Source organism: Ursus arctos, unplaced genomic scaffold, assembly GCF_023065955.2.
Source record: "Ursus arctos isolate Adak ecotype North America unplaced genomic scaffold, UrsArc2.0 scaffold_5, whole genome shotgun sequence".
NCBI classification, from domain to species: domain Eukaryota; kingdom Metazoa; phylum Chordata; class Mammalia; order Carnivora; family Ursidae; genus Ursus; species Ursus arctos.
This window is the reverse complement of record NW_026623067.1, coordinates 5,319,642-5,391,730: the sequence shown is the minus strand read 5'-3', so window position 1 is coordinate 5,391,730 and position 72,089 is coordinate 5,319,642. Positions and strand designations below refer to the sequence as shown.

Sequence of the window (72,089 nt, the reverse complement as noted above, 5' to 3'; positions counted from 1 at the left end):
TCCACACATTATAGAATGTTTATAATAATTAGAAAATTCCAAAAAATGACCAACCTTAGGTGATTGTTCTAGCAAGTTGATACATTTTATTCAAGTCCAGCCAATCTTTCCTATTGTATATTCTTGTTTCCAAAATTCTTTTCACTGGGTGGTGACTATTCTCACAAAGAGGCACCAGCAACTCTAAGAAATAAAAATGCACATATTTAATATGATATTGACAGAGATCAACACATCTTTATTTCCATTGGCTCAGAGGCTGGACCCTGAGGCTGGTGTGTGACTAAAAATAAAGATTATATGTGAGCTGGATTTGAGGGAGAACAAATGAGGCATTTCATAAAAGGAAGCCAACTGAATTCATGTTGTGTTAAAGTGATGACTCTGGGCCTCATTCCAAATGCCTTGTGGGAGTTCTGTCTCTTCAATTTAATTAGCTGTACATCAAACTTGCCTTAACTCTCAGAATATTCTCACGGATGTATCTAAAGGAAAACACCCAATTTTCCCACTGGACCCTAGAAAATTCATACAATATCACTTCCCTTAGGATTCGAAGTCTGTTCAAATCTTCAGGATTCTCTAGGGACTTTTTCTTGTGGATTAGTAGAAGACCTATTGATTCATTAAATATACTGTGAAATTATCTAAATAAACACTATTTTTTCTATTATAAGTCAGTACTATAAAAAATACAAGTCAATACATACTAAAAGAATAAATCCTTATTAAGAAATTGTCCCAAGAGAAGATAGTCTACTCCACCAGAAACCTGTTAGGACTAATATATTAACTCAGTAAAGTTGCAATACACAAAATCAATATAAAGAAAACTTGCATTTGTATACACTAACAATAAACTATCAGAGAAATTAAGAAAAAATCCCATTTATGATTGCATCAAAAGTAAAAAAAAAAAATACCTTGGATGAAATTTCATCAAGGAGGTAATAAGTGTCTACAATGAATTTTATTGGGCATCGGTGGAAAAAAAAATCCAATCATGTATGAGAAGAAATAATACTGTTAAAATGTCCATATTACCCAAAGCAATATACAGATTCAATGGAACACTTATCCAAAAAGATTTTAGTTAAATTCCAGTTAGTTAACATACACTGTACTACTAGTTTCTGCTGGAAATATAGTGATCAAACACTTCCATACAACCCCTGGTGCTCATCACAACAACTGCACTCCTTAATCCTCATCATCTATTTAACCTATCCCCCCCTCCAATTTCATTCTGGTAACCATCAGTTTATTCTCTAAGTTAAGAACCTATTTCTTAGTGGCTTCTCTCTCTCTTTTCCACTTTGCTCATTATTTTTGTTTCTTAAATTCCACATATGAGTGAAATCATATGGTATTTGTCTTTCTCTGAGTGACTTATTTCACATACACTCTAATTCCATCCATGTCTTTCCAATGGCAAGATTTCATTTTTTTTATGGCTGAGATATATTACTTTATATATCTGTATCTATATCTGTATCTATCTTTATCTATCATCTATCTATCTACCTTCTATCTATCTATATATCTCTCTCTCCCTATCTATCTATCTATCTATCTATCTATCTATCTATCATCTGTCATCTATCTATCATCTAGCTATATCTCTACAGTGGCTGCACAAGATTGTAATCTCACCAAAGGGTATGAGTGTTCCTTTTTCTCCACATCATCGCCAACACCTATTGTTTCTTGTGTTGTTGATTTGAACCATCCTGACAGGTGTGAAGTGATATCTCACTGTAGTTTTGAATCACATTTCCCTGATCATCTGTGATATTGAGTGTTTTCATGTGTATCATGGCCATCTGTATGTCTTTCTTGGAGAAATGTCTGTTCCTGTCTTTTGCCTAATTTTAATTTGATTATTTATTTTTTGGTGCTGAGTTTTGTAAGTTCTTCATGTATTTTGGATAATAACCCTTTATCAGATATGTCATTTGCAAATATATTCTTCCATTATGTAGGTTACCTTTTAGTTTTGCTGATTGTTTCTGTAACAACAGTGCAGAAGCTTTCTATTTTGATGTAGTCACAACAATTTATTTTTGCATTTGTTTCCTTTGTGTCAGGAGACATATTTAGAAAGAAATTGTTACAGTTGATGTCAAAGAAGTTACTGTCTGTTTTCTCCTCTAGGATTATGATGGTTTCAAGTGTCACATTTAGGCACTTAATCCACTTTGAGCATATTTTTGTATATGGTTTAAGAAAGCATCCCAGTTTCTCTCATTCGCATGTTTCTGTCTGGTTTCCTTAATACTTGTAAATGGGATTGATTCCCTAATTTCTCTTATTGCCACTTCTTTCTTGATGTATAGAAATGCAACAGGTTTTTGTACCTGGATTTTATATCTTGTGACATTACTGAATTCATTTTTCAGTTCTAAAACTTTTTTGGAGGAGTCTATTGGGTTTTCTATATAGAGTATCATGTCATCTGTAAACAGTGAAAATTTTTCTTCTTTATTGATTTGGATGCTTTCTATTTCTTTTTGTTGTCTGATTGCTATGGCTAGGACTTCCAGTTCTAGGTTGAATAAAAGCAGTGAGAATGATATCTTTGTCTTGATCCTGACTTAGGGAAAAAGCTCTATTTCCCCAATGAAGTTAGTTTTGAGTTTTTCATAAACGGCCTTTATGATATTGGAGTGTTTGTTCTAAACCTACATTGTTGTGGTTTTTGTTGTTGTTGTTTGTTTGCTTTTTATCATGAATGGATATTGTACTTTGACAAAATCATTTTCTGCATCTATTGAAAGGATCATTTGGTTCTTACTCATTCTTTTTTGATATGATAAATCACATTGATTGGTTTGTGAATATGAATCACACTTGAAACCCAGGAATGAATTCAATTAGCTCATGGTGAATAATTTTTTAATGCATTGCTGGATTTGATATGTTAGTATTTTATTGAGAATATTTGCATCCGTGTTCTTCAGGGATATTGACATGTAGTTTTCTTTTTAGTGTTGCCTTTATCTGCTTTTGGTATCAGGGTAATGATGGCCTCATAGAATGAACATAGAAGTTTTCCTTCACTTAGTATTATCTCCTCCAGTCCCGTCCATGTTGCAGCAAATGTTGAGAAATTGTTCTTTCTGATGGCTGAGTAATATTCCATTGTCTATATGGACCACAGCTTCTTAATCCAGTCATCTTTTGAAGGGAATCTCAGCTCCTTCCACGATTTAGCTATTGTGGACAATGCTGCTATGAACGTTGGGGTGCATATGGCCCTTCTCTTCACTACGTCTGTATCTTTGGGGTAAACACCCAGTAGTGCAATTGCTGGATCATAGGGTAGCTCAGTTTTTAACTTTTTTTTAAACATTTTTTTTTATTATATTATGTTAGTCAGCATACAGTACATCCCTGGTTTCTGATGTAAAGTTCGACGATTCATCAGTTGTGTATAATACCCAGTGCACCATGCAATACGTGCCCTCCTTACTACCCACCACCAGCCTATCCCATTCCCCCACCCCCCACTGAAGGCCTCAGTTTGTTTCCCAGAGTCCATAGTCTCCCATGCTCCACTCCCCCCTCTGATCACTGGAGGAGATAATGCTAAGTGAAATAAGTCAAGCAGAGAAAGACAATTATCATTTGGTTTCTCTCATCTATGGAACATAAGAACTAGGAAGATCGGCAGGAGAAGAAAGGGATAAAGAAAGGAGGGGGTGGTCAGAGGGGGGACTGGAGCAAGGGAGTCAATTTTTAACTTTTCAAGGGACCTCCACACTGTTTGCCAGAGTGGCTGTACCAACTTGCATTCCCACCAGCAATGTAGGAGGGATCACCTTTCTGCACATCCTCTCCAACAATTTTTGTTTCCTGCCTTGTCCATTTTTGCCATTCTAACTGGCGTAAGGTGGTATCTCAGTGTGGTTTTGATTTGAATTTCCCTGATGGCTAATGATTTTGAACATTTTTTCATGTGTCTGTTAGTGAAATAAGTCAAGCAAAGAAAGACAATTATCATATGGATTCACTCATTTATGGTGCCTGAAAAGGAGGAAGATTGGTAAGAGAGGAAAGGGAAGAAGAAAGGGGGGAGTAAACAGAAGGGGGAATGAACCACAAGAGACTATGAACTCTGGGAAACAAACTGAGGGCTTCGGGGGGGGGGGGATAGGCTGTTGATGGGTATTAAGGAGGGCACGTATTGCATGGTGCACCGAGTGTAATACGCAAGTAATGAATCATGGAACTTTACATCAAAACCTAGGGATGTACTGTATAGTGACTAACATAATATAATAAAAAATATTATTATTTAAAAAAAGAAGTTTTCCTTCATTTTGAAAAGAAAATTTTCCTTTAATTTCTATGTTTTAAATAATTTGTGAAGAATAGATATTAACTCTTCTTTATATATTTGGTATAATTCTCCTGTGAAGCCATAAGGTCCTGCACTTTGTATGTTGGGAGTTTTTGTTTACAGAACCAATTTCTTTACTGATTATTGGTCTGTTAAGATAGTCCTATTCTTCCTGTTTCAGTTTTGATAGTTTCTATGTTTCTAGGAATTTATGCCTCTCTTCTAGTTTGTCTATTTGGTTTTACATAGTTTGTAATAATATTTTAATTTCTGTGATGTTTGTTGTTATTTCTCCTCTCTCATTTGTGATTTTACTTATTTGAGTCTTTTTTCTTTTTTTTTTTTCTTGATAAGTCTGGCTGTACGTTTATCAATTTCAATAATTTTTTCAAAGATTCAACTCCTGGTTTCATTGATCTGTTCTATTGTGTGTATTTTTTTTATTTCTATATCATTCATTTGTTCTCTAGTCTCTCTTTATTTTAAGATTTTATTTATTTATTTGACAGAGAGAGAGACAGGCAGTGAGAAAGGGAACATAAGCAGCGAGTGGGAGAGAAAGAAGCAGGATCCTAGCAGAGGAGCCGGATACGGGGCTCGATCCCAGAACACCTGGATCACACCCTGAGCGGAAGGCAGACTTTTAACAACCGAGACACCCAGGCATCCCTATGCTCTAGTCTTTATGATTCCCTTTTCATTTGCTGGTTTAGTTAGTTAGTTAGCTTGTTTCTTTGTTGGTTGTTTTGTTTTGTTTTTCCTCTAGCTTCTTAAGGTGTAAAGATTCCTTGTTTGAGATTTTTCTTGACTCTTGAAGTCGGCCTATATTTCTCTAAATTCTCCCTTTTGAACTGCTTTTGTTGCATCCCAGAGGTTTTGGACAATTGTGTTTTAATTTTTATTTGTTTCCACATATTTTGTAATTTCTTCTTTGATTTCCAAACTAATCTCATTCATTGTTAGTAGCATGTTTTTTTTTAATCTTCCTGTATTTGTGATGTTTGCATTTTTTTTTCCTGTTGACTTCTAGTTTCATAGTGCTCTGGTTAGAAAAGATGCATGGTATGGCTTCAATCTTGAATTTGTAGGGATGTTTTGTGGGCTAACATGTGATCTATTCCAGAGAATGTCTTATGTGCACTTGAAAATAATATGTATTGTGCTGTTTTATGATGGAATATTCTGAATATATTAAATTTGTCTATTCCAGTGTGTCATTGAAATTGATTATTTCTTGGTTGATTTTCTAATTTAGGTGATCTGTCCATTGTTGTAAATGCAGTGTTAAACTCATATAATATTATTTATTATTATCATTTAATTCCTTCTTATTCATTATTAAGTGTTTTATGTATTTAGATGCTTCTGTTTGGTTGCAAAAATATGTACAATTGTTACATCTCCTTGTTGGATTATTCCCTTTATTATTATGCAGTGTTCTTTTTGTTGTTGTTGCTAGTCTTTGTTTTAAAGTCTATTATATCTGATATATGTATTGCTACTCTGGTTTTCTTTTCTTTTTTTTTAATTTTATTTATTTAATTTTATTTATTTGAAGAGATAGAACCAGCCAGTGAGAGAGGGAACAGAAGCAGTGGGAGTGGGAGAGGAAGAAGCAGGCTCATAGCAGAGGAGCCTGATGTGGGGCTCAATCCCACATTGCCGGGATCATGCCCCGAGTCGAAGGCAGACACTTAATGACTGTGCCACCCAGGCACCCCTCTGGTTTTCTTTTGACATCTATTTGCCTCTTGGATGTTTCTCCAACCCATCATTTTCAATCCAGAGGTGTCATTAGGTCTAAATTTGGTCTTGTACAGGCATCATACAGATGGGTCTTCTTTTCTTAACTCTTCTGTAACTCTATGTTTTTTGATTGGAGCATTCAGTCCCTTTACATTCAAAGTCATTATTGACAGATATGTATTTATCGTTATTTTAATATTTGTTTTGTGGTTGTTCCTAAAGAATTCCTCTGGTCCTTCCTTGTCTCTTTGAAGTTTTGCTGATTTTATTTAATGATGCATTTGGATTTCTTTCTCTTTATTGTTTTCATATAAATTAGTATTTTTGATATATGGTTACCATTAGGATTGTATGGAGCCCCTTATACATATAGCAGTCTATATTAAGTCAATGGTCATTTAAGTTTCAACACATAGTTTACATATGGAGGGAGGAACATCACAATAACATCAGATGTGTCCACAGAAACCTAGCAAGCCAGAAAGGGCTGGCAAGACATATTCAGGGTTGGAGTTAAGATGGTGGAGCAGTAGGGGCCCCTTTTTCAACTTGTCCCCTGAGTCGAGCTGAATAGGTACGAGACCATCCTGAACATCCACAGAATCAGCCTGAGACACAAGAAGATACATCTGGATCTCTACAAATGAACATCTCCAGCGCTGAGTATTGAGGTACGAAGCAGGGAGCCATGAAACAGAGCACAGACATCAGAAGATAAATGGAAGGGGGAGGGAGCTGCCATGTTAGGGAGCTGGGAAGCGTAGCTACCTGCACGTGGGAGCTAGCAGACTTGTGGACTAGCACCCACAAGAGAGCAGACTGAGACCTTGAGCTGAGGAACGTGTGCGACCAGACTGAAACGGAGCTCTGGTGTGCTCACTGGAACCAGACTGAGACTGGGAGCTCCAGAGCACATGGGGGCAGCTGGCGGCTGGTGGCTGGCACTGTTAGAAACACAAAGGACAGAGACATACCCACCCTAGAAGTGAGGGCTGGGATGACGGGTGCGGGGCGCACATCCTGGGATGCTGCAGGGTTGAACAGCACCAACAGAAACAGAATTAAAGTGGCCAGAACATCAGTGGAGAACTGTCCGTGATCCCTCTGTTCTGAGACAGAGGCTGAGATTCGGCCACTGCTGCTCTGACTCTCAGAAGAGGCACAGCAAACCATCAGGGAAGCCGCCAGAGAAAAAAAGCCTTGAAATACCAGCTCAAAGTGTGCCCATCCCCAACCCCCTCCCAGGGGAGAGGGAGACTCTACCGAAACAGGGTTGCCTGAGTATCGAAGGGGCAGGGCACTCCCCCAGAAGGCAGGCTGAAAAATCAAGAAGCCCAAATCCCTAAGGTCCCGATAAAACAAGAGCACACTGCCTGGGTCATGGTCAATAATTTGGGCTCTTGACAACTCCGCAAACCCTCCTCATCAGAATGACGAGAAGGAGAAATCCCGCCCAATCAAAGAAAAGACAATGAGCCTGTGGCCTCTGCCACAGAACTAATGGATATGGATATAACCAAATTATCAGAAATGGAGTTCAGAATAACAATGGTCAAGATGATGTGTAGACTTGAAAAAAGTATTAACGAAATGTTAATGAGAATATAGAATCTCTAAGGGCAGAAATGAGAGCAATTCTGGCAGAAATTAAAAATTCTATGAATCAAATGCAATCAAAAATAGATACTCTGATGGCCAGGGAGAATGAGGCAGAAGAACGTATCAACGAATTGGAGGATGGGTTACTAGAAGAGAAAGTTAAAATAGAAACTTGGCTCAAAAATATCCAATCTCAAGAATGTAGGTTACGGGATATTACTGACTCAATGAAACGTTCCAATGTCAGAATCATTGGCATCCCCAAGGAGGTGGAGAAAAACAGAGGTCTAGAAGAGATATTTGAACAAATTGTAGCTGAAAATTTCCCTAATCTAGTAAAGGAAACAAACATTCGTGTCCAAGAGGCAAAGTGGACCGCTCCCAAGTTCAACCACGACAAACTTACAACACGTCATGTCATAGTGCATTTCACAAATATTAGATCCAAAGATACAGTATTGAAAGTGGACAGGGCAAAGAAATTTCTCACGTACCAAGACAAAGTTATCAGAATTACGTCAGACCTGTCTACACAGACCTGGAATGAGAGAAAGGGTTAGGGGGGCATTTTTAAAGCTCTTTCAAAGAAAAACATGCAGCCAAGGATCCTTTATCCAGCAAGGCTGTCATTCAGAATTGATGGAGAAATAAAGACCTTCCAGAATTGCCAGTCATTGACCAATTTCATAACCACAAAACCAGCCCTACAGGAGATATTAAGGGGTATTCTATAAAAGTAAAAAGGCCGCAAGAGTGATAAGAATAGAAACTCACAATCTATAGAAACAAAGACTTGACTGGCAACATGGCATCATTAAAATCATATCTCTCAACAATCAATCTCAATGTAAATGGCCTAAATGCTTCCATAAAGCCCCACAGTGTTGCAGATTGCATGAAAAGACATGACCCATCCATTTGCTGTCTACAAGAGACTCATTTTGAACATAAATATACATCCAGACTGAATGTAAGGGGATGGAATACCATCTTTCATGCCAATGGACCTCAAAAGAAAGCTGGGGTAGCAATTCTCATATCAGACAGATTGGATTTTAAACTAAAGACTATAGTTAGAGACACAGAAGGACACTATATTATTCTTAAAGGATGTATCCAACATGTATAGATGACAATTATAAATACATATGCCCCCAACAGGGGAGTAGCAAGATACAAAAGCCAACTCTTAACCAGAATAAAGAGACGTATAGATAAAAATATGTTAATAGTAGGGGACCTCAACACTCCACTATCAGCAATAGACAGAGCACCAGAGCAGAAAACTAACAAAGAAACAAGAGCTTTGAATGCCATACTCGATAAGTTCGACCTCATAGATATATATAGAACACTACACCCCAAAACCAATGAATACTCATTCTATTCTAATGCCCATGGAACATTCTCAAGAATAGAACATGTTCTGGGACACAAAACAGGTCTCAACTGATACCAAAAGACTGAAATTATTCCCTGCATATTGTCAGACTGCAATGCTTTGAAATTGGAATTCAACCACAAGGAAAAATTTGGACGAAACTCAAACACTTGGTAACTAAGATCCATCCTGCTCACGAACAATTTGATAAACCAGGAAATCAAAAATCAATTTAAACAATTTATGGAGACCATCAAGAATGAAAACACAATGGTCCAAAATCTATGGGATACTTCAAAGGCAGTCCTAAGGGGAAAATACATAGCCATCCAAGCCTCACTCAAAAGATTAGAAAAATTTAAAATGCAGTTTTTATAGTCTCACCTCAAGAAGCTGGAACAGCAACAGAGGAACAGGCCTAATCCATGCACAAGAAAGCAGTTGATCAAGATTAGAGCAGAGATCAATGAATTAGAAAAAAGGAACACAGTAGAGCAATTCAACAGAACTAGAAGCTGGTTCTTGGAAAGAGTAAATAAAATTGACAAACCAGGACAAGACTTATCCAAAAGAATAGAGAAAGGACCCAAATTAATAAAATTATGAATGAAAAGGAAGAGGTCACAACCAACGTCAATGAAATTGGAAGGATTATTAGAAACGTTTTTCAACAGCTTTATGTCAATAAATTAAGCAATCTGGAAGAGATGGAGGCCTTCCTGGAAACCTATAAACTACCGATACTGAAACAAGAAGAAATTGATTTTTTAAACAGGCCAATTAATTATGAAGAGATTGAAACAATGATTAAAAACCTTCCAAAAAACAAAACACCAGGACTGGATGGTTTTCCAAGGGAATTCTACCAAACATTCAAAGAAGAAATAATACCTATTCTCCTAAAGCTATTTCAAAAAAAAAAAAAGAAAGAAACAGAAGGAAAGCTACCAAGCTCATTCTATGAGGCCAATATTATCTTGACCCCCAACCCAGGAAAAGACCCCTACAAAAATGAGAATTACAAACCAATTTCCCTAATAAATATGGACACCAAAGTTCTGAACAAGATCCTGGCTAATAGAATCCAACAGGAGATTAAAAGCATTATCCATTATGACTAAGTGGGATTCATCCCTGGGATGCAAGGGTGGTTCAATATTCACAAATCTTAACTGTCTTAGTTTTTATCCAGAAAGAAAAATTCAAAAATAATATGATTCTCTCAATAGATGCAGAAAAAGCATTTGACAAAATACAGCATCCTTTCCTGATTAAAACCCTACAGAGTGTAGGGATAGAGGGTACATTCATCAATCTCATAAAACCCATCTATGAAAAGCCTACAGCAAATATTATTCTCAATGGGGAAAAACTGGAAGCCTTTCCCTTAAGATCAGGACCATGGCAAGGATGCCCACTCTCGCCATTATTATTCAACATAGTACTGGAAGTCCTTGCAACAGCAATCAGAAAACAAAAAGGGATAAAAGGTATCCAAATCAGCAAAGAAGAAGTCAAAATGTCTCTCTTCACAGATGACATCGTACTCTATATGGAAAACCCAAAAGAATGCACTCCAAAACTAATAGAATTAATACAGCAATTCAGTAATGTGACTGGATAAAAATTCAATGCTCAGAAATCAGTTGCATTTCTATACACAAACAGTGAGACTGAAGAAAGAGAAATGAGGGAATCCATCCCATTTACAATAGCACCAAAAATCATACGTTACCTTGGAATTAACTTAACCAGAGACATAAAGGATCTATATTCTAGAAACTACAAATCACTCTTGAAAGACACTGAGGAAGACACAAAAAGATGGAAAAATATTCCATGCTCATGGATCAGAAGAATTAACATAGTTAAAAATGCCCATGCTACCCAGAGCAATCTATACTTTCAATGCTATCCTGATCAAAATACCAATGACATTTTTCAAAAAATTGGAACAAACAGCCCTTAAAATTGTGTGGAACCAGAAAAGACCCCGAATGACCAAGGAATTGTTGATAAGGAAATAGAAAGCTGGGGGCATCACAATGCCACATTTCAAGCTATGCTACAATGCTATGATGACCAAGACTGCATGGTATTGGCACAAAAACAGATACATAGACTTATGGAAAAGAATAGAGAACCCAGAAATGGACCCTCAGCTCTGGGCAACTAAACTTTGATAAAGCAGGAAAAAACATCTGGTGGGAAAAAGACAGTCTCTTCAATAAATGGTGCTGGGAAAATTGGACAGCTACATTCAAAGGAATGAAACTTGACCACTCTCTCATACCATGCACAAAGATAAACTCTAAATGGATGAAATACCTCCAGGTGAGACGTGAATCCATCAAAATCCTAGAGGAGAATATAGGCTACAACCTCTATGACATCGGCCACAGCAACCTTTTTTATGACACATCTCCAAAGGCAAGAGAAACAAAAGATAAAATGAACTTGTGGGACTTCATCAAGATAAAAAGCTTTTGCACAGCCAAGGAAACAGTCAAAAAAACTAAGATGCAGCCCACAGAATGGGAGAAGATATTTGCAAATGATACTACAGATAAAAGACTGGTATCCAAGATCTACAAAGAACTTCTCAAACTCAATACACAAGAAACAAATAGACAAATCATAAATTGGGTAGAAGATATGAACAGACACTTTTCCAATGAAGGCATACAAATGGCTAACAGACACATGAAAAAAAGGTTAAAAATCATTAGCATTCAGGAAATCCAAATCAATACCACACTAAGATACCACCTTATGCCAGTTAGAATGGCAAAAATTGACAAGGCAAGAAACAACATATGTTGGAGAGGATGTGGAGAAAGGGGATCACTCCTACATTTTTGGTGGGAATGCAAGTTGGTACAGCCACTCTGGAAAACAGTGTGGAGGTCCCTTAAAAAGTTAAAAATTGAGCTACCCTATGATCCAGCCATTGCACCACTGGGTATTTACCCCAAAGGCACAGACATAGTGAAGAGAAGGGCCATATGCACCCCAATGTTCATAGCAGCTTTTTCCACAATAGCTAAATCGTGGAAGGAGCTGAGATGCCCTTCAACAGATGACTGGATCTAGAAGTTGTGGTCCATATATACAATGGAATATTATTAAGCTATCCGAAAGAACGATTTCTCAACATTTGTTGCAACATGGTCGGCACTGGAGGAGATAATGCTAAGTGAAATAAGCCAAGCAGAGAAAGACAATTATCATATGGTTTCTCTCATCTATGGAACATAAGAACAAGAAGATCATTAGGAGAAGAAAGTGATAAAGAAAGGGGGGGTAATCAGCAGGGGGAATGATGCATGAGAGACTATGGACTCTGAGAAACAAACTCAGGGATTCAGAGGGGAGGGGGTGATGGAATGGGATAGGCTGGTGATGGATAGCAAGGAGGGCACATATTGCATGGTGCACTGGGTGTTATACGCAACTAATGAATCATCGAACTTTACATCAGAGACCATGGATGTACTGTATGGTGGCTAACATAATATAATAAAAAATATTGGTATATGAAAAAAAATAAATTTGGAAGGAACTTAAACACTGGGAACTTAAAGAGCATCCTGCTAAAAAAATTATTGGGCCAATCAGGAAATTAAAGAAGAACCTAAACAATTAATTGAAATCAATGAGAATGAAAAAAAATCACTCAAAAACCTATTGGATATGGCCAAGCCATCCTAAGAGGGAAATACATAGCCATCTAAGCCTCTCTCAAAAAAAATTAGAAATATCCCAAATGCACGAGCTAAGCTGACAACTAAAGGACCTGGAGAAAGACAGTAAATAAGGCATAAACCAAGCAGGAAAGGAAAATAATGAAGATTAGAGCAGAAATCAGTGAAATAGAAACCAGAAAAACAGCAGAACAGATCAACAAAACTAGAATCTATTTCTTTGAAAGAATTAATAAGATCAATAAGCTTCTGGACAGACTTACCCAAAAGAAAAAGGAAATGACCCAAATCAATAAAATCATGACTGGAAGTGAGAATTCACGACTAATAACAAGGAAATAGAAACAATTATTAGCAATTATTACTAGCAACTATACACTAACAATTTCAACAATCTAGAGGAAATGGATACGTTCCTGGAAACTTGTAAACTACCAAGACTAATGCAGGAAGAAACAGACAATCTTAACAGACCAATAACCAGCAAGGAAATCGAAGCAGCAATTGAAAAAAAAAAAAAGCAACAACACCACCACCAACAAAAAACTCCCAAAAAAACAAGAATCCAGGGTCAGATGGCTTCCAAGGAGAATCCTAACAAACACTTAAAAAGTCACACCTATTCTACTGAAGCTGTTTCAAAAACTAGAAATAGAAGGAGAATTTCCAAACTCGTTCTATGATGCCAGCATTACCCTGATCCCAAAACTAGACAAAGAACTCCTCAAAAAGGAGAATTAGAGACCAATATCCCCGATGAACATGGATGCCAAAACACACAGCAACATCCTAGCCAATAGTATCCAACAGTACATTAAAAGGATTATTCACCATGAACAGGTGGGATTTATTCCTCGGATGCAATGGCAGTTCAAAATTCTCAAATCAATCAATGTGATAGAGCACATTAATAAAAGAAAAGACAAGAACCATATGATCCTCTCAATTGATGCAGAAAAAGCATTTGACAAAATACAACATACGTTCCTGATTAAAACTCTTCAGAGTATAGGGATAGAATGAACACATCTCAATATCATAAAAGCCATCTAAGAAAAGGTGACTGAGAATATCATTCTCAATGGGGAAAAAACTGAGAGCTTTCCCTTAAGGTCAGGAACACAACAGGGATGCTCACTCTCACCACTTTTGTTCAATGTAGTACTAGAAGTCCTAGCATCAGCAATCAGATAACAAAAAGAAATAAAAGGCATTCAAATTGACAAAGAAGATGTCAAACTCTATTTGCAGATGACATGATACTTTATGTGGAAAACCCAAAGGCTCCACCCCAAATTAATAGAACTCATAGAGCAATTGAACAATGTGGCAGGATTGAATCAATACACAGAAATAAGTTGCATTTCTAAACAGAATCAATGTGACTGAAGAAACAGAAATTAAGGAATTGATTCCATTCAAAACTGCACCAAAAATGATAACATACCTAGGAAGAAACCTAATCAAGGAGGTAAAATATCTGTACTCTAGCAACCACAGAACACTTATGAAAGAAACTGAGGAAGACACAAAAAGATGGAAAAAAATATTCCATGCTCATGGATTGGAAGAATAAAAATAGTTAAAATGTCTATGCTGTCCAGAGCAATCTGCAATTTCAATGCAATCCCCATCAAAATGCCATTGACATTTTTCACAGAGCTGGAACAAATAATCCTAAAATTTGTATGGAACCAGAAAAGATCCCAAATAGCCAGGGCAATGTTGAAAAGAAACTGAAGCTGGGGGCAACACGATGTCTGAATTCAACGTGTATTACAAAGCTGTAATCATCATGACAGCATAGACACATAGATCAATGGAACAGAATAGAGAAACCAGAAATGGACCTTCAACTCCATGATCAACTAATCTTTGACAAAGTGGAAAAGAACATCCAATGGAAAAAAGACAGTCCCTTTAATAAATGGTGGTGGGCAAACTAGACAGCCACATGGAGAAGAATGAAACTGGACCATTTTCTTACAGCATACAGAAAAATAAACTCAAAATGGGAAAATGACCTCAATGCGAGACAGGAATCCATCAAAATCCTAGAGGAGAGCACAGGCAGTAACCTCATTGACTTCGACAAGAACATTTTTTCTTAGACATGTCTCTAAAGGCAAGGGAAACAAAGGCAAAAATGAACTTTGGGGACTTCATCAAAATAAAAAGCTTTTTCCTAGCAAAGGAAACAGTCAACAAAACCAAAAGACAACTGACAGAATGGGAGAAGATATTTTCAAATGGCATTTCAGATAAAAGGCTGGCATCCAAGTTCTATAAAGATCTTCTCAAACTCCAACACCAAAAACACAAATAATCCAGTCAAGAAATGGGCAGAAGACATGAACAGACACTTCTCCAAAGAAGACATACAAATGGAAAACAGACACATGAAAAAATGCTCAACATTGTTAGCCATCAGGGAAATTCAAATCAAAACCACCTTGATATACCACCTTATGCCAGTTAGAATGGCAAAAATTAACAAGGCAGGAAACAACAAATGTTGGTGAGGATGGAAAAGGGGAACTTTTACACTGTTGGTGGGAATGCAAGCTGGTACAGTCAGTGTGGAAAACAGTATGGACATTTCTCAAGATCTTAAAAATAGATGTACCCTATTAACCAGCAATTTCACTACTATGTATACCAAATATATATGTAGTGAAAAGAAGGGGCACATGCATCCCAATGTTCATAGCACCAATGTCCACAATAGCCAAACTGTGGAAGGAGCCAATATGTCTTTCAAGGATGAATGGATAAAGAAGATGTGGTTCATATATACAATGGAATATTACTCAGCCATCAGAAAGGATGGATATCCACCATTTGCATAGACATGGATGGAACTGGAGGGGATTATGCTAACTGAAATCAGTCAAGTAGAGAAAGACAGTTATCATACAGTTTCACTCATCTGTGTAATATAAGGAATAGGGTGAAGGACCACATAGGAAGGGAGAGAAGACTGAATGGGAAAAAAATCAGAAAAGGAGACAAACCATGAGAAACTGGAATCTGGGATGACACACTTTAAATACACTGAACTGCCTGAAAGATTCTTAAGGAGTGACATTAGCAAGATCTATGATTAGGAAACCCCTTTTCCTTCAGGGAAACATCAATTTAACAATATATTGTTCAAAATATTTTTATTAAAGCTCAAGATACATTTAAGGAATTGTAGTACCTCAAATAGGCGCAAAATTGAAGATAGTGCAATGAAACAGGTACAAAGAGCAATTTTATGTTGTCTGCATTAGTCCCATCCTTAAGCCAGCACAGCTGAAATCTGGAAAGGATACTCTCAGTCCATGATGTCTCCTTTTGAAAAGAGAAGAAAAGCTGGGCCAACGATCTAGCATCCCTAACATTTTGAATGCATTGACTAATGGACCATTTTCTGTTTCATCTCACATAAAGAACTGATGAATCAGCATATTTCACACTACCAAGATACCTACAAATAACGGAAATGGGACAAAAAAGATTTTTAGTTGCCCAACAAAGCCCCATGAGACTCAGAGATGTTGCATAGTCTGAAGCTTCTCCCCAGGGAGGAAGGAAACAGTGTTCTGTGTTTCCCAGATCCCAGCCTTCTGTTTGTGACAAAGAAATCAGATTTTATCTTATGTCACCAGGAGAACTGGTGGACCAATCATAATTTTGTGGGTACATCTAAGAACAAAGGAAAAGTAGAGAAGTTTGCTGTTTATGGACTGCCAGGATCTCTATTTAGGTTGATTGTTGAAGGCCTTTTGGATTTAGAGTCACTTCATAAAAACTGTAAGAGATAACTATTTCTTTAAATGTATAGACAGCACTGGGGATGTACTGTATGGTGACTAATAAAATAAAAATTATTTAAAAATAAAATAAATGTATAGACAGCAAAGCAAACTGCAAGAAATATGAAGAATCAGGAAAAAATAGACTCAATAAATGAAAAAAAGTCTAGTAATTGAGATAAAAGAAGTGGAGATCAGTGAAATGCCTAGTAAAGAATTCAAAATAGTTGTCTTAAAGAAACCTCAGTAAGTGAAAAAATATACAAATAGTTAAAATCAGAAAAAAATGCACGAACAAAATGAGATTATCAACAAAGAGATGGAAATTGTAAAAAAGTAACTAAACAAATTTGGAAGCTAAAGAAGACAGTAACTGAACTGAAAAAACAAAATCCATAAAAGATTTCAACAGCACACGTGAAAAAAACAGAAGAAAGAGTAAGTGAACTAAAAAACAGGTCATTTGAAAATATCTAGTCAGAAGTACCAAGAGAAAAATAGAATTAAAAAGAGTAAAGAAAGCATATGGGAACTACATATAACATCAAGGACATCAATATATGCATAATAGGAGGAGGAGGAGGCGGTGGAGGAGAAGGAGAAGAGGAGGAAGAGGAAGGGGAAGAAAGAGGGGGGCACGGGGGTGGAGTTAAGAAGGCAGAGGAGTAGGGGTCCCCTTTTACAGCTGGTCCCCTGAGCCGAGCTGCATGGGTACCAGACCATTATGAAAACCCACAAAATCAGCCGGAGACACAGGAAGATACATCTGAATTTCTACAAATGAACATCTCCAGCACTGAGTATTGAGGTAGGAAGCGGGGAGCTGTGAATCTGTGCACAGATATCGGAAGAGAAAAGGAAGGGGGAGGGAGCCTTAGCGCTCGGGTGCTGGGAAGCGGTAGCCACCTGCACTGGGGAGTGGGCAGGACTCACGGATGGGCACCCGCGCGAGAGAGCAGACTGTGACTGGGAATGTGTGTGCGTCCAAACTGAAAACTGGAGCTTCAGAGCGCTCACTGGCACCAGACTGAGACCAGGAGCTCAGGAGCGTGCGTGCGACCAGACTGAAAACCTGAGCTCCGGAGTGCGTGCAAACATCACTGAAACAGGGAGCTTGGGAGTGCTCACCAGGGTGGCTGGCAGCTGGCGGTGTTAGAAACACAAAGGGCAGAGACCTGTCCACCCTGGAAGTGAGGGCTGGGACTCTGGCTGCAGGGTTTTTAGCAGCAGCAACAGAAACAGAGTTAAAGAGGCCGGGAGAGCTCAGTGGAGAGTGGACTGTGATCTCTGTGTTCTGAGACAGAGGATAGGATATGGGCACGGCTGCTCTGACTCTCAGAAGAGTCACAGGAAACCACCAGGGAAAACCACCAGAGAACAAAAGCCCGTGAATACCAGCACACATTGTGTCCATCCCCATCCCCCCTCGCAGGGGACAGGGAGACTCTACATAACAGGGCTGCCTGAATAACAGCGCAGCAGGCCCATCCCCCAGAAGGCAGGCTGAAAAATCAAGTAGCCCATATCCCTAAGGTCCCTATAAAACAAGAGCACGCTGCCTGGGTCCTGGTCAATAATTTGGGCTCTGGGCATCCCCGCAACCTCTCCTCATCAGAATGACAAGTAGGAGAAATCCCACCAGCAAAGAAAAAATAATGACACAGTGGCCTCTGCTGCAGAACTAACGGATATGGATATAACCAAATTATCAGAAATGGAGTTCAGAGTAACAATGGTCAAGATGATGTGTAGACTTGAAAAAAATATGAATGAAAATATTAACAAGAATATAGAATCTCTAAGGGTGGAAATGAGAGCGAATCTGGCAGAAATTAAAAGTGCTATGAATCAAACGCAGTCAAAACTAGATGCTCTGATGGCCAGGGTAAATGAGGCAGAAGAAGGAATTAGTGAATTGGAGGATGGGATGGTAGAAGAGAAAACTAAAACAGAAACTTGGCTCAAAAAAATCTAATCTCAAGAATGTAGTTTATGGGAGATTACTGACTCCATGAAACGTTCCAATGTCAGAATCATCAGCATCCCCGAGGGGGTGGAGAAAGAGAGAGGTTTAGAAGAGAGATTTGAACAAATTGTAGCTGAAAACATCCCCATTCTAGCAAAGGAAACAAGCATTGATGTCCAAGAGGCAAAGAACCCCTCCCAAATTCAACCACGACAAACCTATTCCATGTCACGTCTTATGCAATTTGCAAATATTAGATCCAAGGATACAGTATTGAAAGCGCCCAGGGCAAGGAAATTTCTCTCATACAAAGGCAAAAATATTAGGATTATGTCAGACCTGTCTACACAGAACTGGAATGAGAGAAAGGGTTGGGGAGGGATTTTTAAAGCTCTTTCAGAGAAAAACATGCAGCCATGGATCCTTTATCCAGCAAGACTGTCATTCAGAATTGATGGAGAGGTAAGGACCTTCCAGAATCACCAGTCACTGACCAATTTCATAACAACGAAACCAGCCCTACAGGAGATATTAAAGGGGGCTCTATAAAAGTAAAAGGCCGCAAGAGTGATAAGAACAGAAAGTCACAATCTATAGAAACAAAGATTTTACAGGCAACATGGAATCATTAAAATCTTATCTCTCAATAATCACTCTCAATGTGAATGTCCTAAATGCTCCCATAAAACACCACAGGGTGGAAGATTGGATAAAAAGTCATGACCCATCCATTCACTGTCTACAGGAGAATCATTTTGAACCTAAAGATACATCCAGACTGAAAGGGAAGGGATGGAAAACCATTTTACATGCCAATGGACCTCAAAAGAAAGCTGGGGTAGCAATTCTGATATCAGACGGATTGGATTTTAAACTAAAGTCTGTAGTTAGAGATACAGAAGGACACTATGTTATTCTTAAAGGATATATCCAACAAATGGATATGACAATTATATATATCTACACCCCCAACAGGGGAGTAGGAAGATACACAAGCCAACTCTTAACCAGAATAAAGAGACATATAGATAAAAATATGTTAACAGTAGGGGACTTCAACACTTCACTCTCAGCAATAGACAGATCACCTAAGCAGAAAATCAGCAAAGAAACAAGAGCTTTGAATGCCGTACTACACCAGATGGACCTCATAAATATATATAGAACACTACACCCCAGAACAAAATAATACTCATTCTTTACAACAGCACATAGACCTTTCTCCAGAATAGACCATATGCTGGGTAACAAAACAGGTCTCAACCAATATGAAAAGATTGAAATTATTCCCTGCATATTCTCAGACCACAATGCTTTGAAATTGGAACTCAACCACAAGGAAAAATTTGGAAGAAACTCAAATACTTGGAAACTAAGAACCATCCTGCTCAAGAATTATTTGATAAACCAGGAAATCAAAAATTAATTTAAACAATTTATGGAGACCAAAGAGAATGAAAACACAATGGTCCGAAACCTATGGGACACTGCAAAGGCAGTCCAAAGGGGAAAATACACAGCCTAAGGGAGAGCACACAACAAAAACCAATGAAATAGGAAGGATCAATAGAAACTTTTATCAACAGCTTTATGGCAATAAATTAAACAACCTGGAAGAGAAGGATGCCTTTCTGGAAAACTATAAACCACCAAGACTGAAACAGGAAGAAATTGATTTTTTAAACAAACCAATTAATTATGAAGAGATTGAAGCAGTGATCAAAACCTCCCAAAAAACAAGACTGCAGGACCTGATGGATTCCCCAGGGAATTCTAACAAGCATTCAAAGAAGAAATAATACCTATTTTCCTGAAGCTGTTTCAAAAAATAGAAACAGAAGGAAAACTACCAAACTCATTCTATGAGGCCAATATTACCTTGATCCCCAAACCAGGCAATGACACCATCAAAAAGGAGAATTACAGACCGATATCCCTGATGAATATGGACGCCAAAATTCACAAGAAGATCCTAGCTAATAGGATCCAACAGTACATTAAAAGGATTATCCATCATGACCAAGTGGGATTCATCCCTGGGATGCAAGGGTGGCTCAACGTTCACAAATCTATCAGTGTGATACATCGTATCAACAAGAAAAGAGTCAAGAAACATGATTCTCTCAATCGATGTAGAAAAAGCATTTAAAAATACAGCATCCTTTCCTGATTAAAACACTTCAGAGTGTAGGGATAGTGGGTATATTCCTCAATTTCATAAAAACCATCTATAAAAAGCCTATAGCAAATATCATTCTCAATGGGGAAAAGCTGGAAGTCTTTCCCTTAAGATCAGGAACACGAAAAGGATGCCCATACTCACCATTATTATTCAACATAGTACTAGTAGTCCTTGCAACAGCAATCAGACAAGAAAAAGGGATAAAAGGTATCCAAATCAGCAAAGAAGAAGTCAAACTGTATCTCTTTGCAGATGACATGATACTCTATATGGAACACCCAATAGAATCCACCCCCAAACTACTAGAAGTTATAGAGCAATTCAGTAATGTGGCGGGATACAAAATCAATGCTCACAAATCAGTTGCATTTCTATACACGAATAATGAGACTGAAGAAACAGAAATTAGGGAATTCATTCCATTTACAATTCCACCAAGAATCATACGTTATCTCGGAATTAACTTAACCAGAGATGTAAAGGATCTATATTCTAGAAACTGCAAATCACTCTTGAAAGACATTGAGGAAGACACAAAAAGATGGAAAAATATTCCATGCTCATGGATCAGAAGACTAAACATAGTTAAAATGTCTATGCTACCCAGAGCAATCTACACTTTCAATGCCATCCCGAACAAAATACCAATGACATTGTTCAAAGAACTGGAACAAACTGCCATTAAATTTGTGTGGAACCACAAAAGGCCCAGAATCACCAAGGAATTGTTGAAAAGGAAAAACAAAGCTGGGGGCATCAAGTTGCCGGATTTCAAGTTATACTACAAAGCTCTGATTGCAAAGACAGCATGGTACAAAAACAGACTCACAGACCAATGGAACAGAATAGAGAACCCAGAAATGGACCCGAGGTTCTTTGGGCAACTAATCTTTGACAAAGCAGGAAAAAATAATCCTGTGGAAAAAAGACAGTCGCTTAAATAAATGGCACTGGGAAAATTGGACAGCTACATGCAAAAGAATGAAAATTGACCACTCTCTCACACCATACACAAAGATAAACTCTGAATGGATGAAAGACCTCGATATGAGACAGGAATCCATCAAAATCCTAGAGGAGAACATAAGCAGCAACCTCTATGACATAGGCCACAGCAAATTTTTCATTACACATCTCCAAAGGCAAGAGAAACAAAACAAAACCAAAAAAATGAACTTGTGGGGCTTCATCAAAATAAAAAGTTTCTGCACAGCCAAGGAAACAGTCAAAAAACCTAAAAGGCCGCCCATGGAATGGGAGAAGATATTTGCAAGTGACACTACAGATAAAAGACTGGTATCTAAGATCTACAAAGAACTTCTCAAACTCAATACACAAAAGGAAATAAACAAATCAAAAAAATGGGCAGAAAATATGAACAGACACTTTTCCAATGAACACATACAAATGGCTAACAGACACATGAAGAAATGTTCAAAATCATTAGCGATCAGGTAAATTCAAATCAAAACCACACTAACATACCACCTTACACCAGTTAGAATAGCAAGAATTGACAAGGCAAGAAACAACACTTGTTAGAAAGGATATGGAGAAAGGGGATCCCTCCTACATTGTTGGTGGGAATACAAGTTGTTATAGCCATTCTGGAAAACAGTGTAGAGGTCCCTTAAAAAGTTAAAAATTGAGCTACCCTATGACCCAGCCATTGCACTACTCGGTATTTACCCCAAAGATACAGACGTAGTGAAAAAAAGGGCCTTATGCACCCCAATGTTCATAGCAGCATTGTTCACAAGAGCTAAATCATGGAAGGAGCCAAGATGCCCTTCAACAGATGACTGGATTAAGAAGATGTGGTCCATATATGCAATGGAATATTACTTAGCCATAAAAAAGAATAATTTCTCAATATTTGCTGCAACATGGACTGGATGGGAGGAGGTAATGCTAAGTGAAATAAGTCAAGCAGAGAAAGACAATTATCATATGGTTTCACTCATTTATGGAACATAAGATGTAGGGAGATCGGTAGGAGGAGAAAGGGAAGAAGAAATGTGGGGTAATCAGAAGGGGAATGAACCACGAGAGACTATGGACTCTGGGAAACAAACTGAGGGATTCAGAGGGAAGAGTGGTGGGGGAATGGGATAGGCTGGTGATGGGTAGTAAGGAGGACACGTATTGCATGCTGTACTGGGTGTGATATGCAATTAATGAATCATTGAACTTTACATCAAAACTAGGGATGTACTGTATGGTGACCAGCATAATATAATAAAAAATATTATTATTAAAAGAAAGAAAGAGTTGGACACAAAAGCTCTTTTTTAATTGAAATCAAGTTGACATACAATATTATATTAGTTGAAGTTATACAACATTAATTTGAAAATTATATAAATTATAAAATGATCAACACTATAAGTGTAGCTGCAATATGTCACCTTACAAAGTCATTACAATATTATTGACTGTACTCCTGGTGCTGGACTACTAATTCCTATGACATATTTCATCCCTAACTGAAATTGGGGTTTTTGAATCACATTCACCTACTTTGCTTATCTCCTGATCCTCCATTACTTGATAACACTGAATCCATTCTCTGTATTGAGTCTTTTTGTTTATTTGTTCGTTTGTGTTGTTTTCCATATTCCATATGTAAGTAAGATTATAGAGTATTTTTTTTTCTTGGTTTGGTTTAGCATAATACCCTGTAGGTCCATATAAATTGTCTCAAATGACAAGATTGTGTTTTTTTATAGCTGAGTAATATTTCATTGTGTGAAGATATAACATATCTTCATTATTTCTCAAGTTTTAATTTAAATTCTAGTTAGTGAACATTTAGTGCAATATTAGTCAGGTGTAGAATTTGGTGATTCATCACTTACATACATCATCTGGTGCTCGTCACAAGGGCCCACCTTAGTACCCATCACTTATTAAACCCATCCCATTCTATTCACCTCTGCTTGAGTAACCATCAGTTTTTGCTCTATAATTAAGAGTCGTTTCTTGGTTTACTCTCTTTTTCCCCCATGTTTGTTTTATTTCTTAAATTCCACCTATGAGTGAAATTAATGGTATTTGTCTTTCTCACACTGAGTTATATCATTTAGCATAATTCTTTCTAGCTCCATCCACATTGTTGTAAATGGCAAGATTTCATTATTTTAACTGATTAGTAATAGTCCACTGCATGTGGAAATTATATATATATATATATATATATTCATCAGTCAATGGGTATTTTGGTTCTTTCCCTAATTTGGTTATTGTTGATAATGCTGCTACAAACATCAGGGTGAATGTTTCCCTTGAATCAGTATTTTCTTATCCTTTGGGTAAATACCTAGTAGTGCAATTGCTGGATCATAGGGTAGCGGGTTTTTTTTTTTTTTTTTTTATGTTTTTGGGAAACTCCATAGTGTTTTCCAGAGTAGTTGCATGAGTTAGTATTCTCAACAACAGTGTAAGAATATTCCCCTTAGGGGCACCTAGGTGGCTCAGTCATTAAGTGCCTGCCTTAGGCTCAGGTCATGATCCCAGGGTCCTGGGCTCCCTGCTCAGCCTGCTTCTTCCTCTCCCACTCCCCCTGCTTGTGTTCCCTCTCTCCCTGTGTTTATCTCTGTCAAATAAATAAAATCATTTTTTAAAATGTTCCCCTTAATCCACATCCTTGCCAAACCCAATTGTTTCCTGTGTTGTTAATATTAGCCATCTGACAGGGAGGAGGTGATATCTTACTGTAATTTTGATCTGTATTTCCCTGATCTTGAGTGATGTTGAGCATCTTTTCACATGTCTCCTGTCCATCTGGGTGATTTTTTGTAAGGATGTCTATTCATGTCTTCTGCCTATTTTTAACTGAATTGTTTGGTTTTGGGGGTGTGAGTTTTATAAGCTCTTTATATATTTTGGATACAAATCCTTTATCAGATATGTCATTTGCAAATACCTTCTCCCTTTTTGTAGATTGCCTTTTAGTTTTGTTCATTGTTTCCTTCTATGTAAAATATTTTTATTTTGATGAAGTCCCCATAGTTTATTGTTGTTTTGTTTCCCTTACCTAAGGAGACATATCTAGGAATAAGTTGCTAGGGCCAGTGTCAAAGAGGTTATGTGTTGTGTTCTCCTCTAGGATTTTCATGTTTTCCTGACACATTTAGGTCTTTCATAATTTTGAACTTATTTTAGGGTAGGGTGTAAGACAGTGGTGCAGTTTCACTCTTTTGCATGTTGCTATCCAGTTTTCCCAAGACCGTTTGTTGAAGAGATTGCCTTTTTTTCATTGGATATTCATTCTTGCTTTGTTGAATATTAATTGCCCATATAGTTGTGGGTCATTTCTGCATTTCCTACCCTGTTCTACTGAACTATGTGTCTGTTTTTGTGCCAGTACTATGTTCTTTTGATTACTACATCTTTGTAATGTAATTTGAAGTCTTGAATAGTGATGCCTCCATCTTGCTTTTCTTTTTCAAGATTATTTGGGGTCTTCTGTGGTTCCGTACAAATGTGAGGATTGTTTTTTGTTTGTTTGTCTCTAGCTCTGTGAAAAATGCTGGTGGTATTTTGATAGGGATTACATTAAATTTGTAGATTGCTTTGGGTAGTATAGATATTTTAGCAATATTTTTTTCTTCTGATTCCTGAACATGGAGTATTTTTCCATTTCTTTGTGTCCTCCTCAATTTCTTTCATCAGTGTTTTACAGCTTCAGGGTACAGATCTTTTACTTCACTGGTTAGGTTTATTCCTAGGTATCTTATGGGGTTTTGAGCAATCAAAATGGAATTGATTGCTTGATTTCTCCTTCTAGCTCTTCATTATTGGTGTATAGAAATGCAACAGATTTCTGTACACTGATTTTTTATCTTGTGACTTTACTGAATTCATGTATTAGTTCTAGCAATTTTTGTTGGAGTCTTTTGGGTTTTCTATATAGAGTATCATGTAATCTACAAATAATGAAAGTTTGACTTCTTCCCTGCCAATTTGGGTGCTTTTTACTTCTTTGTTTTGTCTGATTGCTGTGACTAGGACTTCCAGTGTTACGTTAAATAACAATGGTGAAAATGGACATCGCTGTCTTGTTACTGACCTTAGAAGAAAAACTTTCAGGTTTCTTGTTGGGAATGATATTCCCTGTAGGCTTTTGATACATGGCCTTTATTATGTTGAGGTATGTTCCCTCTGACAGTACTTTGTTGAGAATGTTGTATTTGTCAAATGATTTTTCTATGCCTATTGAAAGGATCATGTGGTTCTTAACCTTTCTTTTATTGATGTGATGTGCCACATTGTTTGATTTGCAAATATGAATCACACTTACAGCCCAGGAATAAATCCCACTTGATCATGGTGAATGATTCTTTTAATGTACTGTTGGATTTGATTTGCTAATATTTTTTTAAAGAATTTTTGCATCCATATTCATCAGGGATCTTGGCCTATAGTTCCCTTTTTTGTGGAGCCCTTGTCTGGTTGTTGTATAGGATAATGCTAGCCTCAAATGAAATTGGAAGTTTTCCTTCTTTTAGAAGAATAGGTGTTAACTCTTCTTTAAACGTTCGGTACAATTTACTTGCAAAGTCATGTGGTTGTGGACTTTGCTGGGAATTTTTTTTCATTACTGATTCAATTACTTTGATTTTTGATGTGTTCTAGTTTTCTGTTTCTTCTTATTACAGTTTTGGTATAGTTTATATGTTTCTAGGAATTTATCCATTTCTTGGATGTGGTCCATTTTGTTGGAATATAGTTTTTCAAAAAATTCTTATAATTGTATTTCTGTGGTGTTGGTTATTATTTCTCCTCCCTCATTTGTGATATTATCCATTTTTGCCCTTTCTCTTTTCTTTATGACAAGTCGGGATAGGGATTTATCCATTTTATTAACATTTTCAAAGAACCAGCTCCAGGTTTCATTGATTTGTTCTTTTTATTATTTGAATATTTCTGATCTAATTCTTTTTTTAATTATTTCCCTACTTTTGCTGGTTTTTCTTTTTCTTGCTCTTTAGGTGTAAGGTTATGTTGTTTATTTGAGATTTTATTGCTTCTTGCTAAGCCTATATTGCTATTTACTTTTCTCTTAGGATTGCATTTGTTGCATCCCAAAGGTTTTGGACCATTGTGTTTTAATTTTGATTTGTTTCCATGTATTTTTTATTTCCTCTTTGATTTCCTTGTTGACACATTCATTGTTTAGTAGCATGTTGTTTAACTTCCATATATTTGTGGTCTTTCCAATTGTTTTCTTTTCTTGTGGTTCACTTCAAGTCTCATAACACTGTGGTCAGAAAATATGCATGTTTTGATCTCAGTGTTTTTGTACATTTTAAGGCCTGATTTGTGACCTAGTATGTGAGCTTTTCTGGAGAATGTCCCATGTGCACTTGAAAAGAATGTCTATTTTGCTGCTTTAGGATGAAATTTTCTGAATACATTTTTATCTCCACCTGGTCCAATGTATCATTCATTGTTTCCTTGTTGATTTTCTGCTTAGATGATCTGTCCATTGATGTAAGTGGGGTGTTAATGTCACCTACTATTATTGTATTATCATTAGTTAGTTTCTTTATGTTTATTATTAATTGTTTTATATATTTGGGCACTCTCATGTTGGGTGAATAAATAATTAGAGTTGTTTCATCTTCTTGTTGGATAGTCCGCATAGTGTCCTTCTACATTTCCTGTTACAATCTTTGGTTTAATTTAATTTATTATTATTATTATTATTATTGTTGTTGTTGTTATTGTCTAAGTATTGATATTCTGGCTTTCATTTTATAGCCATTTGTATCAAAAATATTGCTCTGTCCTCTTACTTTCAATCTTCAGGTGACTTTTGGTCTAAAATAAGTCTCTTGTAGGCCACATTTAGATGGTTCTCTCTATCTCTCTACCTCTTTTATCCATTTTTATACGCTATATCTTTGGAGTGGAACATTAAGTCCATGTACAGTCAGAGTAATTATTGATCGATATACATTTATTACCATTTTATTACCTGTTTTGTCTTTTTTTTTTTCCTGGAGATTTTTCTCTTCTTTTCTTGCTTTGTCACTCTTGGTCTTTCCTTTCCACTCAAAGTGTCCCCTTTAATATGTCATGCAGGACTGTTTTAGTGGTCAATGTCTCCAGTTTTTTTTTTTTTTCTGGGAACCTCTTTATCTCTCCTTCTATTCTGAATGATAGGCTTGCTGGATAGATTATCTTGTCTGGAGATTTTTCCCATTCAGCACATTGATATATTATGCTACTCCTTTCTGGCTTGCCAAGTTTCTGTTAAGAAGTACCCAGTTAGTCTTATTGTAAGGTATTTTCTTGTAAATTAAGAACTTATTTCATCTTTGTACTTTTAAGATTTCTTTATTGGCATATTTTCAAGTTTAATTAAAATATACCTTGATGTTATTTGAGTTTGTTGATTTTGATGAGAATTCTCTGTGCCTCCTGAATTTGGATGTCTTTTTCCTTCTCTAGATTAGGGAATTTTTCAGCTATCATTTATTCAAATAAATTTCTTGCCCCCCTTTCCTCTCTTCTTCTTCCAGGAAAATAACATATTAATGTTATTGTGTTTGATGGAGTCACTCAGTTCCCAAGTCAATTCTCATGTTGTATTATTCTTCTTTCTCTCTTGTTCAGCTCAGTTATTTTCCATTATTTTATTTTCTATAGCATTTATTTGTTCCTCTGTCTCTTCCATCCTTGTGTTCCTTGCACACAGTTTCAAAACTCAGTTATTGCATTTTTCATTTCTTTTTTTTTTTTAAAAGATTTTATTTATTTATTTGACAGAGATAGAGACAGCCAGCGAGAGAGGGAACACAAGCAGGGGGAGTGGGAGAGGAAGAAGCAGGCTCCCAGCGGAGGAGCCTGATGTGGGGCTCGATCCCGGTATGCCGGGATCACGCCCTGAGCCGAAGGCAGACGCTTAACCGCTGTGCCACCCAGGCGCCCCTGCATTTTTCATTTCTGACTGATTTTTATTTTTTATTATGTTCAGTTAGCCAACATATAGTATATCATTACTTTTTGATGTAGTGTTCAACGATTCATTAGTTGTGTATAATATCCAGTGCTCATCATAACATGTGCCCTCCTTATCTGTTTAGCTCTGCAGTAAGGGCCTCCTTGAAGTCTCCATTATTTTCTCAAGCCAAATAGCATCTTTATGATTGTTGCTTTAAATTATCCATCAGGCATGTTCTTATATCTTTTATTATTATTATTATTATTATTAATTATTATTATATCTCTGGATATGACCATTTCTTTTTCTTTCTTTTGGGGTGAATTCCTGTCTTGGCATTTTGCTATGTCTCTTTGTTCTTCTCTGTGTTAGGAAAACCTGTTATGTTTCCTGAACCTGAAAGTAATGGCTTTATGAAGAAGAAGCCATATAGTGTCCTAGGCCTGGTGCCTCAGGGTCTCTGATATGTGCTGGGTATACTCTGCTGCTGTGTTGTGGCTCCTCCATCCTTCAGGGCAGTTATCTGTAGAGGCTCTCCTTGCCTGCAGTAGGCACTGTCTAGTCCTTGGCTAGAGTGCAGTGAGTTTTAACTAGGTGTGCTCTGGTCGGCTTGTGAAATGAGACCTGATGCTACTTCCACTAGAACTGTTGTGTTGCAAGACTCTATTTAGGAGACTTGGTGTGGGAGGGTTTCTGCTGGTCTTCTGGGGAAGGGATCTCCCTCCCTGGGACTGAGGCAAACTTCACCATGAAGGGCAGTCTTGGCAGAGTGCAAGGGTATGAGGCCTGGTGTAAGCACATTAGGCAGTCAGTGTTGACACTGTGGCACCAAGGTGGTTTTGTGTTTATACTGAGGTATAGGGGAGGGAAATGTTCTCAGATATATGCTTTGTTCCTGGAGCAGGGTCTCCATGCTTGCTGCTCTAATGCAGTGACCCCAAGTAGAGCAAACAATCCCTCCATGTGTCTCAGACAACCCCTCCAGATTGTTACCTACATGCTGTCTGTCTCTGGTGCTGTTTACCAGCCTTCTCTCCATGCTCTATCCCAGCCAAGCCTGCTGACTTTCAAAACTCTAGGCTCTAGGGATGTCGTATGGGCAGGGGTCTGTACGGATCTCCTGGGGAGGCTCTCATTGTAATGGGACTCAGAGAGGCTTGACCAGGAAGGGAAGTCTTGCTAGAATGCAGAGGCATGGGACTTGGAGTAGGCAGTTTATGCAGCCAGCATGGGGGCCGAGTTACCTTTTGCAGGTGGCTCTGCATTTATGCTGAGTGATGTGGGAGGATAGCACCTGGTGGCTCCTTTGTCCCTTGAGAGGAGTATCCATGAATGCTACCTCTCAGGGATATGCTTCAAGAAGAGTGAATAATCTCTTCACTGTGTGCCCTGGGTGTTCCTCAAATCATGCCATCTGCCCCCGGTTGTTTGCCTGTGTTCTCTCCAGGAGTAGGGCAGCACCCTCAAGGCTCTATTTCAGCCAAGTCTGCTCACATTTAAAACTCTAGTCTTCAAACCCTGCTGGTTATAAAAACTCATGAAAATCTCTCTCATTTTTCCAGCCAATGGCTTTGGCTGGAAAGTGTTCTCCTTATGCATTCCCCTGTATGCTCCTCTCTCTCTCTCTCTCTTTCTCTCTCTCTCTCACACTTTTCTCCACAACAAGGGCTCCCTCTCCTCTGCAGTATCCATGATCTATTTCTTTCCCCAACTTTGTCTCTGCAGTTCCTACATTCCTAAATGTGGCTTCTAGTCTCCCTATAGTTGTGGAGTTTATTCTGTCAGTCCTCATGTTGATTTCTTGGTATTCTGAATGATTTGATAATTAACCAGTTTCATGCAAAAGATGAGAGAAGCCCAGTGTCCTCCGATTGTACCACCACCTTAACTTCTTTAAGCCCACTGATTTTTTTTTTTAATTCCTGGAGTTAAGACCCACTAAATTTTAAAGCTCCTGGAGTTAAGGCTTGTTGATTTTCAAAACCAGACATTATGGGAACTCATCTTCTCTGCACAAGTCCCCATTCCCAGGGGTTTTAGGTGTGGGGTCTTAATCTCGCACATCTCTGTGCTTGTGATGTCTCTTCTATTTGTGGCTAGTTGGGCTTGGGTTTAGGTCACAGCCACATCTCTTCTTCTTTTACCCTCTTCAATCTGGCATTCTCTCTATGATTAACTGTGGATGATCTATTCTTCTAGTCTTTAGATTGTGTTCAGAGTTAGTTGCATAGGTGCAGTTGTTGCCTCATTGTGTCCATGGTACTCTGCTAATCTGTCATCTTCCATCCAATCTCTCCTAGGAATTATTAAATTTGAAATAGAAACAGACTTAAAAACATACACTAATGTATAGAAGTTTTAGGCTTACTGGTTAAGGTAAATCTGTAGAAAAATACATACAACAGTATTACTGATAGTGGTGTGTGATTCATTTTTAAATTTAGCACAAAGATGAGTAACAAATATATTAATAACAACAATAACTGAAACCATGGTATAGGATATACAATAAAAATATGTAATTTGTGACATCAATAACATAAAGTGTGGAAGGGAGAATTAGAGTTTTTGTTTGCAATTAAAGTAAATTGCTATCAACTTAATACAGATTGTTGTAACTGTTTGAAGTGGCACTTAATTTTCATTTTAACCATAAAGAAAATATCTTTAGAAGATACAGAAAGAATGAGAAAAAAAATCAAAGTGTATCATTACACAAAATCAACAAATTATAAAAGAAGACAATGAGAAAGGAAAAGAAAGACAATATAAAAGACAAATGGAAAATACTTAACAAAATGAAAATAGCAATTTCATAACTATTAATAATTTTATTTAAATTACGTTCAACCAAATTGATTAAACTCTCCAATTAAAAGACACTACAATGGGGGCGCCTGGGTGGCACAGCGGTTAAGTGTCTGCCTTTGGCTCAAGGCGTGATCCCGGTGTTGTGGGATCGGGCCCCACATCAGGCTCTTCCACTATGAGCCTGCTTCTTCCTCTCCCACTCCCCCTGCTTGTGTTCCCTCTCTCGCTCGCTGTATCTATCTCTGTCGAATAAATAAATAAAATCTTTAAAAAAAAGACACTACAATGGCTGAATGTATTAAAAGAAAAAAATGATACAACTCTATGCTGTCTGCAAGGCACACATAGGCTAAATAGGCAAAAGATATTTTGTGCAAATGATAACCAAAGTAGAGCAAGAATGTCTGTATTTATATTAAACAAGATAGACTATTTGAAAATCTGACACATGAAACAAAGAAGGTCTTTATTTAATGATGATTAGTTCATGAGGAAGATATAGAATTATAAATATGTTTGAACCTAAAATAGGAGCATCTAATTGTAAATACTGACAGACTTGAAGGGAGAAATAAATAGCAAAAGGAATAATACGAAAATTGATTTTCTCATTTTAATAATGGATAGAATAGGCAACTGAAAAATCAATAAGGAAGCAGCAGATTTTAACACACTATAGAAAAAATAAACCTACCAGATGTACACAAGGCATTCTTCCCAACAACAATAGAATACATAATTTCACAAGTTCTCATGGAACATTCTCAAGGATAGATCACATTTTAAGTCAAAAAACAGTCTTTAAAAATGTGAGAGGATTGAAATCATACCAACTATATTTTCCAGTCACAGTGAAATTGAACAAGATATTAATAACAGATGGGAAAAGAAAATATACGAATTAAATAATACATTTCTGGGGCACCTGGGTGGCTCAGTCATTAAGTGTCTGACTTTGACTCAGGGCATGATCCCAGAGTCCTGGGATTGAGCCCCCACATCAGGCTTCTTCACTGGGAGCCTGCTTCTTCCTCTCCCACTCCCCCTGCCTGTGTTCCCTCTCTCACTGGCGGTCTCTCTCTCTCTGTCAAATAAATAAATTAAATCTTTAAAAATAACAAATAAATAAATAACACATTTCTAACAACAATTCAAAAAAGAAATCAAAATTGAAGTTAGTAAATATCTTGAGACTGAAAAAAAATAAAAATGAAAACACAACACTGAAAGTTACATGTTGCAATAGCAGTACAAAAATAGAGATTTATAAGTATAAATCCTTGCATTAAAAATAATTTAAATAACCTAACTTTATACCTCAAAGTTTTAGAAAAGTAAAAGAAAATTAATGCCAAAGTTGTAGCAGGAAGGGAATTATAATAAAGATTAAAGCAGAAATGAACAAAAATGGAAATTGAAATACAATAGAAAAATTATGAAACTAAAATTAGGCTTTTTGAATAGATAAACTAAACTGGCAAGCCATTAGTTAAACTAGCTACAAAAATAAGACTCAAATTATTAAAAGTATAAGTAAAAGAGGAGACACTAGAACTGATACCACAGTGATACAAAGAATTTTAAGAGACCACTCTGAACAATTTCATGCCAACATATTGGATAATCTAAAAGAAATGGATAAATGTCTAGAAACATGAAATCTACCAAGACTGGATCATGAAGAAATGGAAAATCTGCACAGACCAATAGTGAGTAAGAAGACTGACTCAATACTTTAAAATATCCAAACAATATAAAGCCCCAAACCAGATGGCTTCACTGGTCAATGTTACCAACTTCTTAAAGAAGAATTAACATGAATCCTTCTCAAACTTTTCCAAGAAAAAAAAAAAAAGGAACACTTCCAAATTTTTATTAAAATTCCAACTTTACTTACATAACAAAGCTAAACAAAGACACCACAACAAAATAAAACTACAGACCAATATCCTTGACTAACATAGATACAAAATCCTCAAAAAAATACTAGCAAACTAAATTTAACAGTACATTAAAAGGATTATACACCATGAACAACTCGCTTAGGATATTTACTTCTGGTGTGCAAGAATGGTTCAACATACCCAAATCAATTAATCAGTTCAGTCAAATAGCGATCCAAATCAACCAATCACCATGTTAATAGAATAAAGAATAAAAAACATGTGATAATCTCAATAGATACAGAAAAAAAAATCTGACAAAATTCAACATCCTTTCATGATAAAAACTCTCAACAATCTAGGAATAGAAAGAATTTACCTCACCATAATAAAGGTCATATGTAAAAAGTCCACAGCGAACTTCATACTCAATAGTGAAAAGCATTCCCTTTAAGATCAGAAACTAGGCAGGAGTACATGGGTGGCTCAGTCGTTTAAGTAGCTGGCTCTTGGTATCAGCTCAGGTCATGGTCTCAGGGTCCTGCGATTGAGCCCCATGTTGGGTTCTGTGCTCAGCAGTGAGTCTGCTTGAGATTCTCTCTGTCCCTCTCCCTCTGTCCCATGCCCCTGCTCATGTTCTTCCTCTAAAACAGATCAATAAATCTTAAGAAAAAAACAAAAAAAAACAAAAAAAGATCAGGAACTGGGCAAAGATGCTCACTCTCATTACTTCTATTTGATGCAAGTTTTAGACCAAACAATTTGGAAAGAAAAGAAATAATAGTCATTCAAATCAGAAAAAAATATATATTTCTGTTTGCAGCTGACATGATATTATATGTAGGAAACTTCAAATACAACTAAAATAATGAAAGGTAATAAATTCAGCAAACTTTCAGGATGAAAAATTAGAATTTAAAAATCAGTTGCATTTCTATAACTAACAACAAGCTATAGAAACAGGAAGTTAAGAAACAGTCCCTTTTAAAATAGTATCAAAATAGTATCAAAAATAAAATACATAGACATAAACTTAACCAAGAAGATGAAAGGCTTATGCACTGAAAACTATACATTAATGAAAAAATGTAGAAGAAAAAACAGATAAATGGGAAATTGTTCATATTTAAGAATTTGAAGAAAAATATTACAGAAATGTTCATACTACCCAAAACAATACATATATTGAATGCAATCTCTATCAGAATCTTAACGAATTTTTTTTACAAAAGTAGAAAAAATGCTAAAATTCATACGGAATCAAAAAGACCCTGAATAGACAAAGCAATCTTGAAAAGGAAGAATAAGACTAGACTTACACTTTCTGATTTTGCACTATATTACAAAACTAGAGTAATTTAAAATTATGGTATACGCCGGGAAAATAAAAAAATAAAAAACGAAACTAAAAAAACAAACAAAACAATACAAAACAAACAAACAAAAAACCCACACAGACCTATAGACCAATGAAACACAATTAGCTCATAAATATACTCACACATAAACAATCATCTCATCTTTGACTAGAGTACCAAGAGTACACAATGTAGAAATAGTGTTTTCAAGAAATGGTTTTGTAAAAACTGGAAAAGAGTGAAATTAGACCCTTATCTCACATCATACACAAAAATCAACTCTAAATGGATTAAAGATTTAATTGTAGGGACGCCTGGGTGGCACAGAGGTTAAGCCTCTGCCTTTGGCTCAGGGCGTGATCCCAGCGTTCTGGGATCAAGCCCCACATCAGGCTCCTCCGCTATGAGCCTGCTTCTTCCTCTCCCACTCCCCCTGCTTGTGTTCCCTCTCTCGCTGGCTGTCTCTATCTGTGTTAAATAAATAAATAAAATCTTAAAAAAAAAAGATTTAATTGTAAGACTCAAATCTATCAAATCCTTAGAAGAAAACATAAGGAAAATCTTCATAACATTTGTCTTGGAAATTATTTCTTGTGTATGAATAAGTAATAATAATAATAATAATAATAATAATAATAATAATAAATAATAGACAAGTAAGAGCACATCAAATAAGAGCTTCTGTACCAAAAGGAAACAATCAACAGAGTAAAGGGCAAACTACAGAGTGGGAGAAAATATGTTCAAATGATGTACCTGAGGAGACATTAATATCCAAATATATAAAACAGTCCACATTCAATATAAAAAAACTTCACAAATAACCCAATTAAAAGATGGCCAAGGGATTGAATAAATATTTCTCCAAGAAGACATAGTAACAATTATTTGAAGAGATGTGCAACATCCCTAAACATCGGGTAAATGCAAACCAAAACCACAAGATATCACTCCATCCCTGTTAAGGTGGCCAGTATCCAAAATAACAACAACAGAAAATAATGTTTTGGTGAGGATTTAAATAAGTTGAAACCCTTGTAAACTGTTGGTTGAAATGGAAAACGTTGCATTGTCATGTAATACACTATGGAAATTCCTCAAAAAAATTTAAAAAAATAACTCCCATATGATTAACCATCCCATTTCTGGGTATTTATCCAAAAAACTTAACATTAGGGTCTTGTAGAAATATATACACTCTTGTGATCATGAAAGGTGGCATTATTCACAGTAGCTAAGAAGTGGAAAGAACCTAAATGTCTCTCAACTGATGAACAGAAAAAGAAAATGTGGCATATACATACATTAGAATATTATTCAGTTTCAAATACTAAGGAAATTCTTTGATATGTGACCACATGTATGACCCTGGAGGACATATGCTAAGTGAAATAATCCACTAACAGAAGAACAAATATTTTATAATTCCAATTATATGCAGTATCTAAAATTGTCGAATTCATAGAAACAGATAGCAGAGTTGTGGTTGACAACCACAGGGGATAGGGTTGCTTTTCAACAGGTATAAAGTTTCAGTTATGCAAGATGAATTAGATATCTGTTATACAACAGTATGTCTATAGTTAACAATACTGTATTCTGCAGGTAGAAATTTGTTGATAGTGTAGATCTTATGTTATGTGTTCTTACCACAATAGAAGAGACCTTTTTAAGAGGGTGAAAAGATGGTTACAGCCTGGGAGGAAATATGTGTAAACTACCTATCTAACCAAGGACTGTACCAAAATATAACAGATGTTTAATTCAATAGTAATAATCTAATTAGAAAATAAACAGAAGACATGAACAGAAATTTTACTGAAGAAGATACATATATGGCAAACACACACATGAAAAGGTGTTCAACATCATTAGCCATTACAGAAATGCAAATTAAAATCACAAGGTATTCCAGCACACCTATCAGAAGAACTAAAAGAAACAATAGTTACAACAAAAGCTGGAGAGGGTGCAGAGAATTCAGATATCTCCTACATGTGTTTTAGGAATATAAAATGATATAGCCATTCTGGAAATATTATCTCACAATTGCATTATTCTGGAAATACCATCCTACAATTTTACTCCTGAGCACATATCTAGAGAATACTTATGTTTACACACACACACATACACACACACACACACACACACACACACACACGCATGCACACAAACTATACATACTTACAGTGAATTTAGTCATATGGCCAAAACTAGAGATAAACTAAGTATCCTTCCAGAGGTGAATAGTTAAAGTGTGATACAACCATAGCATGAAATACTACTTAGCAATAAAAAAAATGAGTGATTGATACATTGCACAACTTATATACATCTCTTGTATATATTCAGGAGTTATACTGCAAGAAACAAAACAAATATCAAAAGGTCAACATATATTATCCAATGTATACAACATTATCAAAATAACAAAACTACAGAGATGGAGAGCAGATTAGTGGGTCAAGGGCTAAGGAAGGGGCATAAAAAATGAGATTGCTGTTACTGTAAAAAAATAGTATGAGGGGTCCCCGTGATGGAATCGTTCTGTATCTTGCCTGTATTGGTGGTCACACAAATTTACACATGTGAAAAAATTGCGTATAAAAAATGTGTGAAATGTGAATAAAGTTAGTGGATTACATCAATTCCTGATTATAATTGGAGGAAAGTGTGTGAAGCATAGAAGGGATCATTCAATGTTATTTCTTATAACTGCATGTAAGCATTTATCTTAAAATTTAAAGTTAAAAAAGGTATTTGAGAACTATACATACCACTTGTGGTGTTTTCAGCAGAGGGAGTGACAAATATGATTGATTTTTTCAAAGTATAAAGTCTGTGACTTCATACTGACAAAAAGGAGTGAAAAAGAAGGAAAGAAGGAAAGAAAAAAAAAAAGGAAGGGAGAAAGGGAGGGAGGGGGAGAAAAGTTCCTGCATAGGATAATTCCTGATAATTTGTGTAGGTACTCCACCCCTCAAGAAGGTAAAGATTAAACTGCCTCCTACCTTGAGTGTAGGCTCAAGTCATGTAGACATCATGTACCCCTCACAAGACATGACAATAAAGGCACTTTACCTCTGCAATATTCCTCCCCCAAACCTATAACCTTAGTCTAATGAGGAGAAAAACATCAGACACAAACAGATTGAGGGACATTCTACAAAATATCTGTCAGCAGTCCTCAAAATTGTCAAGGTCATTAAAAACAAAGACTGAGTGACTCTCACAGCCCAGAGGGGTCTAAGGAGACATGCTGGCAAAATGAGTGAAGTCTGAATAAAGTATAGAATTTAGTTAATATTAATGTTCAGATATTGGTTCCTTAGTTTTACGAAAGAACCAATGTTGGTTCCATAATAATGTATGATGTTAGCAATAGCGAAAACTGAATGAAGGATTTAAGGGAATTTTGTACTATTTGTCAACTGTTCTATAAATCTGAAATTGTTCAAAAACTAAGTTTATTTATTTATTATTTTTTTTAACCCCAGCATATATTATGAACACTATCACCTATTGTCACACAAAAGCATTTGTTTGTAACATGCAATCACAGCGGGTAATCCAGCACTTTTCGTTATTTCGTTCAGTATTTGGCTCTTAAAGAAATCTGCTTTTCTTTTCTTTTTTTTATTTTAATGTTTTTTTTATTATATTATGTTAGTCACCATATAGTACATCCCTGGTTTCTGATGTAAAGTTCGATGATTCATTAGTTGCGTATAACACCCAGTGCACCATGCAATACGTGCCCTCCTTACTACCCATCACCGGTCTATCCCATTCCCCCACCCCCTCCCCGCTGAAGCCCTCAGTTTGTTTCCCAGAGTCCATAGTCTCTCATGCTTCATTCCCCCTTCTGATTACCCCCCTTTCTTTATCCCTTTCTTCCCCTACTGATCTTCCTAGTTCTTATGTTCCATAGATGAGAGAAATCATATAATTGTCTTTCTCTGCTTGACTTAAGTTTATTTTAAAATACTACCAATATTTTAAAAGTATCTAGTCTGATGAACCAGTTTGATATTCTTTTGAATCAAGGATCTATTTCCATCCATATGCAAGAGGAAAACTTAATAAAAAGAAGCCTTATAGGATTTGATGGCCAAAAGTACTTGATTGGAACTCAAATGTGGCCATTATTAGCAACAGCAAAGGTGACTGTAGGGTGAAGGAAGAGAAATTAATGAGTGTGGAAAATAAATGAATTATCTCCAAATACAAAATATCCTCACATTTTCTTTTAATTTTTCAGGGCCCTTGCTGAGTCTGGCTTCAATAATGTGGCCAGTTAAACATGTTGCTCATTCTAATACTGTTACTTTATTTCACACTGTCTATATTAATTATAGCAACTTCTTCCCTGGGTAAGGGTTGGGGTTACAGTGGTTTACTGCCTATAGCATTCTCCCCTCCCCTGTACTTCTTGTACATTTTGACCTTCCTCTGTCTATGTCCCAACACCATTTCTCATCCATCCCCACAGCTTCTGTATCCAGAAGAAATATGGATGACTAATTTTTCCCATAAAAGCCATGTCAGTCCATTTGCCTTGACATCATATACAGCTATTTATGCTACAGTTTCCATCATTCGTTATTTTCATTTATTCCTATTTGTCCTTTCAGACCCAACTCAGATGTTACTAGTCCCATGAGACCATTCTTTGATTGCCTACAAATCTTTCAGCTAGACAAACGAATCCCTTTGTCTGTTTGTTGCTGTAGTAATATGTACCTACTTTTATTGCAATACTTTTCTCCCATACCATAATATCTTTCTTCATAAATCATTTTCCCCCATTTTAAAAAGCTTTCGTGAATTTATTATTTTTTCCATTTTGAATTCCCAGTATATAGTACAGCATTTGTTGATCTTGATGAAATTTAATTTAATTAGTATTGTTAAGTCAGTGCCTACTAAGATAATCTAACAGGAATAGGAAACAAAAGGAACACTAAGGAAAACCCTAGGCTTTGCATGGCTTAAAATCTTATTTTTAACTGTTAGAGAGTGTTAAAAGATCAGTAACAGGACAATAGAGATAATAGGCCAAAAGAAAGATGACATAATTAACTAGGAAAGATATGTTGATATACACAGTAGACATAAAGGAAGACTTTACTGGGGAGGTGAAACTTACATTTGACTTTGAAGAAAAGGGAAAATTTAGCTAAAAAGATAAAGTAAAGGGAATAATTCTGGACAGGGATATAGATATAGAGTGTGAATTCTGGAAATACAAAGGAAGGATAAAATAAGAGATCTTAGAAAGGAAAAATCTATAACTTGCTTAGTGGTTGTAAGCGATTAATGATGAAAAGGCACAGAAAATTCTAAATTGGACCTCTGGGAAAATGATAGTGGTGCTGACTGAGGAAAAAAAAATCAGAGCATGTACTAGTAGATAGTTTTGGTTTTGAAAAACTCTAATTATATCCTGGGGAGAAGATCCCTCCAGGATGCCATACTTGAGTGTCTTAGCCCTTAATGAGAAACTGGTGGGGCTGTCATGAAGCTGTTATCTTTGGTTTGTCCAAGAATTCCTTACTAAACCCTGTGGCATTGTGGAATTAGGAAGATCTCAGCCCTGCTCACAACTGGGTAGGCTGAGGAGAGAAAACCTATCAAGATCTACTCAGTTACCTGTTTTTTTCCCACTGAGATAGTTTATGTTTCCTCTTTAACAGTATATTCAGCATTAATTGGCTGCAGGAATTTTGAATGTTTTATACTTTCTAAGAGATTTCAATGGCTGAACACAAATTACAAGGTAAGCATCTTGATAAAAGAAGTAACTCAGTTTTCCTAGATAGTGAAAATCTGTTTATGCTAACTATATAGTTATTTGTCAATAGTATTTGTAAGGCTCAATCTTGGTAAACAGATCATTTACCCCGGAATAGGACATGTTATTTGACTATGAGCTGGTTCTTTCCGTATATCATTTATCAAGTAGACGTAATAATGGTGACTCTCCTTCCTATATTCCAACAGAATAAAATGCTGGAAAGTGCTTTGAAGCCCATAAGGGATCATAAGTCAAAATAAAGTAATACCTTTCAGTAGAAAAATGATTATTTGTGCTAAAATCATCTAGTTTGGTCCAAACACAGAATCCAGTGTTCAAGGCCTGGATTCCAGCCCTAAGCTGATTATGTATGTAACTCATATTTTCACTGAAAGCAACATGTTAGATCTAAAGAGAAAAGATAGAACTTAGCAAAGACAGTCTCTTCCATCATAAATCTCATGGTCTAAGGGGTGAGACATATATGAAAACATACAGCCACACAAACAATGATGAAATTTAGGTTTCAATCCAGTCTGTGATGAATAGAGTTTGGAAGGAAAGTTTACAACCTAGCCAAGTCTGGGGACAACCAAAAGCCTCAGGAAACAGCACTTGAACAAGAAATTGGACATTGTGTAACATAGCACTTAAATCACAGAGCCCTGGTTTGCTTTTCTGAAAAGTTAGAGAATTTTCAAATATCTGGACATTCTGAAATCTCAGTTTCTCACCATCTGATGACTCCAGTTCAGGCATAGACAACCCACTGACTACACCAAGACTCATTTTAAGGTAGGAGTGAGTAAGATGCATGGTGACTAATTTTTCCATTATTGTTTTATTATTATTATTATTATTATTATTATTAATTTTATATTAAACTATCTCCACATCTAAAAGCAGGCTAACTCATCAAGTCAATCAAAAACACAGTGACAGGAGGCAGTTTCTGACTAGTATGTGATCTCTTGGTTTGAAGGTGATCAACATAGGATGCTGTGATAGAAGCTGGATATGCGTTGTAATGTGCACTGGGTGTTATATGTAACTAATGAATCATGGAACATTGCATCAAAAACTAATGATGTATTAAACAGTGGCTGACAGAACATAATAAAAAATGTTCTCCATTATCAAAAAGTACTTGATCAATGTAAGATACACAATTATAAAATATAGAAATAAATAAAAGCTGGATATGCTTATTTCTGGAAGTGGCAACCCACAGAGGTCTTCAAGTTCTTCACAAGAAGTTTGAGGCTCTTAGTGTGAGCAAAGGGAGAGCAGATGTGGATATTTTTGTTATCCTATTTTCTTTAAAAGTGATTACTCTTTTTGGTGATCAAATCAAAATCAAGTATCTGCATGGAAACTATGAGTTGAAATCAAACTGCACAAATATTAGAAAAGTAATGGATGACCTAGTATGTGAACACGTTGTTTCTAAGGAGAAGGTACTAGGTGGACATAGGCAACAGGTTATTTTAGTCCTTTCTGTAAATAACAAAAGAAACTTGGATCTTACTGTTAATGTTGTAACACATATACATGTACACACAGGTTTCAGAGAGGAGAGTAGCCTAACAAGTTAAAATGATATTTTCAAGAATTTCATGAACAAATGAATGTCACAGTTTCTCAAGAACATAGTAGAATAGGATATTGGAGTATTTTATTTTACTACCATTTTTTAGGATGGCTTTTAAAACATGATTTAAGGGGTGCCTGGGTGGCTCAGGTGTTAAGAGTCTGCCTTCGGCTCCGGGCATGATCCCAGGGTCCTGGGATTGAGCCCTGCATCTGACTCCCTGCTCCACTGGGAGCCTGCTTCTTCCTCTCCCACTCCCCCGCTTCTGTTCCCTCTCTCGCTGTCTCTCTCTCTATCTCTGTGTCAAATAAATAAATAAAATCTTTAAAAAAAAGATTATCAATAGGGAGAGAAAGTTTCCTTTCTATGCTATCTTTTAGGGTTCTTGCTGTTGTAAATTCATACTATTCTTTTTTTTTTTTTTAAGATTTTATTTATTTATTTGACAGGGAGAGAGACAGCCAGGGAGAGAGGGAACACAAGCAGGGGAGTGAGAGAGGAAGAAGCAAGCTCCCAGGGGAGGAGCCTGATACAGGGCTTGATCAGAACTCAGGGATCACTCCCTGAGCCCAAGGCAGATGCTTAATGACTGAGCCACCCAGGCGCCCTTCCCTCATTGATAATCTGAATTTACTATAGACCATGTAAATACAGTAAGTGTTTTGCCTGGATGGAAAATAAGGCTAATTAGATTAAAAGCTTAAATTATCATAAATGTGCATAACACAATGTTTAGGCATAATCAATTTTCCCTTAAATTATAATGTCCAGAGCCAAAAGGCTTGAGTAAAGTAGAAATGTTTTAAAATTATAAAAAGAAATCTTTCTATAAAATAAATTAGCAATTCTTTTCATAGTCAAATGAAGCCTATAATATCTGACCTGGAAATAAGTGTAAATTTTTACTCAAAAATATTACTATGGAAATCACTAAAAGGATGAGAATGGAAATAGCATAATTTTGTAAAATAGTGAAAAAATTAGACAAAGTGCAGTGGAAAATTGTGACTTATCAACTCTTCGTCATATTTTAATTGTAAACAACAACAAAATAAAAACTACTATTATCCAGTTTCTTTTAATATATGAAAATGCCTTTAATACACAGGGTTAATGGAATGCATTTAATAAGTACCCTCTGGTTTCTAAAAGCACATTAAATCATGGATAAGGAGTTCAGAAAAAAATAGTAAGAACTGATTCAAGTGATCCTGGGTGAGTATTTTTATATTTGCCATTGTTCTTAAACTTTAGTAAGAAACTGATTCATTTCTATGATACTGTTAATAAATCTCTTCTCATTTTGTTATCATTAGACAGAGCCATGAGGAGTGGGAATGAGACAGAAACCACAGATTTCATTCTCCTTGGATTCTTCCCTGAATTTAAGCACATCACAGCCATGGTCTCCATCATTCTCCTGATCTACATGGCCGCCTTCACTGGCAACACTCTTCTGATCCTCCTCATTTGGTTGTATTCCCATCTCCACACCCCCATGTACTTCCTTCTCAGTCAGCTTTCTTTGATGGACTTAACATTGACCTCTAGCATTGTCCCCAAGATGGCTGCCAACTTCTTCTCTGGATGGCGGAGCATATCATTCCTGGCTTGTGGGACTCAAATTTTCTTCTCCTTGACTGTGGCCATTGCAGAATGCATCCTTATATCTTTCATGTGTTTTGATCGTTATGTGGCTATATGTGATCCTCTCCGATACCCAGGCATTATCAACCCTAGGGTTTGCTTACAGATGATTGCCATGTCTTGGGCTGGAGGGGCACTCACTTCACTAGTCCACACTGCTTTTACCTTGCATTTTAATATATGTAGCCCCAGAGAGATTCCCCACTTCTTCTGTGAAGTCATGACTGGGCTTAGGATCGTCTGTGAGGATATCTCAGTCTATTGGGAGGCAGTGGTGATAACAAGCATCATTGTTCTGCTGCTGCCCTTATCTCTCATCTTGTCTTCCTATGTTGTCATCTTCCTTGCTGTACTCCGAATGAACTCCCCAGAAGGCAGGAACAAGGCTCTGGCCACCTGCTCCTCTCATCTTTGTGTAGTGGGTCTCTATTTCGGTCCAGGTATATGCATCTACATGAGACCCGGTTCTGCCAATACTCCAAAGTTGAATCAGGGTCTTTTTCTGTTTGGAACTGTCCTCACTCCTCTCCTAAACTCTCTTGCCTACAGTCTTAGGAATAAGGAAGTTATAAGTGCACTGAAAAAGTTAATGGGGAGGTGGAGGTGTCAGTCCTCCAGGTAAATGGCAGAAATCCCACTGTCACCCATAGGCAAAACAGAGATGCACCAGGAAAGGGGCATTTTGTCAGTTAAAAAATAGTAATAATAATAATCTCTTCAATATCCTGGGGAAGTCTACTCACTTTACTGAGTTTATCTGCAGAAAAAAAAAGTGTATCCTTTCCTTTCTCCATCAGAATTTATTGCTGATCACCTTGATGATGTGCTGATGAAGGACAAGGAACTGTGTACATCAATTATCTTCATGAGTCATATTAAATGGTAATGTGCATTTTAGCATTTCCAAAAGTTTCATGTTGATTCCATGAAAAAAGTCAGTGTCTGCATCCCTAGAATGAAAAAAAAAAAATACCAAGCACATAGAGACCTCAGGATAATTCCCTGAAAAATTAATTAATGGATATGATGATAAATCAGGAATCAGATAAATTTAGCAGTGTTGCTTTGTTCTATGTATCTAACAGGACTATTAATTCCTCTTACTCCTTTAAAAATAGTCTTCACTTTATCTCAGTGCTTCCAAAGAGTGGTTTTCTGATCACTTGCATTAGAATCATTTGCTGATGTCACAAAATATAACACTTTTGTGCCCATCTAAGATTAGCAGAATTAGAATCTGTTAAAATGGGCTCAAGAATCTGACTGGCAGGCCATTTAGTGATTGTCATGTTTACCAAGGGTTGTAAGCCACTGATCTAATTATTGACCTAATTTTCTAGATCTGCCTTGCAAAATAATTTCCCACTCTTAAAGTTTCCTGATCTCTTTGTAATGTATATAGTAGAACAGATCAAGGTGGCCAGCAAAAACTAATGCTCTTTTTTGATAGTAGAAAATAAACTTTATGTTTGGAATAGTTCATAATTAAAAAAAATTGAGCACACAGAGAAAAGAGAAAGTAAAAAAAGAAGAAAAAAAACTCGATTCGTGATATAAAATATGAATGATTGAAAATATTTATAACACAATAAAATTAAAAGCAGAAGGCATTATAGGTATTTCCAAAGTGTTGATATATTTCAAAAAAATTGAAAATATACTATATAACTAGAACACTAGGAACTTGTTACACGTTTCCTTTTTTAAAAAATGACTGAAATAGGGGTGCCTGGGTGGCTCAATCATTAAACGTCTGCCTTCAGCTCAGGGCACAATCCCAGTCCTGGGATCAAGCCCCGCATTGGGCTGGCTCCCTGCTCCACTGAGAACCTGCTTCTTCCTCTCCCACTCCATCTGCTTGTGTTCCTTCTCTTGCTGGCTGTCTCTTTCAGTCAATAAATAAGTAAAATCTTTAAAGAAAAGAATTATTTAAAAAAAATAAAATGACTGAAATAGGGGCGCTTAGGTGGCTCACTCGGATAAGTGTCTACCATCACCTCAGGTCATGATCCCAGGGTCCTAGGATTTAGCTCCACATCCTGCTCCCTGCTCCTGCTCTCTCTCTCTCTCTTTCTCTCTCTCTCTCTCTCTGGGATAAATAAATAAATAAATAAATAAATAAATAAATAAATAAATAAATAAAATCTTCAAAAGAATGACTGAAGCAACATAAAAAAGTTTTCCAGTGAATAGGACACACTCAGAAGGAGGATTAACAACTTAACAACTCACACCTTAAATATTTCAGAAACCATCAAAACTGGGGGCATCACATTACCGGATTTCAAGTTATACTACAAAGCTGTGATCACAAAGACAGCATGGTAATGGCACAAAACCAGACACACAGAACAATGGAACAGAATAGAGAACCCAGAAATGGACCCTCGGCTCTTTAGGCAACTAATCTTTGACAAAGCAGGAAAAAACATCTAGTGGAAAAAAGACAGTCTCTTCAATAAATGGTGCTGGGAAAATTGGACAGCTATATGCAAAAGAATGAGACTTGACCACTTTCTCACACCATATACAAAGGTAAACTCCAAATGAATGAAAGACCTCAATGTGAGACCAGAATCCATCAAAATCCTAGAGAAGAACATAGGCTGCAACCTCTTTGACATTGGCCACTGCAACTTTTTTCATGACACATCTCCAACGGCAAGAGAGACAAAAGAAAAAAATGAACTTGTGGGACTTCATCAAGATAAAAAGCTTCTGCACAGCCAAGGAAACAGTCAAAAAAAACTAAGAGGCAGCCCATGGAATGGAAAAGATATTTGCAAATGACACTACAGATAAGAGACTAGTATCCAAGATCTACAAAGAACTCTCAAACTCAATACATGAGAAACAAATAATCAAATCAAAAAATGGGCAGAAAATATGAACAGACACTTTTCCAATGAAGACATACAAATGGCTAACAGACACATGAAAAAAAGTTCAAAATCATTAGCCATCACAGAAATTCAAATCAAAACCACATTGAGATACCACCTTACACCACTTAGAATGGCAGCAATTGACAAGGTAGGAAACAACAAATGTTGGAGAAGATGTGGAGAAAGGGGATCCCTCTTCCACTGTTGGTGTGAATGCAAGTTGTTACAGCCACTTTGAAAAACAGTGTGGATGTCCCTTAAAAAGTTAAAAATAGAGCTACTCTATGATCCAGCCATTGCACTACTGGGTATTTGCCCCAATGATACAGACGTAGTGAAGTGAAGGACAATAGACACCCCAATGTTCATAGCAGCATTATCCACAATAGCTAAATTGTGGAAGGAGCCAAGATGCTCTTCTACATATGACTGGATTAAGAAGATGTGGTCCATATATACAATGGATTATTACTCAGCCGTCAGAAAGAATGATTACCCAACAGTTGCAGCAAAATGGATGGGACTGGAGGAGATTATGCTAAGTGAAATAAGTCAAGTGGAGAAAGACAATTATCATATGGTTTCACTCATTTATGAAACATAAGAAATAGCAGGAATATTGGTAGGAGAAGGAAGGGAAGAGTGAAGGGGGAGTAAACAGAAGAGGGAATGAACCATGAAAGACTATGGAGTCTTGGAAACAAACTGAGGGCTTCAGAAGGGAGGGGGATGGAGGACTGGTATAGGTCAGTGATGGTTATTAAGGAGGGCACATATTGCATCATACACTGGGTGTTATATGTAAATAATGAATCATGGAACACTACATCAAAAACTGAGGATACACGTGGTGATTTCTAACATAATATAATAAAATATTATTATTTAAAAAAAGAAGCCATCAATTGACATTGTATTACAGAGATACAAAGCTGAGTTCTGGAAAACTTATAATCTTTATGTTAAATTTCAGCTGTGTCAACAATATTAAACATGGCCCCTTCAGAATTCCTAGAGGAATGGCTGAAGAATCCTTGAAACTGAGTCAAAATACCACTTCACTGAAGAATAAAAATTATCTGTAAGCCATCTCAAATAAGAGGACTGTCATTTAATGGATACTAGCATGAGCTGTTACCACCATTTCGTGGTGCCACAGCACTCTGGTACTCCAAAAATACTTCACAGATAAGACTGTGTTTAGAAGATAACACTGGGAAATAAGGGAAGAATGCTCAATGAGGGCAGATAGTCCTAGTTGAAAAGATTCTGTTAACTAATATGTGTTCATAAAGCATGTGACTTATGTTTGAAGGTTTTAATAAAGAGTTCTATTTTTATATGTAACTCATAGAGTTGAACCTTTTAACCCTGTGAAATTCACAGCAAAGTGTTTTCCAGATGGATTGGGAAAGCACTCATCTTGGACTTTCGACTATGTGTGTGTGACACCCTCTTGTTGGAAGAGCACCATTACATAATATGTCTTAATTGTTTAAGGGAAATCATTAAATAAAATAATTAAGTACATGATCATTCAGAAGAATTATGATTCAATCCTAATTAAATTTTGGTTCTTTCACTTATTTCCATTCTCATATTCATAATTTTAAATGTCCATCTTCTACTTTAACAGCTCTCCAACATGCATATATTTTGTTGTAGAACAAACTAAACGTCTTGTATAAAAATAAATATTTTATTTATTTGTGTTTCTTTATGTATTTAATTTAAATTCAATTAGCCAAGTTATAGTTCCTCATTCGTTTTTGATATAATGTTCAGTGATTCATCAGTTAAATACAACACCCAGCATATTTAAAATAATCATCCATATTGGGGTGCCTGGATAGCTCATTTGGTTAAGTTCTGCCTTTAGCTCAGGTCATGATCCCAGAGTCCTGGATCAAGCCCCATGGCTCCCTGCTCAGAATGGAGCCTGCTTCTCCCTCTCCCTCTGTCCTTTTGACACTCATGCTCGTGCCTCTCTCTCTCTCTCTCTGTCTCTCTAATAAGTAAATAAAATATTTAAAGAAGTCAACCACATTAATAAATACACTATGAAAATAAAATTTTGAAACTGAATAAATTACTTTAAGATGAAAACTAGAACTCCATGGGGAGAGGATGTAGAAAAATGAAGCTTTTATGAAAGAGACAAGATAACCACCATTTCAGGTGCCCAGAGACTCTGAGATGCTACAAATGGAAAGTGGGCATGAAACTGGAGAAGACAAGGACAACAGGTATTTGAAGAGGGACACTTGTCAGATGGTTCTCTGACTTGAGACAGCTGGTTATAAAAATAACTAAGGTAGTCATCTCATCACAAGAAATGAGCTAGACATTTTTTAAATAATTTAGAGCATTTAGTCTGTAATCACCAACTCTACAACTTGCACATAAAAAAGTCAAAGGCATACAAATTTTCATATGAAATATGTTGAAAACTAAAATACCTATAGCACATGAGCAATTGGTCAAGGTCTTGCTTTTTCCAAAAGTTTTCGAGCATGCCTCACTAACCTCTAAGTTTGAGTAGAGAAAATCATGGTAGAAGACAGTGTTTCTGTGGTGACAATTCAATGATTTTTTGTTGAGGTATGAAAAGCGTCAGAGTTTCTTCATGCATGTTCCAGTGGATATGACATTAGAGACCATGTTTGCTCATTTGTTCAATAAGTTTTTTGTTTTTTTTTTTTTTTTTTAGAATCTACTATATGGCAGGTACTGTTTTAGGCACTGGAGCTAAAGCAGTGGAAAAAAAGAAAATCAGTGCTTTCATGGAGCTTACATTCTAGTTGGGGAACATTAGAAACAATAAATATTCAATATGTAACATGTTGATAAGTGATATGAAGAAAAGTGAAGGAGGGAAGAAAGATAGAGATGGATGTCTTTTTATATAGTATGGTCAGGGAAGACATCTCTGTCAAGGGGGCATTTGAGTAGAGACCTTAATGAGTAAAGAAGGAACAGTACATTCAGAGAGTTTGTTCAAAAAATGAAGAGTTAAAGGAAAGAGTTTGAGGGGAGAAGTGGGCACAGCATGTTCAAGTGACGCTGATGAGGCTGGCGTGGTTGATGTAGTGGCACAAGACACAGTCAGAGAGCATCATGGGCAAGTAATCTATGGCAGATTAGGAAAATATTGTAATATTCCAAGTGAGAAATGGTGGAAATTTGAGCTGAGGTGGAACAATATCTGGTAAGGAGATATGATCTAATTCTGACATACCTCAAAGGTAAGCCAGCATGGATTTGTAGAAGAATTGGTTGTGAAAGGAGATGGAGAAGTCAAGGGCAGCTCTGAGAGTTTGGCATGGAAACTGGAAGAACAGCAGTCTTAATTCTCTGGACCCAAAAAGAAGACACATTACTTCCGTTTCACAGCTCCTTGACAGATCTCCTGCAGTGGCCTGGGGAGAAGGAGCACCTGGATGCTGTGGGCCCCTGCCATGGGTTCTGTGCTGGTTACACTCTCCTGGCCTGTGTGGACCACTATCCAGGCTGCATCACCCCATTTGCCTTGTATTCTGGCTTCCTGTTATATTTGATCTGTGAGAGGCACCTGCAGATCAGAGGAAAGAGGGAAGAGTTCAGAGTAGTTATGGCCATGCTCCAACCAGGCTGGGCTTGAGGAGTGACTGCATTCCTTCACCAAGGTCATAACCCCCTTGGGCAGCTCTATTGGCTCTGTACATACCACTCCCTCCCCTCTAGATAAAGGGAGGTAGTGAGGTAGTGCTACCACTGCTAGCACCTGGCTGCTTTACTCTCTGTTGTTTCCTACACCCTGCCCTTCTTCTGAATATATTATATTTTCATCCTTGCTATCTTCCTTGTGGTTTCATGGCTTTCTTTAGTCTTATGCTTGGATTCCTTCATCTACTCTTTCTGTATTTATTATAGGGTGTTTTGTTTTGTTTTTTGTTTTTGTTTTTGCGTTTGTGTTTTTTCTTCTTGTCTGTTTTGTGGTTGCATTTGGGTTCATGCATAACATCTTATGTGTATAACAGTCTATATTAAGTTGGTTGCTTAAGTTCAAAGACATTCTAAAAGCACAAAATTTTTACTGCCAACTCCACATTTTATGCATATGATGTCATAGTTTACCTCATTTTATTTTCTATATGACTTGATTAATTTTTCTATATTTAACTGATTTTATTGCATTTGTGTTTTACCTTTATCCTAGCTTTATAAATGTTAATCTCCTACATTTACATTATGCTTTCCCTGTGATTTTTTTTTTCTTTTCATAATTTCCTTACTTCCACTTAAGGTCTTTCCTTTCTACTAAAAAGATTCAATTTTACATTTCTTATAATATTGGCTTAGTGTTGATAAACTCCATTAATTTTTGTTTGTCTAGGAAACTATTTATCTCTCTTTCTATTCTGAATGATAACCTTGCCAGGTACAGCATTCGTGGCTGTAGGGTTTTTCTTTCAGCACTTTTAATGTATTATGCCAATCCTTTCTGGACTATAAAGGTTGTTATGATATAAGGTTCAGCTGATGCCTCATATACTTCCATCATATGTAACTTTTCTTTCCTCTTGTTACTTTTAAGATTCTCCTTTATTATTACTTTCAACATTTTATTATGTGTCTTGGTGTAGACATTTTTGGATTCATCTTAGGGACTTTCTGCTCTTTCTGGGCCTGGGTTCTCTCTTATTCCCCATATTAGGGAAGTTTGCAGCTATTATTTCATTTTTTAAATATCGTTTTATTTGAAATCAGTTAATTAACATATAGTGTATTATTTCAGAGGCAGAGTTCAGTGATTCATCAGTTGCATATAACACCCAGTGCTCATTACATCATGCGCCTTCATTAATGCCCATCACCCAGTTACCCTATACCCTCACCCACTTCCCCTCCAGCAAACCTCAGTGTCTTTCCTAGAGTTAAGAGTCTCTTATGTTTTATCTCTCTCTCATATTTTGTCTTGTTTTATTTTTACTCCCCATCCCTTATTATTCTTTGTTTTGTTTCTTAAATTCCACATATGAGTGAAATCATATGATAATTGTCTTTCTCTGATTGACTTATTTTGCTTAACATAATACCATCTAGTTCCAACCATGTTGTTGTAAATGGTAAGATATATTACTCAGCCAGCTAATATTTCAGATAAGGTTTTTGTCTCCTCTCTCCTCTCCTTCTGATGTCCCTATAATGTAAAAGTTATTACATTGACTTCCCTTAACTAATTCTGATTTTTTATTATTCTTTTTTTTCTTTTTGATGTTCAGCTGATTTGCTTTCCATTACCTTGTATTTGAGATTGCTGATTTGTTCATATGCATCCTCTAATCTGGTTTTGACTCCCTCCAGTGCATTTTTAAATTTCTGTTATTCAATTTTTCAGGTCTGACTGACTTTTTTTAAAATTTCTATCTCTTTGTTGATGTTTTCACTGAGTTTATCCACTTGTTCTTGAAGTTGGTGAGTATCTTGATGACCATTTTTTAAATTACTGGATACTTGTTTATTTATCAAGAAAAACTATTCCAGAGAACCTGGTGGCTCAATTCATTAAGCCTCTGCCTTGGGAGCAGGTCAAAGTCCTATGTCAAAGTCCTATGTCCTATGCTTCTCCCTCTCCTCCCTGCTGTTTCTCTCTCTCACTCTCTCTCAAATAAATTAATAAAATCTTAAAAAAAAAAAAAAACTATGCCACGACCCAACATTCATCTTTCATAGTTCAGGAACATAGGTCAGTGACAATTCTCCATGGAACTTAACCCAAAGTAATTCTTTACATTGCAAAATCACTTTACACTCTGAAAGTTACCAGCTTTCTTTATCTCCTCAAAATCTTCCATGGAGTCATAATTTCTGTAGAAATCTGCATATGCCTTCTTTCTTGGCTTCAGCCACAGCAAACTATAGAAAGCTGCAACCCACAGGAATACAGTGACTGCTCTAACAATATGAAATCACAGATACCTGGCCAGAAGGCCTCACATCTGAAGTCTCATCAACACACTGAAAGTCACAGTAGTTATTCTTCTCAACAGCAACCTCAAACACAACATCCTTCCTAACTGATACAGAAATGGATGTATGACCATTACCTTGAATTCTTTAGCACACATAGTGTTTATCTCCATTTTATTTAGCTCTTTTACTGTGATTTGGTTTTGTTCTTTCATTTAGGACATATTCATCTATCTCCTCATTTTATATAAGTCTTTGTGTTTGTTTCTATGCATTAGATAGGTCAGCTATATCTCCTGGTCTTAAAATCAGTGACCGTGTGTAGAAGAGGTCCTGTGATGCCCTATAGCACAATCTCCCCAGTCACCAAAACCAGGTGTTCCAGGGGTGTCTTCTGTGTGGGCTGTGCACACTCTCCTGTTGTAGCTGAGCAATGATTGCCTTCAGCCCAGCTAACTGCAAAATCCACTTTGCCTGCTGTGGATGCACTGGGTAGTTTGGTTCTTCTGCAACAGAGACATCTTTCTGAGGTTGCTGCAGGCTTCTTGGAGGTGGGGACAGGCATTTAGCCCAACTGTCTGCAATTAGCCTCTCTGCCACACCTGTAGACACAACAAAAGACAAATCATGCTCCCTGTACGGCCAGCTAAGGGGTCACACTGCAGGAACTGCTGATGAATGTGTTTATTTATCCCCCCTCCCCAGGGCAGGAGTCACTTCAGGGTGGCGCAGATATGGTTGGGCCATCTGTAGGGTATGGTGGAGAAGGGGCTACCTTGATAGGATTCCTGTCTTGGTTAGATGGGTTGGGGAATGGAAGGATGGCACACATGGTATTAGCAAGGTAGATGGAGAGTGTTAGTGCTGACTCCCTCAAGTGTTGTGATCTAAGCTGAAGGAGTGGAAGAGAAATAGTACCCACCAGCAGTTTTGTTCCTGGATAAATTTCCTATAGATCTCTTCTTCTGCCACATCCTCTAAGATTAGTCAATAAATCTTCATGTCTACCCCAAAGCACTTTTCAAACTGCTGCTTTTGTGCTATGTCTCAGCTCAGTTATTTTTTATGCTGACGCTTAAGGGGTGTGGACTCTATTTCCTATTGCCCTCTGTCTCTCTTGGAGTTAAGCATACAGACCCTTAAAGATCCAACAGTTAAGCCTCACTGAGTTTTAAAGCTCCCAGAATTTAGCTCTGCTTGATTTCAAAGCCAGATGTTATAGGGACTCATCTTCCCAATGCAGATCCCCGTGCCATGGGTTCCTGTTGTGAGGTCTGATGCTCTGGCTTCTTCATGTTTATGATATCCTTCCCAATCATAGTTAGTCATGCTGGGTGTCTGGTTCCCAAACATGTCTCTACCCATCCTAATATTTTTGGCTTTCATCTGTGACTAGCTGTGAAAGATCTGTTCTGTCATTATTCAAGTCATTTTCAGAATCAGCCATAGAGATGTAGTTATTGTCTTAGTGTGTCTGTGGGGAGAGGTGATCTAAGGATCCTTCGACTCTGCTATCTTCAAACTCCCCATGCTGGCATTAATTTTAAGGGAGAGTCTAAAGAAAAAAATAAGATACATATGCTTAGAAGTTTCAAAGAGAAAAATGAAAGCATGGTACAAAATAATAATACAATAAATTATTAGAGAATGACATCAACAAGATGGAGGAATAAGATGTCTCAGCCCTCATCCCTTCATGGAAACACTAATCTGATAGATGCACATGCACAAAAATCTCTTCAGGAGAGTTTCAGAATCCAGGTGGGGGATTCCAACAGCAAGGTGGAGCACAGAAAAGTGAAAATACACAGTGATAGGGATAGGAAAAACAGTTTTTCTGTACCTGCATTACCCTACCTTAAAGTACCTGCAGCACAGTGCTGAGAAAGAAGAAGAAAATGGAAGGAAGGAAGGAAGGAAGGAAGGAAGGAAGGAAGGAAGGAAGGAAAGAAAGAAAGAAAGAAAGAAAGAAAGAAAGAAAGAAAGAAAGAAAGAAAGAAAGATGGAAGGAGATGAAGGAAAGGGAGGGAAGGAAGGGAAGAAGGAAAAAGGAAGTAAGGAAGGAAATGGGAGAGAAGGAAGAAAGGAAGGGAAGGAAGGGGAAGGGAAGGGAAGGGAAGGGAAGGGAGGAAGGAAGGAAGGAAGGAAGGAAGGAAGGAAGGAAGGAAGGAAGGAAGGAAGGAAGGAGAGAAGGAGGAATACAACAGGACCACTTTCATAAAGAGTGCTGCAATAAATGTAGTAGTCACATATCTATTCAAAGTAGTGTTTTTGTTTTCTTTGGTAGATACCGAGTAGTGAAATTACTGGATCATAAGGAATTCATTATTTTGTTTATTTATTTTTAGAAATCTCCATATTGTTTTCTACAATGGCTGCACCAATTTTGTACTCCCATCTGGTTAAAAGAAGACTATGTATGTGTGAGTGTGTATGTGTGTCTATATATTGCCATGTTGCCATTTGTTCCAACATGGATGGACAGAGGCTATGATGCTAAGTAAAATAAGTCAAATACAAATATCATGTGATTTCACTTATCTGTAGAATTTTAAACAGAAAAAAATGAACAACCAAACAAAAAGCAGAAACAGACCCATAAATACAGAAACCAAACTGATGGCTTTCAGGAGGAAGGTGCAGATGAGCAAAATGGGTGCTGAGTAGTGGGAGATACAGGCATCCAGGTATCAGATGAAGAAATCAAGGGAATAAAAAGTACAGCATAGGATTTATAGTCGATGGTATTGTAATATTGTTGTATGATGACGAATGGTTACTACACTTGTGGTGAGTATACCATAACCTATAGACTTGTGGAATCAGTATGTTTTACATCTCAGCCTAATGTAACATTGTTTTTAAAACAAAACAAAACAAAACAACAACAGCAAAAACAGTGTCTCTGTCTCCCATTCTCTGTGGGAGTACAGAATCTTGACTCATAATTGCCAGCAAACATACATAATTGGGCTACAGTTAACACTGTGAAACAGAATTCAAATAACCAACCTTTTATAGCTTTTCAATTCTCTGACTCTACTGAGCCCAAACACTTGCCCCTCCCTTGTTCTCTTTTTAAAACTCCACAGTCACTTCTAGAGAAATCAGAAGAGATCTCGACATTATCCCTACACACAAGTTATTGAATAAAATCTGTTTTCACAATGTTAACTAATGTCCAGCTATTGTTATCTTTGACAACATTCTTTCTCTATTTATTTACATTTTCTTTAATTACTCTAATCACTATAATGACATTTTCAGCTTACAGACTTTTTACATGTGTAAGTGAGTATATGCCTGATTATTTCATGTTTTTTTAGCATGACTTAAAATGGTATAGTGTTTTCAGTTTTAACATACTTGGGTTCATAGTTAATGCATACACAATTGGGGCACTGGGGTGGCTCAGTCAGTTAAGTCTCTGGCTCTTGGTTTATGCTCAGGTAATAATCTCAGGGGTCCTGAGATCAAACCCCATGTCAGGCTCTGAGCTCACTGAGGCATCTGCTTAGGGAATCTCTCTCCTTCTCCATTTCCCTCTCACCCTCTCCCCACCATTCTCTCTCACTCTCTCTCAAGTAAATACATTAAAAAAATACATACACAAAATGTATTTTGGGGGTTACTTACATGGACAATAATGCAAGAAGAATTTTTGATTTTTTTTCTTTTATACATTGTAACCTTTTATTTATTTTAGTTCTCTTATTGCTAGAACATGTAGTATTTTATTCAATAAGAATGATGGAAATTGGCATCCTTGACTTGTTCCCTCTCTGGGATTAATTGATTGAGTCTTTATTTGTTAAAGATCATTATCAGGGCCTATGACCCTGAGCTGCTAGATCCTTATCAGATGGTGCACATGCTGGTAGGGTGTGATGAAACCCCAATCATGGATGCAGAAAGCATAATGGCAAAATTTTGAGGGTAATACTCAAAATCCAATATGGTACTTTCACAAAACAGAAAAAAAAAGCAAATAATATCTGATCTTGCAAAAGACATCTCTAGAATCTTCCTGGCTGATCTGATTGATCTATTATTCAAAATTGTGAAACAAGAAGGATGACTCTTTACTAGACTTTAAAGTCCACCAGGAAGCTCTCTTCCAATGGCATTCTGTGTTACACATAATAAATGAGATCACCCAACCTGCTTTAGAGGCCCTGTTTGCAAATGTATTATCTCCTGAAATTAGTGGATTGGTTAAAATACAGAAAATATGATGGGAGGCAACTAGTCTGTCAGAACACAGAACCATAGCTGAATATGTGGAAATAACTTTTAAACAAGACCAGAAACAAAGCCATCAAGCTATTGCCAGTATACCTATAATAGTTCCAGGGCCAGGCACCTAAATCAAGACCGGGGCCACCCACATCACAGTCTCCTATAAGTTCATTATCAAAATACTGTCCAAGGGATGGATGTCTCATTTGTAATCAACTAGTACACTGAAAAAGATTATCCTCCAAGGTTTTATGCAGATCCTTCAACATACACTCAAGTGTCCCCATATCTATTCCCTTAGGCTGCTCCCAGAATAAACAGGACTCAAAAGGATTCTCCAGTTATTTGGTTAAATAGCTAAGTAGAAACTACAATTAAAATTAATGGGATATGATGTACTATATGTTGGCTAATTTAATTTAAATTAAAAGAGAAAACAAAATAAATCAGAAAACCTGCTAAAGTGTGACAGGTACCAGACTCTCTCTACTTGAACCCACACTTAAAAGACCAAAGTGCCCTTGCATTAAAAAAAAAAAAATCTATCTCAACCAGTACCAATGATTCCGGGACATTTCACAGAAGAAAAAAAAAACATCATTTTTTATAGGTCCAGTCAATCTATTAGGTAGAAATGGGTTCTCTACATTTAAAGGGGTAATATATTTTGCCTCCAGGGGAGACCTCACCTTAAAATTTCCTCATGAACATGAACCTGATCTTTTATACTCCTTGTGATCTACTCTTGATATAGAAGAGGAATGATAATGACAAGAATTCTCTAATATAATTAGGTACTCAAAAATCTATGCTCTACTTCTAATATTGGCATTGGGAGAATAAAAAAAAATGCAGAACCTATAAAAATTCAGAGAGACACAAATAAACCTCTTCATCAATTGCCTTTATAACCGTTAAAGCCTGAAGCCACAGAAGGCCTAACACCAAAGATAAAAGACCTAATTGTCCGGGGACTAATCATTCCCTTTACCACATCCAGTAACATACTGATTTCACTGGTTCAAAAACTTAATGGCAGAAATGGTTATTTTTTCCTGGACTTGAAAGCTATTAACAAGGTAATTATTCCCCATTTCCCAGTTGTTCCAAATCCAAAAATGCTTTCGTCACAAATCCTGTGAGACACAAAATGGATCACTGTGGTATACCTATGTTCAGCTTTCTTAAACATCTCTGTAGATCCCAAGAGCCAATATGTACATGTATTCACTTGAGAAAATCCACAATATACCTGGACAGTTATGCTGCAAAGGTTCACTGAAGTCCCTCCTTATTTCTTCCAAGTACTCGGCCAAGATTTAGCCACCCTCCAGTATCCTGGAAAAGCAACACTTTTACAATACGTGGGCAACATCTTGCTGTAATTATTTACTAGACAGGCACTCAAAAAAAGATTCCATTCATTTGCTGCAACAGTTAGGTGAAAAAGGATGTAGAGTCCCTAAGGAACAATTTCAATTATATCTAGATACTGTTATCACTTAGGTTATAATCTATGCACTGAAGGAATCCGCTTATCCACAGAGAGAAAACGAAATCCAAGAATTTGCTAGGCTCCCAACTAAATGAGTTCTGTGGATTCTTAAGCCTGGCTGGATGTTGCAGACTAGGGACTATTTGACTGTTTCCTAAGTTTTTCTCTATTGCCTTCCCTGCTGTATTTACTTAATATTTCAATCCCTGAGTGCCTTCCTTGGGAAAATAAACATAAACAGACCTTGTAGGACTAAAACAACCACTGCTAGAACTGCTTGCCATAAGGCTAGCTAACTATTTCTCTGCCTATCATCTTATTTGAGCAAGAAAGAGATAATCAAGTACTGAATGTGCTCACAAAAGAAAAGGGAATTAAGTATAGGTCTATTGCTTATTATAGCACAAAATTCGACTTAGTTGCCTGTGCCTAACCCATTTGCATTAAGGCTGTAGCTTTAGCCATATAGTTAGTGGATGCTTTCACAGATTTAACCCAAAGAAATGAGTTTTATTTACAAACTGGACATGCTGTCCTAAGTCATCTTAAATCTGAATTGACTCAACATTTCTCTGATAGCAGAAGAAACTTCTATGAGATTCTTCTGCTTTCACAATAAATTTATATCTCAAATATTTCAGTATTCTTATTCCTGCTATCTTACTGCCCTTATCTATGAGAATGAGTCCCATGAGGGTAAGAAAATAGTATTTCATTTCCTGACACCATCTCCTGATTTATAAGAAATCCCTTTGTTTGATCCTGATAGGTTTGTTGAAGGGTCATGTAGTAAAGATGGGGAAAACAAACAAACAAACAAACAAAAAACAAAACAAAACAAAACAAAAAACTTTCAAACTGACTATGCTGTAACTACCCAATATTAACTACTTGAGAGGGGCACTATCTATCCCACAATGTCGGGCTAAATCAGTCCAACAAAAATAAGTCATGCCAGGCATCAGAAGGACAGATTGTTGTCACCTACACTGACAGCTGATAATCATTTTGGGTTGCCCACAATATGGGATGTTGTAGAAACAAACAGATTTCCTGTGTCCACTGGGACCCATGTTAAAAATGAAAACAAGGAAATGATCTCCTTACTGCTACTCTTTTACCTTGTGAAATTATTGTTAACAAAACAGGCTTGAACCAAAAAGACTGAACCTGAGTATCAGGGAGATGCCCTGGCTGACTTTCATACAAATGGTTTATACAGAACCTACAAAGATTGGGGCACATGTAGATTTTGCTTTTACTAAAATGACCCCTTGGTATCAGTCTTTAGCCCCCCAGATGTCCTTGTAACATGGCAATAGTCTTCTCCTGAATCAGAGAAGTCATGATGTGCAAACAATGGTTTTAAATAACCAGGGATGTAGAAAGGCAATCCAGCCACTTGGTCTTCCCAGCCTTCTGGCAAACCCCATCTTTTATTTTTATCATTCCTTCACTTAGCAAGAATGACTCAAATTATAAACAAACACTGATGAGGAGACTTCTGTAAAATTATGAAAGCATTTTACAACTAATGTCTATTTTGTTAGGTCCATAATCTTCAGGAAACACACACACACACACACACACACACACACACACACACACACACACAAACTTTCATTCCCAGAGGCCTCACACCAACTTTTACTGAAAATTTTGAGCACCTGAAGTTGGATTTAATTCAACTGCTACTTACTATATGTTCTCCATATGTTCTTATTATTGTATGTATGTTCTTCCTGTCAGTTGAAGACCTCTTCTATGGCAAACTGATGTCCTCAGAATGGTGAAGATCTTGTTAGGAAATGTGTTTTCTAGGATTCCAGGGTGTCTGAATGAGTCTCAGGGACTTGAGATCAACCCCCACATTGGGCTCTTTGCTCAGTGGGGAGTCTCCTCAAGGTTCTCCCTCTCTTTCTGCTTCTCTACACACCTGTGTTTATTTTCTATCTATCGATAAAATAAATAGATAACATCTTAAAAAAATTAACTCTGTTTCGCTCTTGAGGTATACTCTCCAAGATCTCCACTGATCAGGACACACACTTCACTCAACAACTCATACTAGGCTTAATGATAATTTTGTAAACATCTTGGAATTTTCCCTGTTTTTATCACCCTCAATCATCAGGCAAGTTCATGAGAACAAATGGTATCCTCAAACTTAAAATATCTAAACTTGCTGAAACTGCTGGACTCCCTTGGCCTCATGCATTGCCTTTGGTCTTGCGGACTGTTCACAGTACCCCTCTTGGAAAATATAAATTCAGTCTAAATGACATATCTGATGAAAGGCTAGTATCCAAAATATATGAAGAAGTTACAAAACTCAACACCAAATTAATCATAATAATAATCCAGTTAAATAATTTTCAGAAACCATAAACAGATATTTCTCCAAAAAGATATCCAGATGGCCAATAGACACATGAAAAGATGGTCAACATTCCTCATCATCAGGGCATAACAAATCAAAACACCAATGCTGTATCACTCCACACCATTCTGAATGGCTAAAATCAGCAACACAATAAACAACAGATGTTGGTGAGGATGTGGATAATGGGGAACACTTGTGTACTGTTCATGAAAACTGGTGTAGCCACTGTGGAAAACAGTATGACAGTTCCTAAAAAAGGTAAAAAAATAGGATTACCATATGATCCAGCAATTGCATCACTAGAAATTTACTCAAATAATACAAAGACCACTTCAAGGGATAAAACAACCCGGATGTTCCTAGGATCTTTATCCATAGTAGCCAATTTATGGAAACACCCAAGTGTCGATCAGTTGATGAACGGATAGATATGGTATATATACATGATAGAATATTATTCAGCCATAAAAAATAATGAAATCTTACCATTTGTAAATGTGTGGATGAGACTAGCAAGTTATACAAAGTGAAATAAGTCAGTCAGAGAAAGACAAACACGATATGTTTTTACTCATGTGGAATTTAAGAAACAAAACAAATGAGCAAAATGGAAAAAGAGAGAAACAAACAAACATACAAAAACAGACTCTTGACTATACAGAACAAACTGATGGATACCAAGCAGGAGGTTGGATTGGGGATAGGTTAAATAAATGATATGGGGACTAAGGAGTGCACTTGTGATGAGTCCCATGTGTTGTATGGAATTGCTGAATCACTCTTTTTTTTACAACTGAAACTAATATTACAGAGTATGTCAACTAACTGGAATTTAAATACAAACTTCAAAAACAAGTAACAAGAATCATGCTAAATATACAATACTTGGTTAGTTATTGCTGTTTGAACTTACTAGAATGAAACTAAAGGAGTGCGTTGGGGAGAATCTTCTTGCTGGGTGAAGCTTGCATTTTGGCTGGTCTGAACTAGAGCTGCTAGCCTTAGAGCCAATACCAAGGGATAAATTAGGCTGAAATAACAGATATTAAAAAAAAAAAGATTTTACTTATTCGTTTGACAGAGAGAAAGAGAGAGAGAAAGAGAGAGACAGCGAGAGAGGGAACACAAACAGGGGGAGTAGGAGAGAGAGAAGCAGGCTTCCCGCCAAGCACAGAGCCTGATGGGGGGCTCATTTCCAGGACCCTAGGATCATGACCTGAGGTGAAGGCAGATGTTTAACAACTGAGCCACCCAGGGACCCCTGAAACAACAGATATTTAAAATAATTAAAGGCGGGATGCCTGGGTGGCTCAGTCGGTTGAAGGTCTGCCTTTGGCTCAGGTCATGATCCCAAAGTCCAGGGATCAAGCCCCACCTTGGGCACCCTGCTCAGCGGGGAGTTGGCTTCTACCCCTGCCCCTCACTCCACTCATGCTCTCTTTTTCTCTCTCAAATAAATAAATAAAATATTTTACAACAAAGAATTAGAGTGATTTATGAGATATTGGAGAAAACAAAGGGGATACCCAAGGAACTCATTTTAGCAGAATGGAAATTTGTATCAAGAAAAAGAAAGTGTCAAGTGGGCAATAATGAAGCTACAACAGAGGTATCCATATGGGCCTCTCGAGATTGTGTAAACTAACTGATAAGAGCCTCTGCTTGTCCCTCAAACTTCGAAGGGATGAAACTAATTTTGCTTTATTTATCTGGGTTTGGAGGACTGAATTGAAAGGCAAAATTGATCATGCAAAATTGGCAACAAATTGGCTGAGATGAGGGTATTGCAATCTCATCAGTAACAAGAATGACAAAATGGGGGAGAATCCCACCATCTGACCTTCAGCAGGGAACTAAAGGCAAATGAATGTGTAAGGGTAAAATGGACAAAGTCAGAGAACATCCATTTATGTGACCACTTGGAAATTTAAATTTTTCTTGTCTGAAATAGGGGGATATGGAGTCATGAAGGACTGGCATACACTTCATTCCTGAATAGAAAGAGGGCTGAAAGAAGTCCCCATTGGATAGAACAGGGGTTGGAAGAATTTTGGCAAAACTATAGAATTATTCTATTCTTTTGTCTTACCTCAACCTTATTTTTTGTCCTGGAACTAGTGCTGCAAACATGGTGCCAGAATCAGAGATGATCCTTAATTCAAAAACCACAACTATAACTTTGAATCTTTATGTCAGAACTCCAGAATGGATTTTGGCTTTGCCACTTTTGAAAAATTAGGGTTGACAGTGAAAGCAGATATATTGCCCAGTATTTAAGATAGACGCTAGTTCTGTACCTATGTGAAGCTACCGTATATGAATATAGGTGCCCTGAGAGGATGGCATTTGCAAAACTAGCATTGCTGCTAGCCCTATGGACCAGCACAGTGGCTGAATCTAATGACCCCCCCCCCAAAGTGGAAAGTATTGGATAATAATCAATGGTAGATGGAGACAATAAATAATAGGAAAGTTTAAATGAAAGTATAAATGAATTATGCAATTAGGATATCTAATGATTCTTTATGTCTCAGGAGAGGCCCAGAATAAGAAATGGTATTCATCTCTTAGCTCAATTATACCAAATGGCTGAAAGAGTGAAGCCATATTTGCCAAGTTCTCTCAAATTATTGGAATCTGACAAGGTTAAATGCAAGCCTACAAACTTGAATGACATGATTATGGGGGACATTTTGGTCATACAATATATTAAGGCTCAATTTTTAAGTTTGGAGCAGAATTCTAGCAACATGTCGTTATCCTTTGAATCTTGTTATTCATGTTTTATCTACTATCATATCACCTCACACCTGTCAAAACTGCTAAAATTAATAACACAGGAAACCAGTGTTGCAAGGATGTGGAGAAAGGGAAATCCTCCTACACTTTTGATGCAGCCACTCTGGAAAACAGTACAGAGGTTCCTCAAAAAGTTTAAAATATGGTGTCCAGCAATTGCACTGCTATATATTTACCCAAATGATACCAAAATAGTGATTTGAAGATATACATGCACTCCAATGTTTATAGCAGCATTATCAATAACAGCCAAATTATGAAGAGGCCAAATGTCCCTCAAGTGATGAATAGATAGAAAAAGATGTGATTACATATATATGTGTATATATATGTACACATATATATATCTATAATTATACATTAATTTACCTTTAAAAAAAAAGAATGAATCTTGCTATTTACAGTGATGTGGACGGAACTAGAGCATATTATGCTAAGCAAAATAAATCAGAGAGAAAGACAAGTACTGTATAATTTTAGTCATATAACTGAACACCAAGAGACTATGGACTCCAGGAAACAAACTGAGGGCTTCAGAGGGAAACAAACTGGGGGGATGGGCTAGCCCAGTGAAGGGTATTAAGGAGGGCATGTATTGCATGGTGCACTGGGTGTTATACACAAGTAATGAATCATGGAACTTTACATCAAAAACTGTATGGTGACTAACATAACATAATAAAAATTATTATTTTAAAAAAAGAAGATGTAGTCCATATATACAATGGATTATTACTCAGCCATCAGGAAGAATGATTACACAACATTTGCAGCAACATGGATGGGACTGGAGGAGATTATGCTAAGTGAAATAACTCAAGCAGAGAAAGATAATTATCATATGGTTTCACTCATTTATGGAACATAAGAAATAGCAGGGAGATCTATAGGAGAACAAAGGGAAGAGTGAAGGGAGTGGTAAACAGAAAGGGGAATGAACCAGGAAAGACTATGGACTCTGTGAACAAACTGAGGGGTTCAGGGGGAGCGGGTGGGGGGATGGGCTAGCCTGGTGATAGGGATTAAGGAGGGCAGGTATTGCCTGGAGCACTGGGTGTTGTACACAAACAATGAATCATGGAACACTACATCAAAAAATAATGATGTACTGTATGGTGACTAACATATCGTAATAAAAATAAAAATAAAAAAAAATAAATAAATACATGAAAATGGGTAGGTGGAGAGGAGAAAACCAGAAAAGACTCTTAACTGTATGGAACAAGTTGAGGGTTTCTGGAGGGGAGGTGGGTGGGGAATAGGTGAAATTTGTGATGGGTATTAAGAGGTCACTTGTGATGAGCCCTGGGTGTTATATGTAAGTGATGAATCTCTAAAGTCTATACCTTAAACTAATATTACACTTTATGTTAGCTAATTTGAATTTAAATAAAAACTCAAAAAAGGAAAAATATGTCTTATTTTATCTCTGAGTATTTGAGCCTTTCTAACTATTTTTCTGTTACTGAGTTCCACTTTAAATCTGCTATATTTTGAGGGAATATTTTGCATGCTCTTCATTTTTTTAACTTGTTGATGTTTGTTTGATGACCCAGAATGGCTAGCTCTAGGTGAGAGTGCTATGTAAATTTGAGAAGAATGTGCATTCTGTTTCTCTTCTAGTGTTCTAGAAATGCAAATTACATCCAAATGATAGATGGTACTGTTCAGTTCAACTGTTCTTACTGATGTTTTTCATTCTGAATCTCTCAATTATTATTTGACTGATGTTTAGTATCCAACTGTAATAGTTGATTTTTCAACTCATTTGCATTTTGATAGAAACTGAGAGGTTTTTCCACACGCATATGTATGCATTGTTAGGCAAATACACAAGAAGTATCATTATGCCTTCACAAAACATTGACCCATTTATCATAAGGTAATGTTCCTCTTTATCCCAGCTAACTTTCCTTCTCTAAAATATGTTTTTTCTGGGGTGTCTGGGTGGCTTAGTCCTTAAGCATCTGCCTTCAGCTCAGGGCTTGATCCCAACATTATGGGATCTAGCCCCATATCAGGCTCCTCTGCTGGGAGCCTGCTTCTTTCTCTCCCATTCCCCCTACTTGTATTCCCTCTCTCCCTGGCTGTCTCTCTGTCAAATAAATAAATAAAATCTTTAAAAAAATAAAATACCAACTTGCATTCCCACCAACAATGTAGGAGGGATCCCCTTTCTCCATGTCCTCTCCAACAATTGTTGTTCCTTGCCTTGTCAATTTTTGATATTCTAACTGGCGTAAGTTGGTATCTTAGTGTGGTTTTGATTTGAATTTCCCTGATGGCTAATGATTTTGAACATTTTTTCATGTGTCTGTTAGCAATTTGTATGTCTTCATTAGAAAAGTGTCTGTTCATAACTTCTGCCCATTTTATGATTTGTGTATTTGTTTCTCATGTATTGAGTTTGAGAAGTTCTTTGTAGATCTTAGATACCAGTCTTTTATCTGTAGTATCATTTGCAAATATATTCTCCCATTCTATGGGCTGCCTCTTAGTTTTTTTGACTGTTTCCTTGGCTGTGCAGAAGCTTTTTATCTTGATGAAGTCCCACAAGTTCATTTTATCTTTCCTTTCTCTTGCCTTTGGAGATGTGTCATGAAAAAGATTGCTGCAGCCGATGTCGTAAGGGTTGCTGCCTATGCACTCCTCTAGGATTTTGATGGATTCCTGTCTCACATCGAGGTCTTTCATCCATTTGTAGTTTATCTTTGTGTATGGTGTGAGAGAGTGGTCAAGTTTCATTCTTTTGCATGTAGCTGTTCAATTTTCCCAGCACCATTTATTGAAGAGACTGTCTTTTTTCCACTGGATGTTTTTTCATGCTTTGTCAAAAATTATTTGCCCAAAGAGCCGAGGGTCCATTTCTGGGTTCTCTATTCTGTTCCATTGGCTATGTGTCTGTTTTTGTGCCAGTACCATGCTGTCTTTGTGACCACAGCTTTGTAGTACAGCTCGAAATCCAGCAATGTGATGCCCCCAGCTTTGTTTTTCCTTTTCAACAATTCCTTGGTGATTCAGGGCCTTTTCTGGTTCCATACAAATTTAAGGGCTATTTGTTCTAGTTCTTTGAAAAATGTCATTGGTATTTTGATCGGGATAGCATTGAAAGTGTAGATTGCTCTGGGTAGCATGGACATTTTAACTATGTTAATTCTTCTGATCCATGAGCATGGAATATTTTCCCATCTTTTTGTGTCTTCTTCAATGTCTTTCAAGAGTGATTTGTAGTTTCTAGAATATAGACCCTTTACGTCTCTGGTTAAGTTAATTCCAAGGTAACCTATGCTTTTTGGTGCTATTGTAAATGGGATGGATTCCCTAATTTCTCTTTCTTCAGTCTCATTGTTCGTGTATAGAAATGCAACTGATTTCTGAGCATTGATTTTGTATCCTGCCACATTACTGAATTGCTCTATAACTTTTAATAGTTTGGGAGTGGATTCTTTTGGGTTTTCCATATAGAGTATCATATCACCTGTGAAGAGACATTTTGACTTCTTTTTTGCCGATTTGGATACCTTTGATCCCTTCTTGTTGTCTGATTGCTGTTGCAAGGACTTCTAGTACTATGTTGAATAATAGTGGCGAGAGTGGGCATCATTGTCGTGTTCCTGATCTTAAAGGAAAGGCTTCCAGCTTGGTAAACAGTGTGTCGGTCCCTTAAAAAGTTAAAAATTGAGATACCCTATGATCCAGCCATTGCACTACTGGGTATTTACCCCAAAGATACAGATGTAGTGAAGAGAAGGGCCATATGCACCCCAATGTTCCTAGCGGCTCTGTCCACAATAGCTAAATCGTGGAAGAATCTGAGATGCCCTTCAACAGATGACTGGATTAAGAAGTTGTGGTCCATATATACAATGGAATATTCAGCTATCAAAAAGAACGATTTCTCAACATTTGCTGCAACATGGACGGCACTGGAGGAGGTAATACTAAGTGAAATAAGTCAAACAGAGAAAGAAAATTATCATATGGTTTCTCTCATCTATGGAACATAAGAACTAGGAAGATTGGTAGGAGAAGAAAGGGATAAAGAAAGGGGGGTAATCAGAAGGGGGAATGAAGCATGAGAGACTATGGACTCAGAAAGAAACTGAGGGCTTCAGAATGAAGGGGTGTGGGGGAATGGGATAGGCTGGTGATGGGTAGTAAGGAGGGCACGTATTGCATGGTGCACTGGGTGTTATATGCAACTAATGAATCATGGAACTTTACATCAAAAACCAGGGATGTGCTATATGGTGACTAACATAATATAATAAAAAAATTTTTTAAAAATACCTGCACTTGGATGTTTACAGCAACTTTATAATTGCCAAAACTTGGAAGCAACCAAGATGTCTGTCAGTAATTGATAAACTGTGGTACATCCAGACAATGAAATACTATTCAGTGCTACAAAGAAATGAGCTCTCAAGCCATGAAGAGACACGGAAGAATCTTAAATGCATATTTCTAAATGAACGAAGCCAATCTGAAAAGGCAACATGTTCCATGACCCCAACTATATGACATTCTGAAAAAGGCAAAACTATGGAGACAATAAAAAAAAAAAAAGTGTGTGTGTGCATTGTGTGTATCTCAGTGATTGCCAGGGGCTAGAGAAGAGGGAGGGATAAATAGGCAGAGCACAGAGGATTTGTACCACTGTGGCATGGGATGTTGATAGTGAAGGAGGTTGTGGGAATGGGGAACAGGGGGCAAATGGGAACTCCGTTCTTTCCACTCAATTTTGCTGTGAACTTAATACTGCCTTCAATAAAGTCTGTTGATTTTTTTAAAAGTCTTTAAAAATAAATAAATAAATAAATAAATAAATACATAAATACATAAATGAATAAATAAATACATAAATAAATAAAAATAAAATAAATTATGTTTTTTCTGACATTATTATAGCTACTCAAGATTCCAGTATATTAGTGTTAGCATAGTGTATCTTTTTCCATCTCTTTAATTTTATTCTATTTTTTATTTTGTATTTATAGTGTGTTTTGTTTTTAATTTACTCTAACATTATTTTGGGGGGATTCAAGCACATTTTTTTTTATTTGAAGTATACTTGAGATAAGATATTATAGTAATTTGAAATATACGGCATAGTGATCCCGTAATTGTATACATTACAACAGACTCACAATTGTCAGTGTAGTTTCCATCTGTCAGCTCAACATACAAAGTTGTTAAAGTATAATTGAGTATATAACCTGTGCTATATTTTTCATCCTTGTGTTCTATTTATTTTATAATTGGGAGTTTGTTCCTCTTGCTTTCCCTTCCCCATTTTACCCACCACCCAATTCCCTCTCCTCTGGCAACCGTAAGATGTGCATGTGAGATGTGCCAACTGGCCCATGTGCACTCTTCATGATAGAGTCTTTAAAGTGGTTAATGGGATCCATCTTTTTCTGATACATTCAGAGACTTTATAATTCTGTTTTTAGCCTTTCCCCATGGCTCAGTTGTGGAAATCACTTCTGTATTCTGAATGGGGTAAAAGTGAGTCTCTTTAGCAGTTTCACACATATCTGTGCTAAGTAACATGCTCTTACTTCAGAGATCTCCCTTGAAACTGATCTGTGATGTTGATGAGGGAAAGGAAGGCAAGCTGAAGACAAAGCAGAAGCTAAAACCCTGCAACAGCACCCCCCATGTATGCAACATTCCTTGGCATTCTTGGCTGCCCTAAAACTAAGGAAAGCACCTGCAGCTCATTGATAGGGACACAGTGATAGTGTAAACAGCCTTGGCTTGACAATAGTGGGGCCTCCAATATCCTGCGAATCTTCCTTGACATATGAAAGTAACTGCAGCTCATTGATAAGGACACAGTGATAGCATGGACGGCCTTGGCTTGACGGTGGTGGGGCCCCCAGTGTCCTGTGAGTCTTTTTTGACATATGAAAGTGCTTTCTCAGCCTCCCTTTTTCCTCACCTCCCCCAGCCCCATGGTATATAATCAGCCACCTCTCACAACCCGGGGCAGCAGCTCTTTTTGCCCATGGGTCCTGTCCCCATGCTTTAATAAACCACCAATTTTGCACCAAAGATGCCTCAAGAATTCTTTCTTGGTCATCGGCTCCGGACTCCACCCCACTGAACCCCACCTATATTTCCCAACCTCATCAATGTCATGGGGAATCAGTGACATGGATAAAGGGAAATTGCTCCCTTTCCCCTCTTCAGTGCATTCTATCCTGGATATTTTGCTCTAATGGTGTGCTTGAACGTCTCCACTGGATTCCTGTGATCTAACAAAGACACTCTTGTCTACAGTTAATTGTCAAATTTGGTGTTGTTTGGGGGTAAAATGATATAAAACTCCTACACCATGATTTGTTAAAATTAATCAAATTACAGAAGAGTTAAAAATAAATTGTGTATAGTAGCCAAGAGGTACATGGGAAGATTGACATTTTACTTAATTACCACTGTACATATATTGGCTAATTTTTAATTGGGAAAAATTTTGACTTCTATGAAGAATCATGAGTTTAGTTATGTCATTAATCATTTAAAAATTGTAACGGTATTGGGGCGCCTGGGTGGCACAGTGGTTAAGCATCTGCCTTCGGCTCAGGGCGTGATCCCGGCATTATGGGATCGAGCCCCACATCAGGCTCTTCCGCTATGAGCCTGCTTCTTCCTCTCCCACTTCCCCTGCTTGTGTTCCCTCTCTTGCTGGCTGTCTCTATCTCTGTCAAATAAATAAATAAAATCTTTAAAAAAATTGTAACGGTATTGCATGTGCTTTTGGAAAATATAAGTTAAAAATAAGTAGATAGAAAACATAGTAAGATCTCACTTATATTGATGTATATGCTTTTTGCATTTGTATATTGCAAATACACAGGAAAACTCAAAAATAAATAAAATGCAAAAAAATGAAAAAAAAAATACCTTTTTCCCCCCAGGAAAGGAAACAGGAGTGGAGATGAACGAAGATTTAAGTTTCTGCATTATCTTATATCGTAAATATTCTATATGGAATAGGAATGGTATCTTGCTTATGAAAAATATTTTAATAATTCAAAATAAGTATCAAAGTAAAAAGACACAGCCAATCACTTGTGTTCAGGCATGGGTTTATAAATTAAAATTAATCCATTACCTAACACTGTGAAATTTTACTAAAATCTATTAAAATATTCTTGTTATTAATTAGAAGGTCTCATAGCAGTTAACCCTACTCGGTGAAAAAAGAAACAAAAAAACCTCAACTAGACCTAATTGTTTGCACTTTGGACTTTATGACATCTGTGAAGACAACATGAGACAGCATCAGAACTCATTGTTAATGCAGTTAATTAGCTCTCATTCTAATTAGTCAGTTGTAAACATGCACAACAATGCAGGACCCATATAAGTACCCTTTGAACCTGTGTTTGCCCGTGGAGAGAAGACCTTCTTTCAACAACACCCTGGAAACCAAAGCAATAGCAATGTTTAAACAGGAATTTTTATCCTGTTGGTCAATAGATCCAGCTTTTCAAATTTTCTTCTTGTGTGAGAAAGTGCCCTTTATTAAGCTCATTTTTATCTTAAAGTTTCATGGTATTTAAATAATTGACTCCTATAATCAGGGAGGCTTGATTCTTATTAGGTAAGTGAATTTCTTCCAAACCTCTATGCATCTACTGTAAGTTTCCCAGTGTCATTCCAGCTCTTGTGACATGTCTAAGTGAGAAAATTTATTTCACCTGGTTATATTCCCTTTTCCTTCAAGAAAATAAGATAACACTGTATTTTAATTTTATTAGTTACATAGGAGGCATGTGTCCTTATTGAAGAAAACTACATAAATTATAATAAGTAATACATAGACAAGTCTATGATTTTATTGAGTTTTAAAATAAACCTCACATAGTATCTTCTTTAAATCTTTGTATGAATATTAGAGATTTTATTGTAACCTTAATTACGTGCAAGATGTATATTAGTATCTTAGTATCTTAGGCTTTATCATTGTCACAGAAAAAAATACAAAGATAGTTTTTCGCTCTACCCATCATTCCCCTCCGCATTTACCTATGCTATAATATGATAGAGAGAATTAAAGGGAGAAATAATTTCCCAGTTACCCATACTGAGTCTTCAACTACACCACAATCACAGTTCATATTGAACTAAAACAATTATCCAAGAATGAGTAAACAAATTATTTTATTCCCAATTTCCTGCTACTTTTTAACCTATCCCAGAAAAATCAAAAAAAATCCCCCATTTATGGATATCTGAGGTAGTATTGGTCTATTTCATGTATAAGTGTTAGGCTATTACATGAAAAATTATTCTGATCTGTTTTAATGACTATCTTAATATAGTTGTTTTTACATGCATTGAAGAAATTATAGTTTGCAAGATATGCTCTACCCCAGGAATAACTTCACAATCAGTGAATAACAGAACCAACACAAAGAGACAGATTCTGAAGATTCAAGAAAAATATATGTTTCAAAAAAAAATCATCATGCCTGCAGGAAAATTAGCAAATGTGACCCTAATAACAGGATTCTTGCTCATGGGATTCCCTGATGACCAGATGCTACAAAGACTTTATGCTGCA

The 72,089-nt window shown here is 36.8% G+C and overlaps 2 protein-coding genes across 2 annotated transcripts in view; both read left to right on the top strand.

Annotated features, from left to right (window-relative positions):
* The first annotated feature begins 43,438 nt into the window (after nt 1-43,438).
* Nucleotides 43,439-50,286, top strand: LOC113261398 (olfactory receptor 2M5-like). Its single transcript, XM_057307276.1, has 3 exons — nt 43,439-44,379; nt 47,620-47,727; nt 50,040-50,286. Exons 1-3 carry the CDS (start codon nt 43,439-43,441, stop codon nt 50,284-50,286), a joined length of 1,296 nt encoding a protein of 431 aa, XP_057163259.1.
* A 21,707-nt stretch (nt 50,287-71,993) lies between these two features.
* LOC113261847 (olfactory receptor 14A16-like) overlaps nt 71,994-72,089 on the top strand; it is a 936-nt gene continuing 840 nt past the window's right edge. Inside the window, exon 1 of the mRNA XM_026508169.3 lies at nt 71,994-72,089. This exon is cut by the window's right edge and continues 840 nt beyond it. Within this exon, the coding sequence (XP_026363954.3) occupies nt 71,994-72,089 (96 nt within the window).

Bases quoted from the DNA above. Each gene is read 5' to 3' on its own strand.
- LOC113261398 (XM_057307276.1), top strand. From the start codon at position 43,439: ATGAGGAGTGGGAATGAGACAGAAACCACAGATTTCATTCTCCTTGGA. The intron at 44,380-47,619 runs GTAAATGGCAGA...GTTAAATTTCAG, and splicing joins TGGAGGTGTCAGTCCTCCAG to CTGTGTCAACAATATTAAAC. The intron at 47,728-50,039 runs GTAAGCCATCTC...TCCGTTTCACAG, and splicing joins CTGAAGAATAAAAATTATCT to CTCCTTGACAGATCTCCTGC.